Source organism: Martes martes (genome assembly GCF_963455335.1).
Source record: "Martes martes genome assembly, chromosome: 12".
Taxonomy (NCBI): domain Eukaryota; kingdom Metazoa; phylum Chordata; class Mammalia; order Carnivora; family Mustelidae; genus Martes; species Martes martes.
Window position 1 is genome coordinate 61,061,425 of NC_137900.1, and position 72,089 is coordinate 61,133,513.

Genomic DNA, 72,089 nt, shown 5'->3' on the forward strand with positions numbered 1-72,089 from the left:
AAAGTTTATAAAATTATACATATAGAGAACTCAACAAATCATAACGCACAACAAATTTCTCAAAGTGAAGTACTTACGTCATCAAGCACAGATCAACAAACAGAATTACTGATAGCCTGGATGTACCCCTGTATCATGCCCTCTGGATCTTCTGGTCTAACTGTAACCTCTCACGCCAAGGATAACCACTATCATGCTTTTTCATATAGCATAGGTCCACTTCGCTTGCTTTTGAACTTTCTGTAATTGGAATGTATACTTATATAGTTATATATATATGTGTATAGATATAATTGGAATAATTGGTATATATCCTTTTGCATCTTATTCAATACATTTGATGAGCTACATCATGCTGCTGTGCATAGTTTTCATTCTCTTTGCTGTATTAAAATACCATTATATCAGGGCACCTGGGTGGCTCAGTGGGTTAAAGCCTCTGCCTTCAGCTCAGGTCACGATCTCAGGGTCCTGGGATCGAGCCCCATATTGGGCTCTCTGCTCAAGCAGGGAGCCTGCTTCCCCCTCTCTCTCTGCCTGCCTCTCTGCCTACTTGTGATCTCTGTCAAATAAATAAATCTTTTTAAAAAATTATAAAACTCAACCATAATTCATCAATAATTGACAAAATTATTGGCAATTGGTTGTTTCCAGTTTGGAGTGAAGAAAGTTTGCTATGAATATTCTCATACATAGATTTTCGTGCATGCGTTTGTTTCAATATATTCAGACAATGGTGCATCCATCACAATTTCATAGTTATTTTCATTACTCCAAAAAAGAAACCCCACATTCTTTAGCTGTCACTCCCAGCTTCCCAACCCCTCAGCCCTAGTCAACCACTAATCCTATTGCTATAGATTTGCCTTTGACATTTCACATAAATGAATTGCACCATATGCGGCCTTTTGTCTGGCTTCTTTTAGTTATGATAGTATTTTCAAGATTTATCAGATTTTGATTCGGCAAAGAAACCATCATGGATCAAACTGTACACATGGGACGAGACACAGGTTAGAGACCTGTTCCTATTTATTGATTTCCCCTTTAAAAAAACATTGCTAATTTCTCACTTACCCAACGATACATAAATAGTTAACTTTCACAGTTAACGTATTTTCATGGATATGCTAGGGAGCCTCACTACTCTGAGTCAATTTGTGAGAGCAACTGAGGTTTACTTCTGACTGTTGAAGATAAAATAATAGATCCCTCTAACATTTTCCGGGTCCAAAATATTTTAGTCATTGTTTTATGATAAATTCTGGAGTTTTGTGTTCATTTGTTGGAACAGATTCAAATAATTTCCCGAGATGGGACAAATCTGGTTTTTTCTAAGGTACCCATACAGCTGACCTCTATGCAAAGATATGGGCCCTTCCATTCAGATGAAAACACAGAGACACCCAGGGGAGGAGATGTGAAGACCCATGTGCAGATAGAAGCAGAGACTGTGGAGTTACATACCTACAAGCCGAAGAACTCCAAGGAGAGACACAGATTGCCCCTCAGAACCTCCAGAGAAAACCAACCCTGCACTTGATGTTTGACTTCTGGCCTCCAGAACAGTGAGAGAATTTGTTCTAAGCCACCAAATTTGTTAACCTGTTTCAGCAGCCCTCGGAAACGGACACACTAGCTACCTAACTCCTGATTCTGAAGCTGCCTGGCAGAAACTGCTGCTCCATAGAGGCTTGTGGAGCACAGCCTTGGGGGCTGTGAACGTGCACCTTAGGAAAGACCTCAATCTCTCATTTCGTGGGGAAGAGAAATTGAACTTTTTTTTTTTTTTTTTAAAGTAAGCTCTACACCCAATGCAGGGCTTGAACCCACTACCCTGAGATCAAGACTCACATGCTCTACCCACTGAGCCAAGCAGGTATCCCATCACTTTTTCCTTTCTGACCTGTCTCCCAAATTAAAATCTAGTAGTTTGGATTAGAAAGATCGTTAATAAATTTCTTTTTAGAAATTCTGGTATTAAGAGTAAATGCAATCTATTTTCCTCCTTACTAATATCAAAACAAGGGCAGTCTATGCCTGAATCGCCAGATAGCGTTACATTTTTTTCTTGGGAACAGTGGCCTTATTTTGGTACAATGGTCAAGGTTATTTTCCTCTGATTTAGCTTAAGCCCAGTATTAACATGTCCAAAAGCAGAAGGGGAGAAAAAGAACCAAGTAGAACACATGGATACCATATGCCTGCTCCATCAACACAAACATCAGTCTTTACTAGGGTAAATTTATATAGTCAGAAGCTTTATCTCACCTTGTTTGTGGAACCCTTATTAGAAGTGGTAACTACCAATAAGGTTGGATAATATAAAAATTTTTCTTATCCAAACATGAAAGGACTGAGAGAGAGGCCATCATACTGCAAATCTCTTAAGCTTACTAAAAGGATGGACTGTGGGGAAGGGACTCCAACACTTAATAGGTTAAAAAAAAGCAGCTTGTGAACATGTTTACTGGACACATTGATGGGTACTGGCAGATGCTGGGTATTGGCTACAGGTCTTATTAAAACTCGCCACTACTGTTTCCATGTGTAGAGCAAGAATCAGATGTTTAAAGGGTAAGTGGTTTCCTTTTTACTTAACAATTCACTTCCCTTCATCTATAATGGGAAAACATCCATACTGATTCTACAGCACATTTTTGGACTTCAGACCATAAGGTGACCTTCAATTTTCCTGGATGTCACTATGTTTATTTTTCTTTCTTCAGTTTTTCTTATTCCTGTATTTCCCACTTGTCATTTTGGGAGGCAGAGAGGGCCACAGGAAAAACGTTCAGAGCACATGCACTGTACGGCAACGTCAGTAGGAATATACCCCATCATCTCAATGTGGGTTGGAAGTTTCCTACTCCCAATCATTCAGAATGCCCAATTCTCTGATCGGCAAATAATCTTTCAAAATGCCATGAATCCTGAAAGTGCTAAGCAAATGTCCGATTAGGGAATGTACTGAGAAGAAACTATTCGTGAATGTTACCAAGGCCCGCTATACATGATGTTCACAACAACTAAGTCTGCTTCTTAAAAACTTACTATTTAAGTACTGAATATAGCAAAAGTTACATTCAACTATACAGACTAAAACACTGCTAACCACACTATAGTTTATAAAGGTATGCAGTGGTAGAATGTTAAGTCTTGAAGGTATCAGGAGTAATGTTTCATTCTTTGGAAACCAGATAACCTGGCATTATCCCAGTCTAGATTTGTCCTGTTCAACGTAAAGGCCACCATCCACGGGTAACTACTTGAGCATTTGAGATGTGGATAGTCCAAACAGAGATGTGCTATAAATCTGCACACTGGATTTCAAAGACTTGGTATGAGAAAACGTAAAACATCTCATTAATTTTTATACTAATCACATACTGAAATACTTCGGGTAGGTTTGGTAGAATATATTAAAAATATTTCAACTGTTTCCTTTTACATTTTAATGTGGTTACTAAAAAAATCTTTAATTACAACTATGGCTCATTATATTTCTGACAGCAGTCTGTAGTAGTTCAGTAATCTGTAACATACAACAGACCTGAAACACTTAGAGCAATGATCACAAACATTCACAAGAATTTCTTTCCTTCGGTACAAATCAGGTTTTGTGATCTATTAAGAAATAATGGTAGCCAGTGAGCTTTAACTGACACAACTGATAAATCCAAGGTTCAGTAGGTGACTTAAGAATTTAAGAAGAAAAAGATTTGTCAAAGGGGGGAATAAATGGGCAAACATGAAGTCCTGGTAGGAGTCCACACTGCGTATCTTATTTAAGGGTCTCTGCTGCTCACAGGAAATGATTCCAGAGGCTTTCTAGGACACCTCTTTTCCACCTAGTGACTCAGAACCGAGGGCTGCCATTACCACGGCAGAGGGAAAGAGAACTGGCTTTTAAGTGCTGCCACAGGGCCTATGCTTCCTTAGAGGCCTTTCAAAGGTCTTTGGATTAGTGTAAAAATTACTGAGATATTTTGTTTCTTCAAACCAGGTCTTTGAAACCCAATGTATAAATGTACAGTACATCTCAATTTGGACTGTCCACATTTCAAATGCTCACATAGCTGTGCAGGCCTCCACCTTACTGCAGGTAGGGAGGCATGAGCGCCTGCATGGGTGTTGTACACTGAGGGTAGCAAAGGCCTCTGCCATAAGACAGCACAAGCTTTGGGTTTCTGGAAGCATTCGAAGCCCAAAACAAGCATTCTTTCCAGTATGCTGGGAAAATGAGAGAAACAACCAGGACTTGGTCACGTCACTGGATGCTCCTAATAGTTACGGTCTGGAGCATCAGAGGGCAGCCTCTTCACTCAGGCCCTCCACTTTTGTTGTTTTGTTTCTAACTTTCCTTCTCAAGTAACATAGTTGGCATAGATATATTAAGTACATGAGTTTTATTCCTTTTTGGTCAAAGGAAAGGGATTACACACACATGTATGGAAATTAACAGAGGCTCTTCTTCCTCATTATGTTGACAGTAAGTTGGATCTAAGCTGTAGCTAATGGTGACCAATTTGCCCAGTTATCTATTGTTATCTTATTTCCTGCATCTTATGGGTAACACATATAGAAAGAAATCCTGTTACCTACTATGTGGCCCTACTGTTCAATAAGCCTATGCCACATGTGTGGCTATATTCAGCTATGTTGGCTTTTCTTTTTTTTTTAAGATTTTATTTATTTGACAGACAGAGATCACAAGTAGGCAGAGAGGCAGGTAGAGAGAGAGGAGGAAGCAGGCTCCCTGCTGAGCAGAGAGCCCGATGTGGGGCTCAATCCCAGTACCCTGGAAGGCAGAGGCTTTAACCCACTGAGCCACCCAGGCGCCCCTATCTTGGCTTTTTAAAGAACAGAATTCTGTTCTGTATATTATAATGCTAATTGTTTTTGTGTTTCTTGAATATAGGTGCAAATAGCTCAACAGGTCCATCTTCCTGCAGGAATTCCCCTACAACCCTCCCTTTAAGCACATACAACCCTACCCCTTCCCTGATACAGTAACACGAAACACAACAAAATGTTTTAAGTGTACATCATACATTTATTACCAACAACCCTCTCAACTCCAAAATTGGGCACAGGGATTAAAAATAAAAATTCATTGCACTACTTAGTAAAGCATTACTAGTAACTTTCATAAAAAATGTACAAACTTTGTTAAAAATTTATCAAGCCTTCAAATGATTTGGTTACAGATATTTATAATACGTACATTTAAAACTATATGTTAACTGATACAATGGAATATGACTTGAGGAAATGACTCAGCAAATGATTCCAAAAAACACCCCTGTAAGCTTTCATAATCTGAAACAAACAGCAAAATGAGGTAACCAAATGTACCACAGGGGGGAAACTAGCTTTCTAATGAAGGCCTAAAGATATCTGTGAAAAATATTCTCTTTGAGTTGGTAGATCTCATTCAAAATACTATAAGAGGCCCAATTTAAGAATCTTAATAAATCCCATTTCAGAGAGTGTATAAAATCTAAATATGCTTTCACATTTTCCAGATTTTGCTCAAAAAAATTCAGGACAGAAAAACCTAATGAGATCTTGATACCTGGAGGCCTTGACTTGTTTTTTGTTTTGTTCTATGGGGGTGGGGGTGGGGGGGCTAAAAGAATTCAAAGATGATAATTCATGCAAAACAACACAAAATGAAAACCCCACAGCAGAGTTAAGATGGTAAAGCCAATACTGTTTTAGGAGAAAAGAGGAAGAAGGCAACCAACCAACATCTGCCTGCTATCTGGTGCATCGCTCAAGGTGACAACAACTAGGCGCGGAGCAACTATTCTTTCTTTTGTTAGCCATGAAGCTGCTCACTGTGGCTAGTCTGAGCTGGTTCAGAACACACGCATATATGCTCCTAATACGCTCTAACCACTTAATAAGCAAATCTGTACACATCTCCAAGGGCCCCATGCAAAGAAAGACATTCCCAAAGAGAGATCGGTCACAAAAGTGCAACATTACTTCAGGATTTTACCAAAATAGACCCTGCTGCCTCCTAAATTGCCAACTGCCTCTCAAAAATTTGCTGGAAAAGGGATATTATGACAAGAATTCATCGTCAAAGGGAGGGACAAAAGAGCTACTTTTCCTAGTCATTAGTACAATGTGCCTTGTTAATTAGGTATCTATATAAATTAGAAAAAGTGCTTTACTTGCATGCTTCAATAAAATGAATACTGAGTGTAGTAGTGTTATGTTAGATCTGTACAGATATAAATTTTTTGCAGCTATATAAAAGAGTCTATGTATAAGATGGGCTTTTGCCATTTTAAACATGATTTTTCATACTTAAAAAAAATAAAGATCAAACTATACGTGATTTGTAATGTAGCTGATTATTACGCCAATAGTTTTGGTCTTCAACACACTTTTTATTCATCAGGAACAGGTGGGGAATATCCTGATGATTGAAATGTAACATGTGCACTTTAGCACTGTTGAGATGTATTTCTGATGCACTGACAAATACCGGGGCAAACAGAAGTGTGCAAAATCCTATTTGTCTGACTAGATAGAGGCAACAGTATCTTGAAAAGGGCAAAATTGTGCTTCTGTGAGAACTGACTTTACTGAACTCTAAGCTGGGATGAGCTTATAGAGACTTCAAGGAAGGCAAGTAGCATGGCAGTAACAAGTAGTTAACACTGTCTGAGTAGAAAACGGACACAGAGCCAACTGAAAGCTGAGTGAGGCTGGCAGCAAGTCATCACAGTTCTGAATGGGATTAGGCAGCTCGCACTACTGCAAACAAAGCAATGACCTCAACTGCAGGAAGAGGCAGACAAGGCTGAAGACAATGAAAGAACGAGGGAGGAACCAAAACACTGCTGGAAAAATGACTTTAAACAATCTAGATGATGCTCAATGGACTTATAAAAAAAAACCCCACACAGCTATGTATTATTTCAGATCAACTAAATGAAGGTCAATTCCTGTTTTACAGCATTATTTTTTATACAAAAATCAAATCTTCATTTATACTGCAAGTATTCTGGACCTGTTATATTAAATTTTTCTCATTCAAACAAAATTTTTAAAAAGCAATAAAACATCAAAGCACATCAGGTCTAAGAATTCAAGCTGTCACAGCACTTGATCCATCCTGGAAATGAGGGTTTCCATGAGAAGCACATTTACTGAGGGAAGAACTAGACAACTTTCAGAATTGGAGGTTGGCAGGTGAATCAGTACAAACAGAAACAGAATTTCTTAAAAGAATTTAGTTGCCTATGAGTGCTTAACAAAGAACGAATCAAAAGTCAAGCTGAATTAGCTAATAGATTTTGTTCTGGTGGAAGTAAAGGAGGTGAGACTTCATGGGACCAGCAATATTCTCAGAAATATATTACTCAAAAATCTTCAGAATAGAATACAAACCTAAACATTAAAAAAAAAAATCACAGGTAATTCCTGTAAGAAACTTACTGGAAATGTAAAGGGAAAAAAACAAGAAAGTATCAACATTCAAATCACTGATTGAAATGCTAATATTGCTAACTGATGATGTATGATATTGCACCTTCTTTTTGGAAACAGTAAGTTGGAGATTAAAAAAAAAATTTTTTTTTTTTTCACAACAGAATCAAAAAATCAGGTTCATGGAGTGAGAAATCTGTTACACTTTTTTTCTCAAGTGACCCACTTGGGACCACCAACAAAGAGAAGGTGACAGCTGCCTGAAGCAAAGGAAGAAGGCTTTTCTCAATCCATTCACTGGGAGGGAAGGGATGGAGTATTCAATGCTTATCATTGATGCACCCTTAGCAATCAGTGTGCAACAGCAAACACAAGGGAAAAAACCAGTGTACAGTACTAGTGCTGTTTAAATAACACACCAGATTATACATTGCAGCATAATTAAAACTACACACACATTCTTGGTACATGCTGGTATATAGGATCTCATACACACGTTAGCTACCATGCCCTCACACAAGTAGTTGCGCACACTCTCTCACACACAGATACATTTATCACCAACAGTCATACGCTGCATTCATTTCCACTCACAGTTTCTGAAGGCTCTATATAAGGTAGATTGCTATATCATCTGGAGCTACCACTTTTTATAAAAGCACATGCTAAAAGATCACGTCCACTGTAATCTTGCAGCAACACTCGGAATGATCACACAAAAACCAGGGAATGTTAGTGCACACACAAAATTAAGCTAAAGAAAAAGTCTTTGGAGTTCCAATCACACGGTTAGTATAACAATCCCATAATTGTGAAGACTAATTGTAAGCTTTTATAGTTGATTAAGTCACACAGTGCAAAGAAAGGTCCATTGACCCTTTTGGTAAAGGGAGGGCTGGAAGCCACACAGATTAAGTTCAATGGATAGTCCGTATATACATGTGATGAGGAACACCCAAACTAAATTTGTGCTCTTAGGTTGGTCATTCTGAATCCCGATGCACTTCTGAAGCATCAGCTCGGCAGATTGGGCAAGTACGATTTGCCTAAAACAAAAAAGAGAAAATATGTCTGAACTGTGATTTTATTTTACAATGTAACATGTTAAACACAATGAGCTATTTTTATTTCCCACATAGTTTTTACATTCTTTATTCCTTTAAAAAGATACAAAGCAATCATTTCATCTCTTTTAAAAAAAAATACACTACAGGGGCACCTGGGTGGCTCAGTGGGTTAAACCTCTGCCTTTAGCTCAGGTCATGATCTCAGGGTCCTGGGATCGAGCCCCACATCAGGCTCTCTGCTCAGCAGGGAGCCTGCCTACCCCTCTCTCTCTGCCTGCCTCTCTGCCTACTTGCGATCTCTGTCAAATAAATAAATAAAATCTTAAAAAAAAATACACTACAAACTCAAAAGACTTAGCAGCCGATGAATAACTGTTTTTAATTATGTCTGTTTCAACATATAAACAAGATTACCTATCACCAGTTCAGACAGACCTAGTAACTAGCTTAAAATGCCCTCTCAACAAATGGCACCACTGTTCTTTGAGTTGCCAAAGCCACTAAACTAAGTATCACCTGCTCTCTTTCGAAAACACATTATTCGTCCATTAATCCCATCTGTACATTCTAATAGCTCTCGAATCAGTTCTCTTCTTTTCATCCAATTGCCAGTATTCCTTCTCTGTCTAGCTCAGAACATCACCATTCCTTCTCAAAGTCTCTCAGAAATATCTCTCCTTTTCCATTCTCCAAATGGTGGTCATTTTCCTCTAATACAATCTCAGTCATAGCCTTCCACATCATTTCCAGGATCAAGTTATTAAGCCAGTCACTGGCCCTATCTTTGAACATCTCTTCTCTTGCCATTCTTGAAATCAGCCATATACAATCTGCTGTTTTCCTATCAGTCTCTGTTCTACACCGCAGGGCCATGCACATATAATACTTTTTTTTAAAAGTTAAGACTCTTTGCCTTCTGGATTCCCCTTGAGCTAAACAGGGCACCCTTACTCTGTGCTCATACAGAGGACTAATTCTGTTTTAACTCATCTGTCTTCCTCACCAAACTGTGACCTTATCTAACCCGCTGGTCTTATCTCCTAATCAGAATACTCTTAAAAAAATAATAAAGACCCATATAAAATTATTTTACTGCATCGTATTTTTATTCTACCAGTATAAAACACGGAATTTGTGTCCTTTGGGTTTCTCATACCTACCGAACAGAAAAATGATCAGGATTAAATATAAGCACTAGTGGGGGCACCTGGGTGATTTAGTGGGTTGAGCCTCTGCCTTTGGCTCAGGTCATGATCTCAGAGTCCTGGGATCGAGCCCCGCATCGGGCGCTCTGCCTAGCAGGGAGCCTGTTTTCCCCCACCCCCACCTGCCTCTCTGCCTACTTGTGATCTCTGTCAAATAAATTAATAAAATCTTAAAAATAAATAAAGAAATATATAAATAAAATGAAATAAAAGCACTAGTGGTTCATTTCCCATGTAAATTTCTAACAAAGGAAGTCCCTTCTAAACTCTTAGAGGAAACTGGCCCAACAAGTTCAGAACTCATCCCTATGTATACCACTAGAAAGGATATACTGATGATTAAAGACAACCTATTTTTAAGGTTTGCACAATTACTCCCACATTGATGACTCTAGTTAATTTTTACTGGCCTTTTCTATTTGCAGACATCACTGAAAATTTTGTCTCCTTATCCATCCTCCACCAGAACAAGGGACTTACTTTACATAAAATTGTGGTCAACAATTCAATGTTATTCTCTTCACAGATGCCATCACTTTACCTTAAGCCATTTGTCGACACACTTGGCATGGAACTCGTGGTTACAGGGTAAAACTCTAAGTAGCTGCCTTGACTCAAAATCACACATGCATACTACACACCTAAAAAAAAAGCAAAAAAGATCATTTAACCATAAATCCAAGTGGTTTTCTATTTTGTTATGACTAATGAAACCTAGAAAAACCATTTATCATCTCACTTTTCAAACGGTCATTTAAATTTCAAGACAAAATAATTTATCAATATCCTGAAAAAATCATGATATTAAGACATTTAGAATGTTTCACTTTATGGAGAGATCATCAAGAAAACTGGTTAAACATCCAAGCTAGTCTTAATACTGAAGACACTAATAATATTCAACAAATGGTTTTGAAACAATCAGACATCCATATACAAAAGAATGAAGTTGGACCCCTACCTCACATGATACACAAAAATGAACTGAAAAGTAGAACAAAGGCCTAAATTAAGAGCTGAAAACTATTAAACTGCTAGAAGAAAACATAGGGGTAAATCTTCATGACCTTGGAATAAGCAATGGTTTAGCAGAAACAACACCAAAGCACAAGAAACAAAAAAAAGCAGATAAATCGAACATTAAAAAAAATTGTGCTTCAAAAGACACCATCAAGAAAGTGCAAAGACAACTTACAAAACGGGAGGTATTTTTGAAAATCATATCTTATAAGGGAACAACTCGTATGTATAACATATAAATAACCTCTACAACTCAATAATAAAAATACAATTTAAAAATGGACAAAGGATGTTAATAGATATTTCTCCAAAGAAAATACACAGATGAGGGACGCCTGGGTGGCTCAGTGGGTTAAGCCGCTGCCTTCGGCTCGGGTCATATGTTCCCAGAGTTCTGGGATCGAGTCCCGCGTCGGGCTCCTTGCTCAGCGGGGAGTCTGCTTCTCTCTCCGCCTCTGCCTGCCTCTCTGCCTGCTTGTGTGCTCTCTCTTTCTGACAAATAAATAAATAAAATCTTTAAAAAAAAAAAAAAAGAAAATACACAGGTGGCCAATAAGCATAGTAAAATAGTCCAACATCGTTAGCCATCTGGGAAATGGAGATAAACTTAGTAAGATACCACCTCACTCCCACTAGGACAGCTAGAATCAAAACAGAATAATAACAAGCACTGGAGATATGGAGAAACATTACATATTGCCAGTGGAAATGTAAAATGGCGTATCCACTTTGGAAAAAATTGGAAGTTCTCAAAAGGTTAAACAAAGACATCTGTCTCGCTCAGTCAGAAGAGCATGTGACTCTTGATCTCAGGGTCGTAAGTTTGAGTCCCATGTTGGGTGTAGACACTATTTAAATAAATGAATAAATAAAAACTTAAAAAAAAAAAAGGTTAAACAAAGCTACCATATGATCTATTAGATACCCAAGAGGAATGAAAACATATCCACAGAAAAATTCTGTACACAAATGTTCACAGCAGTATTATTAATACTAGTCAAAACATGAAAACAACCCAAATGTCCCACCAACAGAGGAAGAGGATAAGCAGTATTTGGTGTTATCCTTACGACAGAATATTTGGTCATACAAAAGGAATGAAGTACTGATACAAGCAACATGATGGACCTTGAACACATTATGCTAAGTTAAAGAAGCCATACATAAAAGAGCATATACTGTATGATCTCATTAATGTGAAATGTCCAGGACAGGCAGAGCTGCAGAGATAAAAAAGTAAATTAGTGGGAAGCTATGCTGGAATAGACAGGGTTGGGGAAAAATGGAAAGTGGCTGCTAGTAGAAGGGGTTTCTTTTTGGGGTGAAGAAATGGTGTACATTTGAATTTGAAGACTGCAAATTTGAAGGTCACAAAACTCTATGAATATATTAAAAACCACTGATTGCATACTTTGCATGTGAATTGTATCTCTGTAAAGTTGTCCTTAAAGATACTATAATAAGGAGAATATTTATGTAAAAACCTCAACCTTTACATGTACAAGCTCTTCAGCCTCATATAAAATATTTTGAAGTCAGAAATAAAAACCATAAAATTTCTAGGCAACCTAAAAATCCAGAACAGGGCAGTCAAACAGAACTATTAATACTATTAGATACTATTAATACTATTATATTTTTATATATATAATTATACATAATGCTTTTTTATATATATAATTATATATAATTAATACTATTAATACTAATACTCTGTACTATTAGAGACAGAAATGTTCTACATCTTCTAACAACAGACTCATTAGTGAGTACAATAAAGAAACTTAGCTTTTTGGGGCGCCTGGGTGGCTCAGTGGGTTAAGCCTCTGCCTTCGGCCCAGGTCATGATCTCGGGGTCCTGGGATCGAGCCCCGCATCGGCTCTCTGCTCAGCGGGGAGCCTGCTTCCCCCTCTCTCTCTGCCTCCCTCTCTGCCTACTTGTCATCTCTCTCTCTCAAATAAATTAAAAAAAAAAAAGAAAGAAAGAAACTTAACTTTTTATTTAATTTAAACAGCCTCACATGACTAGTGGCTACCTTACCGAGCAGGACAGGCCTGGAGTATGCAATAGAGACTATTTATCTTTATCAAGTTATCTTTGACTCTCAAGCTTTTATTTTATAAAGGTAGAAAAGGGAATTTCCGAGCGATGTCGGAAAAATGTACTTACAAAGTCTGTTCTGACTGGTGATTGTTAGGATTGAACCGGTAAGAAGGAAGCTGTTCAATATCTGCTTTAGTCAGTCCTCGAGGCTTAGCCTCTCCCAGTCGCTCTGCCAGGTTTAACAGGGCCTAGAAAGGGAAAAAGGAGCCAATTTTCATCTCTCTTTGAGCCACCCAGGCATCCCAAAATATTATTCTTATGTTAGGATGGTATCACTGTTTTTTCCACTGATGGGTACATGATCTATTCAGCAAGAAGCTGTCCTCTTCAGCAACATGACTTATGACTTAATTTTGTATACAATACCTAAAGGATAACCAACTCCTTTGCACGAAACCAACATCATCAGTGTAGAAACAAAACCAGGAAATTATTACACAGCCCCTTTCTCTCTCTATAAATCTGGAACTGGAGTCCAAAGGACAGTGCCATGTGATTATATAAGGTAGAAGGAAATGACATAATAGCATTTTGAAAACTACAGAAGAATATAGTATTTGGCCTGATCTCTTCCACATGTTTTTTAAAAAAACAAACAAAAAAAAACACCAAAGGTGCTTTAAGATTGTGTGTGTTGTCTCTTCCCTGTCCTTAGGTTCTATTCACATTGTATAGAGACCGAGTAAGGTTGGGGTGAGAAAGGTTAACTAGTATTTAAAAAAAAAAAAGTCACAGTGTCACTTACAATCAACAGTACAAAGTTGCCTTCCAACCCCTAAACTGCACCTCCCATTCGTAACCTCAAGTAATATATTATTTTATATATTATATATAAAATTATATAAGTATATAAAATATAAGCTACTTGACCTGCTATCTTCTTTTATTCTGCTTCTTCATGAACTACTGCGATTTTTTTTGCAGAGCATCTTCTTTTGCAAGCCCCCCGTGCACACCCAACACTACCACAAACCATTTGGCGATCAATTCCTGCTGATTCTGGCGTTAAGTCTCTCAAATTAAACCACATTTAAAAATTTTAAGAATAAAGAAAAAAGTCTCTCAAGATCTACTCTTTTATATTTGCAGTTCCCATAGTTGAGAATTGCATGGTTCTATAATTTGCCCAACCTATTTAGTAAGTTTTCCTCCCACTAATGTCTAACCATTCCCATCTATTACTTTATGCTACTAGCAGTTTTGACTCTTAAAGGTAGAATCTGATACCATCAGAACCAAACATTTAGCAGCTCCTTCCTCCCAATTGTGAAAATTATGTCTTTAGCAGGGCACACATACTCAACAGCCAGCTGAGATTCTCAATCAAATTTCTATTTTCTCCTTTTCACTTAAGCCACCAACTGTATGTCATGCCTCAAGAATATCCAGCACTTCCCTACCTCAATCTCATGCATGAAGCTGCTTTTTTTCCATCCTTTAGGAACCAGCTCAAACACTTGTGCTTCCAAAAAATCTTTTCACACCAAATCACAATTCACTGTTTTCCCACTTACATTCTCTCAAAGGCATTTTATGTAACTCTAATATAGCACCAAGCCTATCTTATTATCATAGCTGTGTGGTACATGTAGAAATATCCCAAGGATGCTGACCACTTTTTTGATATATTCATGTTGTGAAACATACAAAGGATTTACCAAATGCATGTTTAATTAGGTGAATGAGTAGAATACTTCTTATGCATGTAACTCTACCCAAACAAACTCACAGTTTACCTACTAACCTCGTAATTTTCTACTTCTCCATCTTCCACGTCCAATTCAAAGCTGAAAGTTGGGCCCACTGCAGGTGGCACTGGAAGCATTGATCTGCAGCGAAAACAACCAACACTAGCATTGACACATTGGTACATTACTTCAATGAACAGGATGGGAAGAACAAGGTTAATGCCAAAAGAATAAAGAATGGTCAGTGTTAATCAGTGGCAACCCTTTAAAGAAAAGGACTTTACCTAGCAATAAAACTGACATTAAAAAAACACAACTCACAATAGCATAAAAAAACATGAAATATTAGGGATTATAATTTAACAAAACATGTGCAAGACCTATATAATCAAAAACTAAAAATACTACCACCAGGAAGATTTTTTTAAATTAACAAATAGAGAAATATACTGTTAAGCAGACTAGAAGATATCAATTCTCTTCCAAAACTGATCTATGAATTTAATGCAACCCCTACCAAAATCCCAGCCAACTATATTTTAGTAGAAACCGATTTGCTGATTTTAAACTTTACATGGATCACATAAGACTTTAAATAATTTTAAGAGCCAAGTTCTGATACTATCTGATTTTTAAGACTTCTAATACAGCCACAATTATCAAAATAGTGTGGTATAGGAGCATTGCCCTCTGTATAAAAACATTTCCTAGTCTTCTTAGAAGGTACAGACTTGAGACTGAATTCTGGCCAGTGGAAACTAGGCAGGAAGGCAGAGAGATCCATTTTCATTTTTGCTAGTTGGAGTGTAGATATAATGGCTAGAACCATTCCTTAATTATTGGGCTAACAATCCCTGAACAGCCCACTTCTGAACTTCACTACGTAAGAGACAAATTAAAAACTATCATGTGTAACACTTGGGCATCTGTTACAAACTTAATCCTAACAGTATTTCTAAGGCACAGAAATAACTTCTCTGACCTCTTTCCTTGGGAAAGCAGCAACATCAAAAGATATGCGGGGCCCCTGGGTGGCTCAGTCAGTGAAGCATCTGCCTTTGGCTCAGGTCATGATCCCAGGGTCCTGGGATCAAGCCCCACAATGAGCTCCCTGCTCGGTGTAGAGTCTGCTGCTCCCTCTTCTTCTGCCCCTCCCTGCTATATGCACATGCACGCGTGGGCGCGCTCTCTCTCTCTCAAATAAATAATAAAATCTTAATTTAAAAAGCTGGATATTCAAAGGTGGCTAGTGATGACAGCTGTGAGAGAGGCAAAATTGTAAACTTTTCTACTTTTTGATTTATTTTTTAAATCTTCTGACATATTTTCTGGCTCACAAATTTCTTCCTCTCCCACTTCTCCCTTGTTCTTGGCTCTTCTTTTTATTTCACCCTTACACAGTCTCCCAGTCCAATCCCTTAACAGTAAATAAAAACAAATCTCTAACACACACTAAATCATATATCACACAGAAGATATTCATAAAAGGAGGAGAATGTCAAGGCTATCAAAATTCAGAATTCACTAAAATGAGAAAAACAGAACTTACAACACATATGGTAGTAAGCTGGGATGATAAGGGGGAGGTGGTATTGGCTGCTGCGATCGATATCTACTACGTCCTGTGAGCCTCCGAGGCATAAATGGAGGATAAGGCTGTAGGGGAAAAACGTTAAAACAATTTAAGATCACTCTACCTTTTTAACTATTTATTTTGTCTAATAGTCTCTCTTCTTAAAAAACCTACAAAATTTCTTACTATTTAAGTAAGTAACATTTGGTATTTATTAAATGTTAGCATAAATACAACTAGTTTAAAACATACACTTAAGTATATTCCTTAGTGACTGGGGCACCTGGGTAGCTCAGTCAGTTGGGCATCTGACTTGATTTTGGCACAGGTCATGATTTCAGGGTGATGGGATCGAAACCCGCACCAGGCTCTGAGCTTAGCATGGAGTCTGCTTGCCCCTCTCCCTATGCTCCCTCTCCCTCACCACCTGCTTTCTCTTCCTCTCTAGATATAAATAAAATCTTAAAAAAAAAACACACACTTAGGTATAGTTTTAAATACAATTTTCCAACCAAACGCTTTCAAGAATACATTTAAAATTCTAAACAGGCAAATTTATATAGAAACAGAACTCAAAAAAGTTATCAGAGCAAGTAATAGATTAATAACATAATTGAAAACTTACTACTCCGAAGGACACCTCCTGATGCAAAGGATCATGGGTTAGGAACTGCAAAGGAGCTGATGGAGGTAATGTTGGGGGATGGGCCGATGGAGGATAAGTAAAACCTCCTACTGGAAGATGTTCACCTAAGAGTTCCACTTCATTTTCTATCCTTTGCAGAGGCTGAGGGAGGAAAAGAGCAAACTAATATATTAATATACTACCAGTGTTTAGACATATTGTGTTTTATAATAATAAAAATTAACCTCCCCCAAACACCTTTAAGGTCATTTATTTCTTGATGTTTATACCAATCTAAATTTATACATGTGGACATACAGACTACAGTAAAATCTCTGCAACATGTCATTAAAACATTTCCAATACACATTTTACTATTTGAAACTTCTCATAAAAAGGAGATGGAAAGTAATTATATGTAAGTTAAAATTCCTTTTTAGTCATAATACACTGACCTCACAAAATCTTCAGACACTTAATCTTTAACATATGAAACTGAGCATGTGTATATTTATAAATCAGAACTAGGGCTAAATGGGTGGGATCAGACAGAGCAGGCATGATGCTATATTAGAAGACTTACGGGCTATTAGACTCTTGCTGCTGTCACTAATGAGCCACGTGACTTTTACATAAATAACTTCAATATGAATCTCATATTATCTAGAGGACTAAAAGGTTCACTGCCTACTTCAAAAGCATGCCTATGAACACTGAGACAATGTAGGAAAGCAAAGCACACGGTATGTTTCTTCTTGACAATAGCTTTACTGAGATATAATTCACATACTATAAAAAAATCACCCTGCTAAGGGGTACAATTCAACAGATTTAAGTAGATTCACCGGAGTTGTATGACTTTCATCACTATCTAATTCCATAGCACTTTCATCCCTCCACCCCCAACCTGTGCTCATTAGGAGTCCACTACCCCATTTTTCCAGTCCTCCCCAAGCCTTGGACAATTGCCAAACTACCTTCCATTTCTACAGATTTGCTATCCTGGAACATTTCATATGTTTGTGTCATTTGTATTTGGCTTCTGTCACTTAGCATAATGTTTTCAAGGCTCATCCATTTTGTAGTTTGTGTATCAGTACTTCACTCCATTTTATAGTTGAAAAAAATTCACTGCATCAGTTGATGGACATTTGAACTCTTTCCACCTTTTGATGTTAGAAGTAATGCTACTATGAACACTTATGTACATATTTTTGTGTATATGATTCCTTTAGGAACATTTATTCTTCAATGCTAGTCTAACTTCCTCCTGCAGTTAGACAATTATCAACACATTATTCACTATTCAAACAAAATTCCACTTTAGTTTGGGATCTTATATATGCTTGAGAGAAATCCTAACCGCTGACACTATGACAACACAAGTGAACCTAAGCTGTGATCTGGCTACGTGATTGGACCTTTTAAAGGATACCAAACTCAAATATAAGTGATGGCAAAATTTTGTTTTAACCTTGAATTCTCAGGTACTGGAAGCTAAGAACATCCTGCCATCAATCCTGCCATGATTCTAATAAAGACTTTCTTGTAGAAGTAGTTATAACTTTTTGGATAAGCCAAACTTTTGTCCTAGTTGGCTTCTATAGCTGTCAGAGGAGCATCCAGGTTAAGTTCTCTACCTGAGACCCAGCATGGTGCATAAATCCTGGGTAAAGGATGGTTGAGGTTCTTCTAGGATACATGGTCAAGTTCCTTTCACAGGATTTAAATCTTTTCCCCTAATCATTCCATATGTTCTTTTTCCCATTCACCCTGAATGCCTGATAGTTCAGATGGTTAACTTGGCCTGTCCAGAAAACATCTGGGCCTCCTTCATGTGCCCTCCCTTCCACTGCTACAGTGCTTATACCTCCTCCAACCCCCCAAAAGAACATGCCTCTCAGCTAAATTCCAGTCCCAAGACAAAATTAACTGTATTATAACAGACGACCTCATCTTTTCATCAGAATATGGAAGGAAAATGGGACTTCAAAAAAACCCAGAAAACAAAGAAATTTACTTTACTTGCCTAAATAAAAGTAATTATTATAGCAAGTATAAACAAACTATTTTATAATACTTTCATTTTCCACCATTTCAGAAATACATAAAAGGAAAAAACAGAACTGAATTTTTCTTCAGATTTACTTCCAGAAGGATTGCAGACATGAAGGAACAATTTTAAATTATACAAGAGACATATAAAAGAACTAGAAAAACTTAAGCAACCAAGATAATTTTAGGTAAACATGTTTATATTAATTTGTGTACCTGTGAATTCCCTAATTCTTTTAAGAACCAGAAGAATGCCTAAATTATAGTTTTTAAATGGTAACAAATAACATCTATTAAATTAATCTGCCTCTTAGGTCTACACATTCTCTGAAAATTAAAGACATAAGAGTAAATACCTACCGATCGTGACTGCTGTGTTTGGAAAGGGACAAACTGGCCAGGTGGTGGCAAATGAGGAGGATGATGGGGAGAAAGGTGAGGAGGATGTAAAAGAAATGGGTCACTAGAAATAAGGGGTGGGAACGCAGCATATGGTACTGGTAAGTGCTGAACTGAACATGCTTGAAGCATCTGTAAAAGAAATCATTATTTGTTGTTTATTAATATATAACTAGTAATAATATATTCTTAAAAATCTATACATTGAGATTGAAATGTCATTGCCATATCCCACTCAAAATCATACCAAAATGTCTTAATGACCTACACTGACAATGAAAGTATAGCGTATTTTTGCATTTATCAGTAAAATACTAGTAATTATTCTGTATTTTATACAGTTCTGGCACATCAGTCAAAACACCTAACTTCCTCTTTAGCTTTTTAATACCTATGAAATGGAGTGAAAAGTGTTGCACAGAAGAGGAAGCTCCTTTCTACTTGACTGAATAATCGGATATTACTGCTTTCCTGTCCAAGAACCTATCCTTTTCAATGTTATAGAAATTTTCTTATTTATGGAATTTTGATATTTACTAAGAGCCCAACCCACAGCTAAGTCCCTTATGTTATGTCTCTCAATATTTTAGTCTGCTAATTTAGCACACTGATCCCATAATCCATTGTTGAGAAACTAAGGTTGGGATAAATTAATAAATTAAAATCAGAGTTGGTATTTCTGTGTTCCTTTTAATCTCACATTCAAATAAAGATATTAGGATTATATTTAGTTTCAGGAAAGTGCTTTACTTTGAAAACCTTAGTCAGACAAGTCATTTAATTTCTCTGGATTTCAGTAACCTCATTTGTGAAATAAGAAGGTTGGACGGGGGGGTCGGTGAACTAAAGGATAAAACATGAGCTTAAGAGGGAGAAGGAAGTGGGTGTGAATTACTGCTCTCTCATACTAATTGTCTCTGTGACATTAAGTCATTTTCAATTTCATCATCTAGAAAATGGGGATACCATTGTTACCACAGGCTTCCTACAGTGAGAAATAAGTAAGACCAAGCACTCAAAGTGCTTGTAAAATCTAGTAAGTGCTGAGGCTATTACTGTTGATCACTAAAGTCTCTGAGACTAACTTACTAACTAGTTCAAAATCCTATGTTAGTACCCTAAATCCAACCTTTATCAAGGTTTAATTATAAACAGTGCTGATACATGCTTTCTCTTCAGGATATTCAAATATGTATAATTTAATTTGAAAATACACCAAGTTTTAAAGCTAACTTTATTAAATTATTATTTTAAGTATGCTTTGAGACTCCTGTTGCAATAAAATTGCATTTTTTACTTGAAAATGAAAAGCTTTTTCCAAAGAGCAGTCTCTTTAATTCTGTTTGCTTACAGAACACACTTAGCCATTCTAAGGGGATTGCAGACTTACTGGAGGAGGCACACTACAGACAGGGAGGTGCTGTCCACTGAAAACCACAGAGCATCCTGGGACCTGTTGTGTACTGCAAGCAGGGATGTGCTGGCCTGTGCAGAGTGGGATCCCATGTGGTGCCACTGTTGTTACTGTGTAAGAAACAGGGACAGTGCCCTGATGGAGCTAGTAGGAAAGAAAAATGCAACCTTAGAACTTCAGGTGTTTGAATAAGAAATCAGAAATCAACTATTAAAAATTAAAATCTAGGCCTTTATGGATTCCTCTCTTAGCTACACAGAGTTTCACAATGTACTTCTCCAATAGCTTCAACCAGAATATTCTTTATCATTGTATAGGACAGCTAACCATTTCAAGTATAGTATATAAAACCCACAGAACTGAGACACAACTTGACCCTCAAAAAGACTTGAAAAGTCCAGGAGAATAATGAACTGCTGTATTAACTCTTCTCGTCTGCTTTATAGAGAATATTTTTCTGAGGAAACTTGGGAACATGAAAGCTGTATATTCTAATACCTAGCCACATCCAACAGGAAACTTTTTAAAAAATTTAAATCCAGGGCGCCTGGGTGGCTCAGTGGCTTGAGGCCTCTGCCTTCGGCTCGGGTCGTGATCCCAGGGTCCTCGAGTCGAGTCCTACATCGGGCTCTCTGCTCGGCGGCAGGCCTGTTTCCCTTCCTCTCTCTCTGCCTGCCTCTCTGCTTACCTGTGATCTCTGTCAAATTAAATAAAATCTTAAAAAAAAAAAAAATTTAAATCCAACTAGTACAACAACGTGCAGGAGAATTTAAAAAGTTAGATAATTTCCTTCTCTCATGGCCAGTCTGATTCCTATCTGACCTGAGGCAAACAATGTTAATAACATATAACCCTTCAACATCTTTTTTCCATGGGCATATGAATATATACAGATTACCCACAAATTGTTGTCATGTTAATTTTTTTCCCTTAACATAAATGAGATATACCTTGCAAATTACTTTCTTCAGTTAGTATTGTAGGTATGTCTTGAAGGGAGTTAAAGTCAATTCATTCTTTTTGATACTAGCCAGACATTTCAAGTACACCCACTTAACACAGTCCTACCACTAATACACTAATGGGATATTCAAGTTGTTTTCATTCTTTCACCACTGCAAACACAACTGTAAAAAAAGATCACTGAATACATATCCTTACATATTAGTAGTTTCATTTATTTCACAGGGATTCTGGGTAAAAGGGTGAATTTTACAGTATCGTAAATGGCTGGGTAAGCCACAATCCTAACAGTAACAATAGGAACCATTTCCCAGCATCTCCACTCAAAGTAGATGTACGTGTCACAATTGTGCTTACCCACCTGAAGAATGGAAAAAAAAACAACAACAACAACAAAAAAACAGTATTAACATGCTTGCTTTAAATTTGCATTTCTCTGATTAGAGCAGTTGAGTATCTTATAACAGGTTTTTTTTTATTTTTAAAGATTTTATTTATTTATTTGACAGAGAGATCACAAGTAGGCAGAAACTGCAGGCAGAAACAGGTGGGGAAAGCAGGCCCCCTGCTGAGCAGAGAGCCGCATTGGGGGCTCAATCCCAGGACCCTGAGATCATGACCTGAGCTGAAGGCAGAGGCTTAACCCACTGAGCCACCCAAGTGCCCCTTATGACAGGTTTATTAACCATTCAGAGTTCCTTTCCTGTAATTTTTGTAAACTATCCTTTGTTCGCTGACCATTTTCTTTCTTTTTTTTTTTTTAAAGATTTTACTTACTTACTTACTTATTTATTTATTTTATTTTTTAAAAGATTTATTTATTTATTTGACAGAGAGAGAACACAAGTAGGCAGAGAGGCAGGCAGAGAGAAAGAGAGAAGGAAGCAGGCTCCCTGCCGAGCAGAGAGCCTGATGCGGGATTGGATCCCAGGACCCTGAGATCATGACCTGAGCTGAAGGCAGAGGCTTAACCCACTGAGCCAGCCAGGCACCCTCCCTAACCATTTTCTATCAGGTTTTCTGTCACATTCATTTAGAGTTTAATTAGAGATACAAATCTATTGCTTGTCATTCTAACAAAACTATTTTCCTAGTCTTTTATCTTTTCATTAACCCTTTAATGGTACTGAATATACGTTTATAGTTCTTTATTGATGAGGTTAGACATATATATTCCTAAACTTTCTAATACTTTTATTTTTTACATTTATCTCTAACTAAAATCTATTTTTATTTATAGTGTGAAGTAGGGTTCTAATTTTTTCTTGCAACACTTGTTCCATTTATTAAGACATCCTCTTCTCCTCTAAACAGCATATTTCTCCACTCGGTAAGTTCCCACTTATATTTTGAGCCAAATCCATGCTGCTTTAGTTATCTTTTTTTTTAAGACTTTATTCATTTATTCGACAGAGAGAGAAATCACAAGTAAACAGAGAGGCAGGCAGGGAGAGGGAGAAGCAGGCCCCCCGCTGAGCAGAGAGCCCAATGAGGGGCTCAATCCCAGGACCCTGAGATCATGACCTGAGCTGAAGGCAGAGGCTTAACCAACTGAGCCACCCAGGCACCCCTGCTTTACTTATCTTACTAGAAATTAGTATCTAGGAAGACGCATTGGATACCCAATTGTCCCGGCATTATTAATTAAAAATTCTGTCTTCTTCCAACTCATCTGAAGCCATATATTATTAAAGTATCCATAAATGTATGGGTTTAGTTCTGGGCTTTATGTTCTATTTCATTAGCCCATTTAATTATTCTGGCATTAGAATCACTTGCGTTACAACAGCTTGCTGGGTCCCACACCCAGAGTTTCTGATTTATTAAGTCTAGTGTATAGTCTGAGAACTGCATTCCTAACAAATGTGTAGGTGATGCTGCTGTTGCTGGTCAGATGATCTAGCACATACTCTGAGAACTACTTGGTCCTAGCAACTAGACCAGAGCACTCGTCAGCCAACTATTTCTCAAAGAGCCAGAAAGTATTTTAGGCTTGTGGGCATCTTGATCTCTGCAAAAGGCATCCATAGATGATAAATAAGAAAGCAAAGTTGCATTCCAATAAAACTCTACAGGAACAGTCAGCAGTAGCCTGCTTTCCCCTACTCTAAGATAATTCCAGGCCCTTAATAAAATGCCACAGAAATGACAGAATCAGCTTTTCAAGTTACACCTAAAACTTCCTGGAAATTTACTTGAGATTATGCTATTTCTACATATTCCGAATGTCAGTTTTGACAACGGGCAGTTTTTACAAAAAGGTTTATAAGACAAACCTTCAGTATTTAGATAGGTTTACTGCCTTAACAAAGTTTTATAAACTTATACATAAATCTTGGGCATCTTTTATTAAGATTGCTTCATAATTCCTCCATATTATTTTGATTTTGCAGTGATACTTTTTCATTTGAACATTATAGAAAATTTCAAACACACTCAATAGTAGTATAATGAGCCCCCATATTCATTATGGAGCCTCCAAAACCATTAAACCACAGCCAATCCATTTCCATCAACCTCTCCTTTTCCTGTATTTTGTTGAAGCAAATCCCAGGAACCCATCCTTTAATAAATATTTATTACATATTTCTGGAAGACACAAACACTTAACCACAAGAGCATTATCAAACTCCCTTAAGAGAAAGATCCCTGGGGCACCGCGGTGGCTGGCTAAGCCTCTGCCTTCGGCTCAGATCATGATCTCAGGGTCCTGGGATCTAGTCCCGCATCAGGGGTCTCTGCTTAGCAGGGAGCCTGCTTCCCCCTCTCTGCCTGCCTTTCTGCCTACTTGTGATCGATCTGTCAAATAAATAAAAAATCTTTTAAAAAGAAAAAAAAAAGAGAAAAAGATCCTTAGAAATAACATTCTGTTCAAAATTCCAATGCATCATCAGCTATCAAATTTTTAATCAGAATCCAAAAATAGTTTACCTATTACAATTAATTAGAATATCTCTAAGTTTGTTAAGTGCCACTTGCATCTCCCCTCCCCACCCTCATCACCACGGGCTTATCTGTTGAAAAAAATCTTGGTTGTTTAGTGTAAATGTATCTTTGAAAAGCTTTTTTTATTATGTTTGATTCTGGTATAGAAAAATACAACTGATTGTTTATAGGTGTTTTGGTAACCAATCAATCTGTTCAATTCCTAATTCTAATAGCTTATCTAAGATGCTTTGGGCTTTTCTATGCATATGACCATTTCATCTGCAAATACTGATGGGTGTTATTTGCTCTTTTCTTATTCCCAAACTCTTTTTCTTTCCTTCTGTCCTGGTTTATCCTCCATAACAATACTGGAAAGAATTCATTTCCATTTCTATGGATTTAACCTATTCTAGACATTTCATATAAATGTGGCCTTCTGTGACTGACTTTCTTTACTTAGCATGTTTTCAAGGTTAATCCATGTAGTGTAGCACAAATTAGTACTTCAATCTACCTTTTAGTGAATTATTATTTCACTGTATGGATATACCATATCTATTCATCAAGTGATCGATGTAATTTAGAGACATCTATACATTTAATCTGCATATGGGCCCCATATTAAATTCTTTAAAACTAGAGTTTCTTGTGTTTTCTTCTACAATTACATAGTGAGGAGAAAAATACAATTATTTCTTTCACTGTTTTATACCTATAACTACATTATCTTATTCCATTTGGTAGAACTTTTAATGTAACATTAAATAAAAATGGACAGCAAACATCATCTCTAGTTGCTGATTCATCTCTGGCCAGTTAGGATACCTGCTGTTATTTTTACTTATTATATTTAAGTAATTTTCTTTTGGTTCTTTCTTAGTAGTTATTAAATTTTAACTGACTTCAACATCTTCTGATAAAAATCATTATTTTCTCCTATTATTTGCTGATGTACTATGAATATTTTCATACTATGCTATCCTCTTATTGGAATAAACCTTTATTATTATTATTATTCTTGATATGCTGCTAGGTATTTCTAAACATCTATTTAGAAAATCTTCCTTTGTATTTGAGAGTTTTCTATTGTTCTTTGGGGATTACTATCTTTACTTTTGATATTAAAATTACATGGGTTTCATAAAATAATTAGAAAAAATTGTTTTTTTGTTTTTTTTAATTAATTAATTAATTAATTTAACAGAGAGATCACAAGTAGGCAGAGAGGCAGGCAGACAGAGGATGAAGCAGGCTCCCCACTGAGCAGAGTGCGCGATGCGGGGCTCGATCCCAGGACCCTGGGATCATGACCTAAGCTGAAGGCAGAGGCTTTAACCACTGAGCCACCCAGTTTTTTGGTTTTAAGAAAAGCCTGAAATCATTTGTATCTTATTACATGAGAGTTCCTTACAAACTAGAAAAATCATCTGTGAAGCCACTGTATCACTGTGCCTCTTCAATGGTAGAATTCTAAGTAGCTTTTACACTTATGTGGTAATTCAATTTTTCTATTATTGTTGGGTCAATTTTTGGACCTTCATATATTTTTTTGCATTTTTAAAAAAATTTTAATTTTTTATTAACATACAATGTATTATTAGCTCCAGGGGTACAGGTCTGTGAATCGCCAGGTTTACACACTTCACAGCACTCACCATAGCACATACCTTCCCCAATGTCCATAACCCCACCACCCTCTCCCTATCCCACCCCCCCAACCCTCAGTTTGTCTTGTGAGATTAAGAGTCTCTTATGGTTTGTCTCCCTCCCGATCCCATCTTGTTTCATTTATTCTTTTCCTACCCCAACCCCACCATGTTGCATCTCAACTTCCTCATATCAGGGAGATCATATGATAATTGTCTTTCTCTGATTGACTTATTTCGCTAAGCATAATACCCTCTAGGAACTTCGTATTTTCTTTCTGTCCCCTCCCCAGTTATACACAGAATTTCATTATAATAGCTAACAGCAAAATAATAATTGAGTGCTTACCATTTGTACTAGTTTAAGAGCTCAGAATAGATTAACTCTTAATTCTCCCAACAACCCTTATGAAATGGGTGTTTTCATTTTACAATTGAAGAAAATTCTTTGAATATTTCTTATGTGTATGGATATAGGTCTTTTTTTTTTTTTAATCATTCCTACTTCCTTTATATATTTGGTTCTTTTCACCTTAACCAAGCTCACAAGGCGCTAGTTATTCTTACCAATTTTTCAAAGCACCGGGATTGGGTTTTGTGCTACTTCTTTTTTAATAAATTTCTATATTGTTAATTTTAATTATATTTCCTGGTAATTTATTTTCATTCCTTTTGGTTTACTCTGTAATTTTTTCCCTAATTACTCAAGCAATTAGTTCATTTATTTTCTATTTTTAAAATAAATAATGAAGGTTTATAAAATTTTCTCAGACAACAGCTTTAGGCATATCTGACTTTGATGGTATTTCCTTTAATTTTCCTCAATTATAATCTTTCCTCAAACATTTCAGTGTCATTTTAAAAATTATTTTTAAAGTTATGATTTATAATTTTATCAGATTATGACCACAAAGAATGTGGTCTAGAAAATTTTTTCTTTTTAGAACTTCTTTCTGCATGATCAATTTTTTGAAGTATTTCTTTAACATAGGACAGAACATGTCTGACAGAAGATGGTGCCTGGTAGAGATCATATTTTCTTTCAATTGTCAATATACAGTGTTTCATTGTTTCCTATCATCTACTGCAGATGAAAAAAAATGAATACCAGTTCAAGTTTCCTTCCTTTTCTAATTTCTATCTACAAACTTGAAAGACGAATTTTTCCTTATCCTTAAAATTAAGCAACTTTATTGCTGACTTCAGAAACTCCACAGAAATCCAAACAATTCTGGTCTTTACTCTCAGGCTCTGTCTGACAAGCCCTCTTCTCAAATAGTCCCTCAGCTCCTGGCAGAACAAAGGGAATAAGTCATCTACCTGTCATCCCTTTGGAGAGCCATGGAAACCTACCAACAAAGATGTACTCAACTGTCATGCCTACTGAATTATCCAGAAGAAACAAGAAGGGAGAGGGAAACAGAAATGTGTATTCAAATCACCAGCTTTCTGTTATCTCCTATTAATCTTGTTATCAGTGATTTCCAACCAATACATGAAACCATTCTGAGCTTTCATAACCTTGCTCCTAATTTTCTAAAGTTCAACTTTCTTTCAAGCTACGTAGAATTTAAAAAGAATGAACTTACCTAAAACAGCTTCAGTTTAGGAAAAACTGCTTCCTTTTAGGTAAAATTAAAAGAAATTTACAATGAAAAACCACCTCAATAAACTGCCACCAATCTTTAGCATCTGTATTTTCTGGACATTCTGTTACTATACCTGATCATGTATGTCAACCATTACTGCATTTTGCTGGGGTGGATGAGCAGCAGGGTGTAACAGACGGGGAGATACATTCGGAGGGTGGAAGGCTCGAGGTTCCTCTATTGCTTGCTGCTGTGCATAAGGGAGATGGTGATAGTTTTCATCTTGACTAATGGAATTATGTCGAGACAGACGATCCCTTCTTCCTCTCTGGCGCCTGACAGGAGGACTGTAATACAGCAAATGTCAAGAAAGTCATTATAATATTTACTGTTGTGATCCAAAAAGATTCTCTGTTGTCTGTTTGCAATACATCAGTTTATGCTAAGGCAAAAGCCTGAGTATTAAATAATTGCTCTGGTTCCCCATCAGTTCTGAAACCAAATTTAAACGTTTTTTAAAAAAAATTACAAAATTAGTGTTCAGCTCTGCAAATATTAGAAATCAATAGCCCACTACTGGTCTTTTTTTGTTTGTTTAATTATATGAAACTGCCTTTTGTAAAGGCAAAAGTAGTTGAGTATCAGCAATTTCACATGGCTTAACCCATTATTTTGCTCTCTATGTTATAAACATATAAATTTTAATCTTGCCAATGTACATGTACATCTTGCCAATATTCCATGTATGTCTAATGGCCACTTCATGTTTAGTCTATCTAGCTAAGATATGTAAGATATACAGAAAGACATAGTTCCTCAAACTGGTAGTTGCCAGAGGGGAGAGAGGTAAGGAGAGCAAAATGAGTGAAGGGGGAATGAGAGGTGTACGCTTCTAGTACAGAATGAATGAGTCATGGGATGAAAGGTATAGTATAGGGAATATAGTCAATGGCAGTGTAACAGTATTATATGGTGATAGATGGTAGCTACACTTATGATGAGCATAGTGTAACATACCTGTCAAATTATGCTGTACATCTGAAACACTGTGTCAATTATACTTAAGTTAAAAAAAAAAATCGAGGTAAAAAAAAGAGTCCCTACATACTCAAAATGAGAATTTTTAAGTATCAAGTAGAAAAGATGTTAACTGAAGAACATTTGTTTACAACTGCAAATACAATAGTAACTCAGTAAATGCTAGAAATGGAAAGCATTGAGATAGCGTCAGCATAAATATTCCTATAATACACAGAATTTTAAAAGACTGATTATGAAGGAAACCACTTTTACTCCCCCTACACCTTAGTCATCTATGTAGTTTAACACAAATTTTGTCAAGTTGTTACTGTGAGTAGATTTCCATTCTCTACAATTCCACAATTCATCTCCACTGCTTTTTACAATGGCTCAACACTAGTGCAATTCAAAAAAGCAGCCTCATTCAAGTGTACTCTACAGGGGGCACCTGGGTGGCTCAGTGGGTTAAGTGGCTGCCTTAGGCTTAGGTCATGACCCCTGCACATCAGGTCTCTGCTCGATGGGCAGGCTATTTCTCCCTCTCCACTGCTTGTGCCCTCTCAAGCTCTCTTTCTCTCAAATAAATAAAATCTTTAAAATAAAAAACAAAGGGGCACCTGGGACACCAGGATCACGACACTGAGCCGAAGGCAGTTGCTTAACCAACCGCCTTCAGCTCAGGTCATGATCCTGACATAAGGCTCCCTCCCTGCTCAGCAGGGAGTCTACTTCTCCCTCTGCCCCCTGCCCCTCTCATGCACGCGCTCTCTCTCATTCTCTCTCAAATAAATAAAATCTTTTAAATAAACAAAGAAATAAAATGTACTCTACGTTGGGCAAAAGAGGCCAAACAGTCCCACTCCAGACACAGCTGCACACATCAGGTCACCTCTCTACCTCTAAATCTGCTTCTTCTCACTCCCAACTCTCCCCAGTCTTAAAGAGAACAAGAACATTCCTCTTTGACATTAACTCTTCAATAGTGCTCCTGATACACACCCCAGGTTTTTGTTTCATTAACTGCCTCCACTAACTTTATTTTAATATTTCCCTTTTTGCAAAATGTACTTATCTTTACTTCAAAATCTACATACTGTATTTCACTGAATTTAAGATGCCATCCACCCTAGAACTCACTTTTTAAATGTTCTGAGATAATTTTAGTATAGTTTTTTGCATACCCTTTGCCCAGCTTTCCTTTATCCTAGTATCTTCCATAACCACAGAAAAATTACTAAAATTAATAAACCTTGGTATTGTACTATTAAACAGAGCATATTTCAGATTTCAGTAGTTTTTCCAACTATACCCCCTCACTGCTGAGAATACAGGATCTCATTATTGCATATAGTTGTCATATCTCTTTATTTAATTTTTTTAGGGGAGGAGGGGAGGAGCAGAGGGAGAGGAAGATAATCTTAAGCAGGCTCCATGCCTGACACAGAGTTTGATGCAGGCCTCCATCTCACAACCCTGAGGTTCATGACCTGAGCCTGAAACCAGGAGTCAGATGCTTAACTGACCCAGCCCCCCAGGCACCCCTGTACCTGTACAAATATTTTAAAGGACTGTTGTATGGGGGTGCCTGGCTAGCTCAGTCAGTAGAGCGTGCAACTCTTGATCTCAGGGTTATGAGTCTGAGCTGGCTATAGAGGTTACTTAAAATTAAATATTAAAAATAAATATATAAGATAAAAGACTTGGGGCCCCTGGGTGGTTCAGTGGGTTAGGCCTCTGCCTTCGGCTCAGGTCATGATCTCAGGGTCCTGGGATTGAGTCCCGTATCAGGCTCTCTGCTCAGTGGGGAACCTGTTTCCCCCTCTCTGCCTATTTGTCTGTCAAATAAATAAATAAAATCTTTAAAAAAAAAAAAAAAAGAAAGATAAAAGACTTTTACATTTTTTAAAAAGTTGCCAATTAAACAATGATATACCATCAATTCTAAGTCCTTAATAGATGTTAAGATGTGGGAAAATACATACCTTAAAATCAAAATAGAGTACATGTGCTTAGATCATTCATTTCCTAAAAATCTACTCAACCTACAAACTTTAAGGGCCCCTTTATTACTGTATTATTCCATTGTTGACACTTGTTCTCATTTTCCTACTCAAAAATCATTTCAGCAGCACTCCAACGAAACACAAATTAAGATCCAAGTCTTCCGCCTGGGTGGCTCAGTTGGTTAAGCGGCTGCCTTCGGCTCAGGTCATGATCCCAGCGTCCTGGGATCGAGTCCCACATCGGGCTCCTTGCTCAGCAGGGAGCCTGCTTCTCCCTCTGCCTCTGCCTGCCTCTCTGTCTGCCTGTGCTCACTCTCTCTGACAAATAAATAAATAAAATCTTTAAAAAAAAAAAAAAAAAAAAAAAAGATCCAAGTCCTCATGCTGACATTCAAGTCTATTATTTGATCCCCTTTATCTTTACTATACGGCTTCTCACTAAATGTTTTGTGCACCTTTGTGACATTTAGAAAGCGGAATAATTTTTAAAATCTAGAAATAAGAAATAATAATAAAATATGGACAAATATTTCAGTTGACTTTATATTTTGTCCATTTTATTTCTGGTGTATCATTTGCCACAAAACTGTTCTGTCCTTTTACCTGCCTTTTGTTAGACTGAGTTTCCTATATGTGTTGTTAATCTGTTTTTTTAATAGAAGCTATACATTCCTTATTTCTATTCTCCTAGTGATCACCCTTAATTTTTAAATATGTACTTTCACTTTTCAAAAAAGACACCTAGATTTACTCAGCATTCCTGACAGGCAGAAATTAAACTCCTCTCCACTCTATTCCCAACTCATGTGCAGCTCTTTTCTGAATTTCTTTCTCTTTTTTAAACAACAGGCCTTTACTCAGACTTAATAGTATGTCTTTTTCATTTTCTTTGCTAACCAATGGTCTTGAATCCCAGTTCTTGCACACACTTTTCTACTTCCGGGAGAGAGTACAATTTTTAACAATTCTTTCAGGGAGGATTTCTTGCGGGTCAATTCGGTTTCTTAATATTTGAAATGCGATTATATTTTGGCTTTATACTTAAGTGATAAATCAGCTGGCAGAACTCAAAAAGTTTCTGTCTTGGAATATTTGTGAATTTTTATTATTCTTGGTATATGTTCCGCAAGTTCACCAAAATCTTGTTCAACACTCAGTGTTTCTTAAATTCTGAGAAATGGTTTTGCATTCTTTAAAAAGGTCGCTTCAGACCTAGATGTCCATCAACAGATGAATGGCTAAGAAGATGTGTCTGTCTCTCTCTCTCTCTCTCTCTCTCTCACACACACACACAAAGGAATACTATGCGCAGCCATCAAAAGGAATGAAATATTGCCATTTGCAATGACATGGATGGAACTAGAGGGTATTACACTGAGCAAAATAAGTCAATCGGAGAAAGACAATTATCATATGGTCTCTCTGATATGAGGAATTTAAGAGGCAGGGTGAGGCGTTGGGGGGTAGGGAAGGAAAAAGTGAAACAAGATAGGATTGGGAGGGAGACAAACCATATGAGACTCTTAATCTCACAAAACAGAGGGTTGCTGAGGAGTGGGGGCGCTGAGATAGGGTGGCTGGGTTACGGACATTGGGGAGGGTATGTGCTGTATCAGTGCTATGAAATGTGTAAGCCTGGTTATTCACAGGCCTATACTCCTGGGGCAAATAATACATTATATGTTAATAAAAATAATAAATGAATGAATGAATGAATGAACGAACAAATGAAGGAATGTTTTCTGGGATGTAAAGAAAAAAAAAGGCCCCTTCAAGGTACTTGCCTAAGCAACTGTCTTTAGCTCAGGTCATTATCCCAGGGTCCTGGGATCGAGTCCCACATCGGACTTCCCCTGCTCTATGGGGAACCTGTTTCTCCCTTTCCCTCTGCTTGCCACTCCCCCTGCTTGTGCTCTCTGTCAAATAAATAAAATCTTAAAAGGAGAAAAAAAAAAAAGTCCCTTCAATTGTCTCCGTGTGAAAATATTAGACATACTTAAAACCGATGGCTCTGTCTCTATATTTAAACTTTTTTATCCACACTTTTCATTTTGCCTTTTACACTATATCTGGGAAAATTTCTCCACTTGATCTTCCAGAAACTAGGACACCTTTTCTGCACATTTCCTGAGTTCTAAATTTTTCTTTAGTAAGGTTTCTAGTTGACTTTTATGAATATCCTCTTGCATCTCTCTCATGTTATACTTACTCAGAAATTGTCTGCTCTATTAACTGTTTTATCGAGTTTAGTGTCCTTCTTTCACTTTGTGCGCTCATCTTTGTATCTTAAATTCTATTAGACTGCTGCTGAATATTGTATCTGCTTGCACAGCCTTCTTCTGGGAGGCAATCTGGCAGCTAAGCCTATAGCCAGCCTATAATAAAGTACCTAATGGAGAATGAGGTTAAGGAATATAACACACACTGCTGAGCAGAATAAGCCTCTAAGTCAGTTTTCTAGGTAAGTGCTTCCTCCTATCCTCCCCACTCTGCGTTTCCATGAGCTTAGAGCATGATGCTTCTCTTCAATTTAATAACCCATAACTAGTTACTACTACCATCTGGAAATAGACACTTCTGACATTCCCTTTCTGATCCAAAGCTTATCTATGACCCAGCAATTGTGTTCCTAAGCTTACACGCTAGTGAAATGTTTCCACGTGTATACCAGGAACTGTGTACCCTTAAAAGGTTCTTAATAATACTCTATATTATAAATACTAAGAAACTGAGCATACGCATTATTCAACAGATGGATAAATAATGGGATATCAATATAATGTAAGATTATACCAAGTAAAAATAAATGAACTACTGCTATCCACATTAAAAACAGAATGTTTGGGGGCGCCTGGGTGGCTCAGTGGGTTAAGCCTCTGCCTTCGGCTCAGGTCATGATCTCAGGGTCCTGGGATCGAGCCCCGCATCGGGCTCTCTGCTCAGCAGGGAGCCTGCTTCCTCCTCTCTCTCTGCCTGCCTCTCTGCCTACTTGTGATCTCTCTCTCTCTCCCCCTCTCTCTCTCTCTCTCTCTCTGTCAAATAAATAAATAAATAAATAAAAATCTTAAAAAAAAAAAAAAAAGAATGTTTGAGGGGCGCCTGGGTGGCTCAGTTGGTTAAGCTTCTGCCTTCAACTCAGGTCATGATCTCAGGGTCCTGGGATCAAGCCCCACATGGGGTTCTCTGCTCAGTGGAGAACCTGCTTCTCTCTTCTCTCTCTCTGCCTGCTGCTCTGCCTAATTTGATGATCTCCATCAAATTAATAAATGAAATCTTAAAAAAAAAAAAAAGAATGTTTGATAAAGTCAAAGAAGAATACATTTAAATGAAAGTAAAGCCAGCAAAACCTAAAATCATGTTGTTTTAAAATATATTCCTAAGTATTAAAAAATATTAACAATGGAATGATGTCAATCACAGAACAGGGTTTATCCTCTAGGAAGGATGAACAGGGGCTTTTGAATTATTAACAATGTTCTATTTTAATCTGGGTGTTGGTACACTTGTGTGTTATCCTTTTAAGTGTATGCTTGGTTTACATGTTCTTCTGACTGTATGACACATTTCATCATACAACAATAGAAAAGAGTACAGTAGGTGCTCAGACTATAAGCTTGAAAAAAACAACCATATTGTCTCATGCTATTATATTTAACAGCTATAAAATTTTTTACCTGGGTTGACATACATTATTTTAACTTAAATAAAATTGGGGGGAAATGCACCAAGTAATGTAAAAGCTTCAGTGTGTCAACAGAATATAACTCAGAAACAGGTTTATTTTGTCTCATCTGGAACAAAGAATGGTGTTTTCCTTGTTTTATTTTGTTTTTAACGTTTTGTCAGAGAGAGAAAATGCACACAGAGGCAGAGGGAAGAGCAGGCTCCCTGATGAGCAAGAAGCCAAATTCCAGACTTGATCCCAGGAAGCTGGATGGTGACCTGAGCTGAAGGCAGATGCTTACCCAACTGAGCCACCCAGTCATCCCAAGAATGGTGGTTTTAAGATCCTTCAATATTAGTTTCACAGGGCTGCCATAAGAAAACACCATACACTAGGTGACTTAAACAACAAAAATTAATTTTCTTACAGCTCTAGAGAGTAAAAATCCAAGATCAAGGTGTCAGCATGATGGGTTTCTGGTGAGAGCTCTCTTTCTGGTTTGCAGATGAACACCTTTTCACTGTGTCCTTGCATGCCAGAGTGAGCGAGCTCTCAGGTGTCTCTTCTTATAAGGACACCAATCCTATTGGATTGGGGACCCTACCCTTATGATTTCATTCAACCTTAACTACTTCCTTAGAGACTCCATCTGCAAATATAGCCACACTGGGAATTAGGGCTTCAACATATGAAGAGACACAAACTTTCAGCCCTTAACACTTTCCTAACTCAAAGAGTTTCAATGTTTCTTAGATTATCGATATCCTGGACATGCAAACACCTGTCTCACTCCAAGGATACACAATTCTCTGAAGAAGGAATGTTATGAGCTCAGGCCACAACTGAAGAGGAAGAAGTTCAGAAGAAATACATTGCTCTGAGAAGGAAGTACCATGACAGAGAGGACTGAGAACTGTAGTAAACCTCAGTCAGTCTTTCATACCACAGGGTCTACAGTTTTATAAGAAACCTAATTAAGCTCCCAATTGCCTTAAAGATAAAGAAATAGGTATGAAGTGAAAAAGAGGTAGCTCATTTCTAGAGTCTCCATATTTCCTTATAGTTTGGAACCATAAAATGCATTTTTCTGTAATCAGAATTGCAGGCTAGCCCACACAAAGCCTTAAACCATAAAGTAGATGAATTCATATATAATAGTATGGATTCATTTTAGATAAATCACCTTAGTCTCTTTCAATTTCTTCACCTGTCAACCACAAGCTAAATGAACTCTCATCCTCTAGTGTGGGAGTCTAAACAATATGTCATGTTTTTCATGTGTGAGTGTAGGAGTACATATGTGTTGATGTGTTTATAAAATGCCCGTAGAAAAAAAATGCTTTCTGACATTAAAAAAAAAAAATCTCATAAATCTACCAATGGAAGAAAATTTAAGAAATACATTGTCATCAACTAACCTTCTTCTGTTGCGTGCAGGTGTGTTGCATCGTTCCCCTGAGAAGTGATGTTGGCTTGATCGAACTGAAGGGGGCTGCCTATTTGATGTCATCTCCCATGGTCGCATTGGTGGTGAGGGAGCTGGTGATGCTGATGTATAATCAAAGACTGAATGAGAGAGGCGCTGTCTCTTGGGACTCGGACTATCTTCACTCTGCCAATGCAACAAAATCAACTTAATGAAACCTTTGAAGTATTTTGCATTACTATACATGCATAGGTGTTTAAATATATTTACCTTAGAGAGGAAAGGAGAGGGAAAATATGTTGTCAACCCAAATTAAGTATCTTTAAAGAACAAAGATTATAGATAAGGGAAGGGAGATACAAAGTAACTAGCAAATGAAAAGTAAAATCTGTTTCTTAAAAATCGTAATAAAACTCATCGACATATAAGATACACAATAAGTGATAAGCAATTGTATGGAACTTGACCATTTATTTTTTAAAAACATTTATTTTTTCATTCTAGAGAGAGCATTGGTGCTGGGGTGCGGGGGGCAGTGAAGAGGGAGAGAGAGAGAACCTCAGGCAGACTCCCCGCCAGTGTGAGCCCAACACCGGCTTGATTCCACAACCTGAGCCAAAATCAAGAGCTTAACCAACTGAGTCAACCAGGCACTCCTTGACCATTTCTTTAAAACCCCAACCCAAGTGAGCAATTCCACTATGCTCCCCATCAGCTAAGCTACTCTTTTAGGGGTCAATTCTCATCTAAGAGATCAACTAAGGAGGGGGTATAGTTCAAGTAGGCCCTTGATTTGATTCTAAATAACACTCTTCTGCTTCTTTATTCCTATTGTTAAGGCCATTAATTTTCTTTAACAAGGATTATAGGGATAAAACATTTACATAAAACAAAGAAACCAGGGGTGCCTGGGTGGCTCAGCTGGTTAAGCCTCTGCCTTTGGCTCAGGTCATGATCTCAGGGTCCTGGGATTGAGCCCCACACTGGGCTCCCTGCTCAGTGGGGAGCCTGCTTCTCCCTCTCTCTCTGTGCTTGCCTCTCTGCCTACTTGTGATCTCTGTCAAATAAATGAATAAAATCTTAAAAAAAGAAAGAAAGAAAGAAACCGTCAACTAATCTAGATCATCAGTTGGTTTTTTTTTTAAATCTTATTTATCTGAGAGAGAAAGTGAGGAGGAGGGAAAGGGAAAGAGAATCTGAAGTAGCCTCTGAACTGAGCCAGAGCGCGACATGGGGCTCGATCTTGTGACTACAAGGCATGACCTAAACTGAAACTGAGTTGGAAGCTTAACCCACTGAGCCAACCAGTCGTCCCTTTAAATCATCAGTTCTTAACTAGAACATTACAACATTTGGGGAAGACATGGAGTTCCAGGTAAACATGGGAGTGGTGGATAATTCAAGACCTGTACTTGTTTCATGTTGAGTTTTCGAGGGTCACAACATTGTTTATTAGCTATAAAATTGGTATGGATCTTAGTTGAATTACAACTCTCTAGGATTCCCCACACAAGTCAATTTTCCAATCCAGTCTCATAAAAACTGCCAAAACTACAAATTAACCAAATGTCTGGTGAGGGCTATATGTTTCCTAAGAGAACCTCTCTTATCTCAAATCTACTCCTTCAAGTTCTAATTACTTGGGCATTAGAGCACTTTTAGTTGCAAAATAATGGGCACCTGTTGCCAGCACAAAAAAATCAAAACATTAGCAAAAGAGTATATAGGGCTATAATACTACATTATTAAATTTTTAAGAGATAAGCATATAAAACAGAACTGATTAAACTGATAGGAATAAAGCAAACTGCTAAATGGTTACTTCTGATCTTTCCAAGTTATTTAGCAGAGGTGTTCCAAAAATGTTATCTGCCCTTTGTATTTAAGATATTTCAAATTTGTCATTTTAATTAAAACAAAAAAAAATCGTTTTCAGAACCACAAAGATATACCTTATTTTCTCCATAGATTTAATGGTGCTATTAAAAATATGCTTGTTTTGGGGCGCCTGGGTGGCTCAGTGGGTTAAGCCTCTGCCTTCAGCTCAGGTCATGATCTCAGGGTCCTGGGATCGAGCCCCACATCGGGCTCTCTGCTCGGCAGGGAGCCTGCTTCCCTTCCTCTCTCTCTGCCTGCCTCTCTGCCTACTTGTGATCTCTGTCAAATAAATAAGTAAAATCTTAAAAAAAAAAAATGCTTGTTTTTAGGGGTGTCTGGGTGGCTCAGTCAGTTAAGTGGCTGCCTGTGGCTCAGGTCATGATCCTAGGATCCTGCAATCGAGCCCCACATCAGGATCCCTGCTCAGCGGAAAGCCTGCTTCTCTCTCCCTCTGCTGCTGTGCCTACTTATGCTCTGTATCTCTCTATCAAATAAGTTAATTAAAAAAAATTTTTTTTTTAAATATGCTTGCTTGGGGGCACCTGGGTGGCTCAGTGGGTTAAGCCTCTGCCTTTGGCTCAGGTCATGATCCCAGGGTCCTGGGATGGAGTTCCTCATTGGGCTCTCTGCTCAGCAGGGAGCCTGCTTCCCCCTCTCTCTCTGCCTGCCTCTCTGCCTACTTGTGATTGCTCTCTGTGTGTCAAATAGATAAGTAAAATCTTTAAAAAAAATAAAAATTAAAAAAAATTTTTTAAATGCTTTTTGTCCTTTGATTTTAGGGAAAAAAAATCAGTTATGCTCTAATAATCCTAAAACTTAAAAAATAAGCAATGAAACATAGGTATTTTGATTTAAAAAAGCCGACTGGTCAAGACCTGGCAAACTCATACATACACACAAGCACTAGAAATAAGTGATTTCCAGTTGGTAAAACAAATCTGTCTTTTTAAACTACTAAATGCTAGCTACTTCATATATATATATCCTCTACCTTTAAACTACTAAATGCTAGCAACCAATCTGATCATTAGCCTTCATATATATATATCCTCTACTGCAAGCTTAAAGCAAGCTAAGATAAGGAACTCTGAATTTTAAAAATTAACTGCCCCAAAAGGAGGGGAATGGTACAGACCCACAAAAATAACCTGAAGAAGCACTTAGGCTATCAATCTTTACATATTTTCAGTGATGTTAATTAACCCTCTTCTTATTTTACAACAAATGCATTGTTTTTAAAGAGATAAGCAAAGGTGACTAGGAAAGTTTCCCATCTCGTCTTTTTGTGCTGTAATAGGTTCACATTAGGGAGCAAGGAGAGACAAAGAATGGGAAATGAGCTATTCATTAGTACTAGGGTAGTAAGTCTTCCTTTTTTACTCAAAGTAACAGAAAACCAAAATAGGTATTTAAAGACAGGGTGAAAAAAAAAGACAGGGAAATAGTAGTAAGTTTACTATATACAACATGATTTCATCACATTCCTCCTCAATTTTAGTACTCTAAGGAATTCCAAAAATATCCTGTTTCCAGAAAAGAGGGAATAACCTACACAGAAACAAGAATTACATTAGTATAGGACTTCACTCAGAAAAAAAAAAAGATGCTAAAAATGCTTAAGGGAAGGGATGCCTGGGGTGGCTCAGTTGGTTAAGCATCTGCCTTTGGCTCAGGTCGTGATCCCAGGGTCTTGGGATCAAGTTCCACAAGGAGCCTGCTTCTCCCTCTGCCTGCCATTCCCCCTGCCTGTGTTTGCTCTCTCTGATAAATAAATAAAATCTTAAGCATATATATTTTTTAAATAAAAAATAAAAATTAAATTAAAATGCTGAGGGAAAATAATGATGAACCTAGAATTTTATACTGCAACCTATTAATCTAGTGAGCCGGCAAAAACAAAGACTATGCCAATATTTAAAGATTCAAAGATATTTCTCATATGCTTTAAAAAATTTTTTACTTGACTTTTACTATGTGCACACATGTGTATTCTTTTACTTGAGAGGACACACACATACAAGGTCCAATAAATGGTAGAAGTAACCCAGAAGTGCAATGAAAAGAAATCTCAGGATAATGGCAGTAGAGGTCTGAAAAGTAATCATTCCAATTAGAACAAGCCAGAGAAATTCAAGAAAAATGCTCTTGGAAGTTCTTGTCTTCTTCATTATTTTTTGATGGACACATGGGTGGCTCAGTCATTAAGCGTCTGCCTTTGACTCAGGTCATGATCCCAGGGTCCTGGGATGGAGCCCTGCATTGGGCTGCCTGCTTGGCAGAAAACCTGCTTCTCCCTCATCCACCTCCACTGCTTGTGTTCCCACTCTTGCCGTCTGTCTGTCTCTCTTTGTCAATTAAATAAATAAATAAAGTCTTTAAGAAATGAAAAAATATGTTGTATTTATTTATTTGAGAGAGAGCACGAGAACAGGGTGAGGGGCAGAGGGAGCAGCACACACCTCACCAAGCAGGGAGACTTATTGGGGGGGCGGGGGGGCCTTCCTCCTGGGACTCCAGGAACATGACCTGAACAGGAAGCAGCAGCTTAATTCAGGTACCCCACCCCAAAACTTAAGCACATGGCTTTTCTGTTGCAGGAAGTATAAAAGGTAATCAGAGTCTAGAAAAAACAAAGATAAGAACAAATCTGTATCATTCTGTCACCTAATGCATTCTTTGAGTAGAACATGTAGAAGATGTAATTACGTCTCCTCCACAGGCCAACACGCTACTAGGTTCTACAATGACTATAGAGATACTCCTAACACTATGAAGAATGTTTACTGATTTTCAATTTTATAATCAACCTAGACAAGGCATGCAAGATCACCATTGTAGTTATGGCGGGGGGGGGGGGGGAGTAAGTATTCTAAACTTTAATAAAGACTTCTGTTTTAACAAAATCATGGACCAAAAATGAAAATCATAACAGAATAACATCCAGAAATAACGGCTTAAATACAACAAAAATAGGTTTTAAAGATTTTATTTATGTATTTGAGAGAGAGAGACACAGCGAGAGAACACAAGCAGGGAGACTAGCAGAGGGAAAGCAGACTTCCCGCCAAGCAGGAAGCCCAATGCAGGGCTCGATCCCAGGACGCTGGGATCATGACCTGAGCCAAAGGCAGGTACTTAACGACTGAGCAACCCAGGCACCCCCCAAAATAGGTTTTATTTTTTTTTTAAAGGTTTTATTTATTTATTTGACAGAGATCACAGGCAGGCAGAGAGGCAGGCAGAGAGAGAGGGGGAAGCAGGCTCCCTGCAGAGGAGAGAGCCGGATGCGGGGCTTGATCCCAGGACCCTGGGATCATGACCTGAGCCGAAGGCAGCGGCTTTAACCTACTGAGCCACCCAGGCGCCTCTCAAAATAGGTTTTAAATGCAATGATGAACTCAGAAAAAAGGAAAAATCACCAAGGACCAAAAACAAAGAGGAAAACTGAAAGCCAGGATTGTTTTTGTTTTGTTTTCTTAATCTTGGGGCAGGACACAGAAGATAAGGCTTTATCACTCACTCAGAGCCTTGCACAGAGCCAAAATTTCCAAAGTACTGTATTTGCAATAAAAGGGAAGACTAGATAGGCCCATGGCTGACTCAGTTGGTAGAGCATGGGACTCTTGATCTCAAGGTTGTGAGTTTGAGCTCCATGATAAGCATGGAGTCTACTTAAAATTAAAAATAAATAAATAAAAAGGGAAGACTAGAAAAAGCTCACTGGTATGGAGAATAAGAAAACGTATCTACTCTGTCTGGACTAGGAGCTGGAGAAGAGATTTCTCCCCTAGAATTCAAACCACAGGTTACCTCTTCACACCAAGTTTAGTGTTTAATTTTTTCATTACCCATATTGCCTATGAACTTCTAAGCAGCGGCTCAGTGAGTTGGGCCTCTGCCTTCGGCTCGGGTCGTGATCTCGGGGAATTGGGAAGGAGTCCCACATTGGGCTCCCTGCTCAGCGGAGAGCCTGCTTCCCCCCACCTCTCTGCCTGCCTCTCTGCCTACTTGTGATCTCTCTTCTCTGTCAAATAAGTATTTTTTCAAAAAAAGAATATAGAAACTGGTTCAGAATTATGCAACCATAAGGACTCCTGACAGAGGTAAATGCACAGGAGAATCTGGAGCAATACTCCCTTTAACCTGGCCAGTGGTTTTTACCCTTCTGCATGCATCAGAACCACCAGGTTCTTGGGCCCACAAATCTTCATTTCTAAATGGATCTTGGGTGATGCTTGCTACACCTGGCTTGGGACTATGCTTTGAGAACCACCAAGACAAAATATGGGACTCTCTTAGGAAAAGTCCCTAAGGATAAACTCTCCATAAGAGAAATTTGCTTTTTCAGGATGCCTGGTGGCTCAGTCAGTTAAGTGTCCAGTTCTTTTTTTTTTTTTTTCCCCTCCCTTAAGAGAGGGAGAGAAAGAAGGAAGTGGGCAGAGGGAAAAGAAAGAATCTTAAGCTAAGCTGGATGCTTTAACCAACTGAGTTGCCCAGGAACCCCCAATGTCTGACTCTTGATTTCAGCTTAGGTCATGATCTCAGAGTCTTGAGATCAAGTCCCACATTGGGCTCTACACTGGGCAAGGAGCCTGCTTAAGATTCTCTCCCTCTATCCCCTCCCACCAACTCATTTTTTCTCTCAAAAGAAAAAAAAATTTTTAAATAATAAACACCCAGACCTTCTCCACTTGCCTTAACTATCTCAGGCAAACAATGAAATTTCTCATTTCACAATTAAGAAACAAATGTTAAATTTAAATGACCCAGAGAGAGAAAACACTGAATTCCACTCATTTTACACAATAGATGTTAAAGTACCTAGAAAACTAAAACACTCCATATAAAGCAAGTTGGTAATAAAGAACAACCATCAGGACAAACTTGGTTTTCTTGTTTGTTTTGCAAAGGAAGGATATAAGCAGGAGGAAAGCAGGAAATTAACAGTTTCATATTTGAATCACACAATATGACTTATAAAATGATCTCTACACATTCTCTCATTTAGTTCTCCACAATCTGAAGTCTTTGTTTAAACTACATCTACACTGATGTGTTTCTATTAGTTAAGACTAACCGAAGGCAGCTGAATGATTATACTGCCCTTGAATGACACAATGCATAGTCCTGTTTCACATTTCACACTGGACTTCAATTTTCTAACGCACAGCTCTGATATTCCTTAGCTCAAAAGATTACAAAATAAAATCTAAACTCATGACCAGACTAAAAGCACATTTTCTTGGGATGTTATCTTAAACACAGATGGGGGGAAAGGGCGCGCCTGGGTGGCTCAGTGGGTTAAAGCTTCTGCCTTCCGCTCAGGTCATGATCCCAGAGTCCTGAGCTCCCTGCTCAGCAGGGAGGCTGCTTCCCTTCCCCTCTCTCTGCCTGCCTGTCTACTTGTAATCTCTGTCAAACAAATAAATAAAATCTTTAAAAAGGGGGGGGGGCCTTCGAATATTGTGTTTTCAAAAGCACGCATTTAAAAAAAACCACAAGTTTGCTTTTTTATATGATCCCAGTTTGTGTATTTTTTCTTTTCTTTTTTTTTTTTTTAAAGATTTTATTTATTTATTTGACACAAAGAGAGAAATCACAAGTAGGCAGAGAGGCAGGCAGAGAGAGAAGGGGTAAGCAGGGTCTCCGCTAAGCAGAGAGAGCCTGATGCGGGGCTCAATCCCAGGACCCTGAGACCATGACCCAAGCTGAAGGCAAAGGCTTAACCTTCTAAGCCACCCAGGCGCCCCCCAGTTTTTGTATTTTCATGAAGGCCAAAAAATAGTTTTTTATGTGCACTGAGTGCTTTGAAAGGTACTCTAGTGGTATAGCACTGCAGTCTCATCATGAACAGAATCTAACATTGTGTGAAAATATGATATTACTATCATTGGCCATAACTGGCAGTCCATCTTCTAGGCGTCTCTAAGGGAGTTTAGGGAGGCCTACATGGCTAAAGTTTGAATGACATATGAATATCCTATTAATTAAGGAGACTCCATGCCCAGCGTGGAGCCCAGCGCGGGGCCTGAACTCACAACCCTGAGATCAAGACCTGAGCTGAGATCAAGAGTTGGGACACTTAACTGACTGAACCACCCAGGCATCCCTTTCTTAATTTTTAATTACACAAAATACTACTGGTTCACACAAACTTATTTACCTTGCTGTTGTAATTTGTTTCTAAATGGTATATTAATTCCACCAAAGCACTAGATTTTATGCATCATGAATCTGTAACTATAATAATTTTAAGCTGTAAACACATATCAATGGTTAAAATAAAAAACCTGAAGCATAAACATGAAAACGGAGAAGATATTAAGAACAACCTGAAATCAAGAAATCCCTCTGAGATACCCTGAGATACCTCTGAGATGGAGCTGTTCTGCAGACAGCTGAAGCTCAGAGACCAGAAATTTTAGTTTTTGGTGTACAGGTAGATGGTAGGTTAATGAAGTTACAGGCATGGACAGAATTTCCCCAAATAATTTATACAGAGAAAGGGAAGCCCAATATTCAACTCTTAATACTTTATGCTGAGCAGCTAAGGAGAGGAAAGTGGAGTGTCATGAGAAAAGCCAGCAGAATGGAGTTTCAAGGACTCAACTGAGAGGTCCCATAAGACGGGGACTGAAAAACATCCACCATGTTTAAAACCAAACAGCCCACTGACATGGAGCTATTTCTTTATAATACGATTTAGTATCTATTATGGCATATTGTCTCTTACAACAATTTTCAAAAAAGTTTTTCCACCGTCTTTTCTTTGAAAATCTTTCTTATGAATTTAGGATAACTCTGTATGGTTTCTAAAATCATAAAATTCTGCTATTTTGGCTGAAATTTTTATTAAGTCTCTAACTTTGCTGGAAAAGAGGAAATTTTTTTTACAACAGTCTTCTCTTTCAGAAACCTGTCTATTTCTGTGCATAAATTATGAAAATTTCAATCACTTACTTAACTTTCATAAATTTACAAAATGAAGTATCACACAGCTATCATTAGGACACACACACATATACCCCGAAATCAAAAGTTGTGCTTGACATGAAATCGAAATTCTCCACAATATAACTGTTTTATGAAAGCACCCTATCTTCGATCACAATCAATGAACTGGTTGATAGCACAGAAACTGCTAATTTCAAAACTATAAGGGGTAGATAGCAGAGACAAGAGGGAATTTTTCTGGGAGACGAATCTGTTCTAATATCTTGATTGTGGCAGTAATTCCACATCTGCATGCATTTGTCAAAAGTCACAAACTTGTACTCTACAAGGGTGAATTTTACTAAATGTTAATTATACTTTAAATTTCTAGAACAATTATAGGGGGTATTTTGATTCTAATGTTAAACAGAGACTTATTTTAATAGAGATGCAAATGTGCTTATATCTATACCTCTTCTGTGAGAAAATCCAGAATAATAAATACACAAAGCCATCACTTTTACAGAAATTAAAATATCAACTGAGGGGCACCTGGGTGGCTCAGTCAGTTGAGCATCTGCCTTGGCTCCGGCATGATCCCAGGGTCTGGGATCAAGCCCCTCACTGGGCTCCTTGTTCAGTGGAGAGTCTGCTTCTCCCTCCCCGTCTTCTGCCCCTGCCCCCCTCTCATTGATGTTCCTTCGCTCTCAAATAAATGAAATCTTAAAAAAAAAAAAAAATCAACTGATACCAAGAAACACATACAAGAATATTCATGGCAACAATGCTTGTAATAATAGTAAAAAACTGTGAACTACTAGAAATGTCCATCAAAAAGAGCATGCAAATTTTGAGTAACATTAACGTCAGCATATCCATATTCAAATACTGAAAGGAAAATGAGACAACTACAGGGCAGCATGCATCAACAATGCTGAATCTCAAAATGACAAAAATACAATGTATGATACTATTTATATTAAGTTCAGAAACTAAATGGTATAGTATTGAGGGATACTGTATGTAGTGAAACCACTTAGAGAAGCGAGGGGTATTAAACACAAAATTCAGAGTCTGTTTGTGTGTGTGTGTGTTTTTTTTTAAGATTTCATTTATTTATTTGAGAGAGAGAGAGATCACAAGTAGGCAGAGAGGCAGGCAGAGAGAGAGGGGCAAGCAGGCTCTCTGCCAAGCAGAGAGCCTGATGCAGGACTTGATCTCAGGACCCTGAGATCATGACCTGAGCCAAAGGCAGAGGCTTAACCCACTGAGCCACGCAGGAGCCCCCAAAATTCAGTTTTACCCAAGGCACAGGTATGGGACAGCAGGAAGATGTAATACGGAAGGTCATTAGAATACTTCTAAAGTATTGGTAATGGTTGACTTAGGATAGATGGTGTTTTTTAAATTATACATGTGTCTGTTGGGTGCCTGGGTGGCTCAGTAGGTTAAGCCTCTGCCTTCGGCTCAGGTTACGATCTCAGGGTCCTGGGATAGAGTCCTGCATCGGGCTCTCTGCTTGGTAGGGAGCCTGCTTCCTCCTCTCTCTCTCTGCCTACTTGAAATCAATCAATCTCTCTCTCTCTCTCTCTCTCTCTCTCTGTCAAATAAATAAATAAATAAATCTATAAATTATACATGTGTCTGCTTTATACTTTGTAACTTTCATATATGAAATATTTTATAATTTTAAAAATTAAAAAAGCATGCGGGGCTCCTGGGTGGCTCAGTGGGTTAAAGCCTCTGCCTTCGGCTCAGGTCATGATCTCAGGGTCCTGGGATCGAGCCCCGTGTTGGGCTCTCTGCTCCGCGGGGAGCATGCTTCCTCCTCTCTCTCTGCCTGCCTCTCTGCCTACTTGTGATCTCTGCCTGTCAAATAAATAAATAAAATCTTTAAAAAGCATGCAAATTTTGAAAGATTTTGACCAAGAGTAATATAAAACAAGCAAAGTACAAAGATCTTTAATAAACAAGAATAAATATAACTATATTTGAGCTATAACAAATATAGCTCAAAAACAGATGAGATTTTTGTTCAAAGATGACTGGTGGTTGGAAACAGGGATCCAGGAGAGTATCGACCACCTTCCTTCTCCTCTATGACCATCCCACTTACTGGATACATACTTAATTCCCATGCTTGGGGGGAGGGGATCAGTTTTTTTTTTCACTCCTACACAAGACTGCAGGGAAAGTAATACCTCTGAGGAGAGACTGGTTTCAGCTAAAGTAAGGGAATAAAGAGTATGCTTTAAGGAAAAAAAAAATGCAAGAGGTAGATGAATCTGTTTAAAATGAAGTATTCCAAGGGGAAGGAAAAGCAGAAAAGGCTGGGAGGGAAGGAACTTGGGGGAGAGCCAAGAAATGAAAACCTAATACATAAAAAGAATAACTCCCAGGATAAGAAATGTATACATTTCTCCCTTTCATGTGGCAACTAAGTTTTCTAAGAATGAGACAAGTATAACAAGAAATCATACCCGATTGTACTATCAGAATTAGTTGAAGGTACGTGACAGTATCTCAAAGGGGATGTGAGGATTTACTTTGCTTCATGTGCAACAGTGTGGTAGGTGAGGAAGTGGGCAGAGAAAAATCTCCAGTCTTCCCTGGGAGCCAAGTACACTGAGGGCCTTGTTTTAAAGTTAGATAAAAGTAAGATTTAAGTTTAACTAGGGCTATAAATAAAAATTTGACAATAATACCTTTCACCCTTCTGCAACACTCAAATGGAACTGGCTCTTTTTGTTTTCAAAACATATGTTTAAATCTATTTCATATGCCAACAACTCCTTGAGTTTAAAGTTAATATTGAGTTAATGTCTCAGACTCAAAGAAGTACGGAAAACAAAGAAAACATCAAATAACTATTTACTGGTGGCAGCAGTGAAAGCAGTAAGTCAATTATCTTCCTTAGCTCCACTGGATTACTACTAAATATCAAGCTATTACAGACCAATCCTGTATCAAAAATGGTAGTCAATATTCCATTTAATTCAATACAGATAACTACGTCTCTTAACATATACTGTACTATTTACAGAAATATCTGTTATCTAAAGGTGGTATGTTATAGTAGACAAGAAATAGCAAAAGGTGAATTTGAGTCTCTGCCACTAACTAGCTCTGTAACTGGGCATCTCAGAGAGCTTTTCTGAGCCTATTTCTTCATCTAGAAAACCATCCATGACTGGGTTATTATTAGGAGGATTAAAAACAAAGGAGACAATACATGCAAAGGGGAGAACCTGGCACAAATTCCAAAAAGGAATATCACGTTGAAGAGTCATGGATTACCTACAAAGCTATTCTCAGAAATTTCACATCTCCAATTTAACGTATCACAAACAAGCATTTCTTTCAGAACTAGTCCTAAGCCCCAACCTACCACTCCCACACAAACAGAAAATGAGCCGGTTCTATCAAAAAGTCCAAGTTTTGGTTAGGGATTCTCACTACTTCAGATTTGTATACACATATACAAATCTATGCCTTGGTCCACAAGCCTAATATCCAGAAGTAACTGTTTAACTACTTTCCTTTTGGTAATACTAATACTGACTTCTATTACTAAAACATGCTTCTCTAGGAACAATGGACTGGAAATTGAGTTGCCAGTAATTTATGTGAGCACATCCTAGCAATCTTGTGAATAAACTAATGATAGTCCCTGCCTTAATTTATTTTCATTTTACATATAATAACAAAAATTTTAATCACATTTTACCTACAGGTATCAAAAGTGATAGAAGACAAGTTACCATGTTCTCTTTTTGAAATATACATCACTATCAAGCTCTGGGCACTAAGTAAGCAGTGATGGCTTTAAAAAATACCTTGCATGCTTCCATTTTTCCATTCCCACACAACTTCATGTATCTGTAATATCTTCTACTTTCCTATGGAACTTGGGCTATTAAGACAAGTGATTAAGACCAAAAGATCAAAAAACAAGAATATTAAGTGGTCAAATAATAAACAGCAGCTCAAGAGAAGACAAACATTCTTCAGAAAAGCTGGCTGAAAAGTTATGTTGAAGAAGTCCTCTAAGAAGAATACTTATTCCCATATACAACAGAAAAGAAGATATTGAGAAATCTGTTTTAAGCCTTCCTAGAGACAACCTAAAATGTATCTGTGACTTTCAGCCCTACGTATGGAAAGGGTAAATATATAAGAACCTGGAAGAAAGCTTTGAAGTGAGCATCCTCTTGAACGGTAGTATTCTGATCACTTGGGAGGAGAGGGAACAGGCTCTGAAGTCTCACCCTTTCACAAATCACCTTGTTAGGATGGCCAGGTAGAGGTGCTGAATTGGCCCCGGGAGATATCTGGGAAAAAGAGGGAGAAGAAAAGGATAGTTCATGGCTAGCTGCACCAATGTGGAGAATCATGTCTATGAAGGACAGTCTGGATTTTCTAGGTATTTGTGTTAGCAGAGACTGGAAAGAAAAATTAATCTTAAACATGAAAACAAATATAAGGATGGCAAAGGTTGCCTCTGGCAACAGATCTCTCTTACAGAAACTTTTTTAAAAGACAAAACAGCACTGCTCAAAAATGCAAGGTCCTTCCTATGTTTCCCATAATAATATCTATTAATATCTTTTCTGTTGGTATTAATTCTAAAGTTCTGAAGGATAGATGAGATTTCATGTTAAGAAAACCTGAGGTAAAATCATGTATTAAGTTACTGTCCATCTTCACTAAGATTAATAATTTTTCATTGTTTTTTAATTAACCTTCTGTATGATCTTGCAAAGAAGACAAGAGATTTCAGAACATTTGTAGCAAATCTTCCAAAAGGACCATAGGTATAAAAAAGAAGAGTTTGTGGACATCTCAGCTCTATTCAACACAAACCTAGTGACCTTAAGAATAAAGGATAAGATCATAAGACCCAAAGCAAGTGACTGCATGTTTTATATGCTTGACTATAGGTCAATCCCCTTAAACTTATATGTAATATAAACTTAAATCTGCAGCATTTTTAATCATGGACATCAGGAGCATCACTTGTACCACTGTGCTGTGGACTGAACTACCCTTGGGAGTTAAGGTTTGTGAACTTGCTTACCCCTACATTGAAGACCATGTGCTTTAAACCATGTGTCTGGTTTTCAGTTTCATTGTCTCATTCATTCCCTTACATATAAATGTCTATTCCACAACAAGCACTGAATGAAGAAGATAGGCATGGTTTCCCACCTTCAAGAAGTGTATGCTATGAAAAACAAACAAAAGCAAATCACTGTATAATATACAGAGTATCACCTTTCTATGATAATGCTAGGCACTGGATGCTACAGAGAGGTAACTGGCAAAAGACAGTAGTGTAGTCAAGAAACTGCAAAGTGTTCAGTTTGGCTATCCAGCACAAAAGTAACCAGAGAGGAAGGCAGAGACAGATCATGAAGTGGCATGCTAATTATATTAATAATACTTCTATAATAACCTTCCTTAGCCCCTTTATAAATTGTTTCTGGTTTGCCATGGGCCTGGTAAATAGATAACCAGGCCTGCTGGTTAATATATTAAGCTATATTCATTAATAGGTAAGACTATTATTTTCAAACACCTTCCTAGGAGTAAAAACAAATCATTTGAGAGCCATTAACTTTAGAATTCATTACTACTGCTACATAAAGTATCTTCAACATGAGCTAAAGCTTATCTCTGCACCACAAGTATGAAAGTGCTAATATTCTTTACCACGATGAAGTATGAAGTGCAGAATCAAGGAATATTTACCGATTGCCTCCTCCAAGTCAAGAGTTGTTAGGAAAGAAGACAAAATATGGATCCTGCCCTCAAGGAGTTTATTCTACTTAAGGGGCGGGGAGGGGGGGGCGCAAAGCAGCCAAATAGGATGATGTTTTAAATGCCCGGATACAGGCAAAAATTAGAACAAAAAAATTTGAGTTTATCTGAAGACACGCAGAAAGATTTCACAGGAAGAAGTGTATTTCACATTCCTGACTCCTCACTCAATCTAAGGAGTTCTTTTACCACTTTAAAGCAATTCTCTTCTCTTAAAACATTCTGTTCCTTTATGTAAGTTTCATATTCTTTTTGTAATCTTAAGCTTATAATTTGCAAGGTACCTTTGAAAGTGTTTTAGAAAGCTCACCCGTCTTCAACGATCATACCTGAAGCAGTCTGCCTGAGCAGCACACTCTGTAACTGCTAGTGTAGTGGCTAGCTTGGCAAGCAGAGATCAGGGAGTCAGGTTTCCTCTCCTTAATTCTTTGTTCCTTTGAAAACTTAAGATTTCAATCATACATATGAAAGAAAACAAAAACAAAACTCTGGCAAACCCTAGCCCTTGTGCTCATAAATTAGTATTTTCAAGCATATTCCTCTCCTACCTACAACAATTTCTTTCGGTCAAAAGCTCCATTTGACTATAAAAAGGGAGGACAAAAAATACAATGGAAAAAGCTATATTCGAATGCTGTAGTTAATAAAGAACCAGGACAAAATGACAGATGGGCTTGAAACCAGGTGCACCCACTGGGTAAAATAAAAAATAGTAATTTTGTGTGTCCATGTAAGGCAGAATTCTAAGAAGGTTTCCAAGATTCCCACCTCTGGTACACATCTCCTGTATAATCCCTCCCTCCATGGTGTGTAGGCAGGACTATAAAGGGAGTGGACTTCATTTTCATGGTTAGGTCAAATTATATAACCGATTATATGAACCCATTCACAGAAGTAAAGGGATTTAAGTGTAATTAAAATCCCAAGTCAGTTGATTTTTAAGTTAATCAGGGTAAGCCTGACTTAGAGAAAACTCTTAAAAGACTTACTGACCCTTTCTGAAGAGATTCTTCTGTCGGCCCTGCAGGTCACCACTATGGTGTCAGAAGGCATACGAATAGGGCCATGTGGCAGAGACATGAGGACACTCTCTAGGAGCTCAAAGAGTCACCAGCTGACAGCTAGCTAGAAAATGGGGGACTACAGTCTTAAAATTACACCACATTGAACCAACAACCAGTGAGCTTGGAAGAGGACATCAAACCTCTCACGACATCGCAGCACCAGACAGGTAAAATCCCTAACATAGGGCCCTGCAGCTTAACCCCATGTAAACTGTGACATAACAGATTCATGTTTTAAGGTACTAAATGTGTGGTAATTTGTTATACACAAGAGAAAGCTAGCATGACCTGTATTTATCAAACAGAATGGAAACTGCTGTACCACACCTGAAGAAAGTTTCTTCTCCAGAATTTTAGCTGTATTAATTTGATTAAGAGCTTATATCATCAAGATAGAAATTAAGACATTTTTATCTAAGCAATATAGCTGTTTTTAAAATCTGGTAATAGTTAACTTCATGCTAGGAACTGAACTGGCTCTTTCATCGTTACACACTGCAAGTCAGGGTTAACAGACTTGCTTAAAGCCACGTATCTCGGGTGCCTGGCTCAGTGGGTTAAGTCTCTGCCTTTGGCTCAGGTCATGATCTCAGGGTCCTGGGATCGAGCCCCACATCGAGCTCTCTGTTCAGCAGGGAGCCTGCTTCCCCCTCTCTCTCTGCCTGCCTATCTGCCTACTTGTGATCTCTGTCAAATAAATAAAATCTTTAAAAAGGAAAAAAAAAAAAGCCACATATCTCATGCATACCAGAGCCATAATTTGAAGCTAAGCCTATCTGGCTCTAAAATTCGTGCTCAAGCCACTAAAACACCTTTAAGAATTTTAAAAGTTAACATTCCTAGGGCACTTGGCTGGCTCAGTTAGAAGAATGTGTGACTCTTGATCTCGGGGTTTTGAGTTCAAGTCCCATGTTGGGTGCAGAGATTATATTTTTAAAAAAATTACAAAAAAGGAACATTCTTTTTTGTAATCTAACTGGATTATAAAAAACTATTCCACAAAGTCTATTTAAAGCTATTTTATGTACTCAAAAAGTATTTCCTTATAAATTATTTCTGATCTAACTCTCTACCTTCCTCAATCTTCTCATTTAAAATTACTTAAAATATACCATATCTGGAAACTGATACAACTGTATTCTTCTCTAACCTGACAACTGCTGAACATTACGAAAATAACAGTTAACTTCAGTCTCTGTTCAGAATGCAACCTATGTTTAAAAAGTCCTGCCAAGAAAACATCCCTGAAAGCTGATTAATCTGCAACTCCCCATACTTCATTTTTAATATCTATTTACATATAACTGTATGATTAATTCACCCAGCGTAACTGAGAAAAGCACCTGTTTTATAAAACTAAAGTTACAGAAAAGTTAAGCCTTTTAAGCACTAATATGATACAATTTTAGGCCATCTTTTGTGTAATGTGGCCTTTCCCTGTGTGGTAAGTCATAATATAACCAACAATTTAACCTCTGTCTTGAAGAGTCTAATTATTATCAGTCATGGTGCTAAAAATAACATAGGACTTAGGTCCAGATATTGTCCCAGAACTCGCTTCCTCCAAAATCACTTCTGATGGCAGCTTCCTTCTTCATTCGTTTACGTTTTTCTCATAAAGGTGAGGTAGAGAATATGTAGGTTCATGACCTCTAGGACAGCATTTCTTCAAAATAAACTGCTGTAAGGCCAAAGAGTCTTCTCCGAAACAAACACATTACTTGGGGGGAGGGAAAAAAAAGTTGTTCAGTGTTACTAGCAGCATACCAACTGGTCAAAAGCACTCAAGTCACAGCCTATTAGAAGAGGGGAAAAAAACAAAACAAACAAAATAAAAGATGAAGGGTCAGATGCTTAGTGTTGACTCCTCCAAGTCTTCACGTTTTCCTAAAAAATGAAAAGGTCAAATCCAAATTATCTAAAAATCCACATATTCTCATTGCTTCCACGATGGCAATGTTAATCTCCTGGAAAGTAATCAAGTAGATTTTATTAATTATTTGAACAGTCTGAATCAGTAATCTTTCATCTGATAAATCCTCAGGTTATATGCCAATATGTGAATACCCCCAAAATAAGGGAAAAGCTCCATGCACAAACATGTTCATCACAGTACCAACAATTTAAAAAGGGAACTATTTAAAAAGCTGCCATTAAGCAGCTGCCTTCGGCTCAGGTCATGATCTCGGGAGTCATGGGATCGAGCCCCACATCAGGATCCTTGCTCAGCAGGAAGCCGGCTTCTCCCTCTCCCCCTGCTTGTGTTCCCTTTCTTGCTGTCCCTCTCTGTGTCACATAAATAAAATCTTTAAAAATAAAATAAAATGGGAACTAGAAATAACCTAAATGTTTAACAAATAAATATTTGCTAAGTAAAATAATGGTAACATGCTTGATGGATCACCATGCAGCCTTAAACCATATAAGAGCTGGTACTATCTACTGAAGGAGGATCACTGCTGTTCAGCATTGGGACAATCACTTTTTAAAACAAACTCTTATTTCCATTTCTGAGTTAAGGCAAACAAGGTTTGCCTTTCATGTCTTTCTGGGAGCACTAGTGAACGAAGTTTGGTGAAAAATAGTTGAAAGGTTCCACCATCCTTTCCCTAATCCCACAGTCCCATAAATTAATCAGAAGGGGGCAGGGGTGTGTATGCAACTAAGGAGGTCTCCAACCACAACATCAACTGAGAAGGTGGACATAAAGGCTTGAAAAAATAAGAGGTACAAATTATTTTAATATAAGTTTTTTTTCTTTCCCTTCCATATCTAGATTTGCCTGCACACGGATTATTCTTCCAGAAAGGTAGTACATCTAAAATAATTTTATTTAGGCTGGTTAACTTCTTAGCACAATTAGGATTACCATTATCTATTACCGTAATTAAAATTACCTCTTCAAGATTTAGCTCTAAAAATTACACAGATTTGGAAAGTATCTAGACTATAACCAGGGCAAATCAGTATGAAAGATGTATATACATAAATATACATGTGTTTGAAAAGATAAAATGTGACCAAGCTCTTTACAATTCTTATTAAATAAAATTCATAATTAATTCAAATATTTTGCATGTCTACTATGTACTAGATGCTATGAATACATGGGGAAAAAAGAAATTATTCTTGCCCTCAAAGAGGATCAGTCTTCTAAGGGACAATTCAACAAGAACCAAATGAGGAATAGTGCCCTCTAATAGAGAGCAGAGAAGGAAAGGTGCTGAAGTCCTTTAAAAAGGAACATGAAATGAAATAATAAGAGCTGGGGGTAAAAATTAGACTACAAATGGTCCCTCCTCCTTTATTTGCTCAAATTTCTCACTTTATAATTTACTATACAGAATTAAAGCATTTGCTTCATCTCCTCCACAAAGGCAGTCACTTCAAGAATTTAACATTTGCTGAATGAATGAACTAGACCAAAACTACACTTAAATGTGTTTACAATCTGTATACTCTCTCCAGAGAAAAATAAAGCTATGAGTTAACCAAAGCAGAAAAGTGAAAACACATGCCTGATGTAGGTGGTTAATAGGAAAATAACCTAAAACTAGTAAATAAACCCAGACACTACACCAACACTAGCAAAGTGAATTACAAAACGAAGGTGGCCTAAACAAAACCAGGACAGCAGAGAGAGAAATAGATGGAACAGACTAGAAGACAAAGATAATCTTGACCAAAAATCTTTCCATACAAACCATCTGAGATTTTTATTCAAGGATTTCTCACCCATACTTCCCACCCACAACCTTGAAAAAAAGTAAAAGTGAGCACAGATTAAGTATGGCAATCTAATTAAAAGTTCATCCAAAGCTGTTGGCAGAGAGACAAGAGATCTACACTCCACATTATGATGCTAACAGATTCAGTTACGTCTAACTATACGTCTAACTATGCCATCTTATGTCTACCCTTCCTCAAAAGTCAGGTTCTCAACATTTACTCAGATTAATACTTGCAAACTTAGTTCAGCTATAAAAACAGGATGGGTACATAAACCTCAACAAATACAAAGACAAACTACCTTCCGGTATCAGAGAAGATATCACAGGTGGAAGGACCACAGATATCATTTACATCCAACTTTCATATTTTGCAGATGAAGCCCTGTGGCCCACAAGGCCAGTTTGTGGCAAAATTTATTTAACTATTGATTTAAAGTCTATCAAATCTCTTAGAGTTAAGTCTCACAGAAAATTATAGAACTGAACTTAAAAATGAACTCCTGTAGTGAGTAGATTTAAGATTTAGTAAAAGAAACATTACTCCAGTAAGTTTACAAGCTAGCAAGAAATGGAGAAAGGAGTATGTGAAGAGATACAATTCTCATTTAAAAATCCAGTTAGTGGGACGCCTGGGTGGCTCAGTTGGTTACGCGGCTGCCTTCAGCTCAGGTCATGATCCCAGCATCCTGGGATCGAGTCCCGCACCCGGCTCCTTGCTCAGCAGGGAGCCTGCTTCTCCCTCTGCCTCTGCCTGCCACTCTGCCTGTGCTCTCTCTCTCCCTCTCTGACAAATAAATAAAATCTTTAAAAAAAAAAAAAAAGCTTAATTCATATACAAAAAAGAAATTGCTTTAAAAAAAATAAAAGTCCAGTTAGTAATTTCATCTTTTGACTGCAACTATGTCCCAACTGCACTGTAACTAATCTAACACCTATATTTGGTCTTGTATTATTGTTATTTCTATAGAAGTCCTAGTTCTTCCTTTCCAGTATGTTGTCTGAAGACAGGAAAAATTTTACTTTGATCCCAACTGTCCTTAGACTTTTATAGTTTTGATTTCACAAAAACTGTGCTAATGTATTTTTATTTTGAGCCTAGTTACCAGGGCTGCTTGCTATTGAAAGGAATTGAAATAAATGTATTAACAATAGCACCTGTTATCAAGGTCAAACACGATCCCCAAAAGGTCTGCAATTCTAAAGTAATAACCCCACTGAGTATGAGTTGCATACACTTAAATTTTCAAAGTTAAGTGCGCCACGTAAAAGAAGGCAATCACATGATGCCAGCAATGACATATGTTAAGTATTCATTGCTATTTATGGTGGAATAATTAGCATACCCAACTTCTGTAGCACAAAGAAGAAACTATGTCTCTTACAGGTCCTAGACACGGAAACAAAAACTTTATTTTCTTTAGCTCTCAATAATTTGAAAAATTCCTGGCTCAAAACCAACCTCTCTCATTCTTCAGCCCTGAAAAGACGAACTTCCATCCCCTGATAACAAAACGCAGCCTGTCCAGAAACCCGCAGAACAGAAGGACGCGAAAGGACCCTTCCGAACGGGTTCCGCGTTCTCCTGGGTGACATCATTTCACCTGCGCCTCGGCAGAACAGGAGAGAGCGCGCGCGAGAGACCATCTGCCAGGCAACGGCGGGCCGGCGATCCCGCTGGCTTCACCCACACCTCCACGCCGCCGCCACGGGAACAAAGAGCGCCGGGCTGCCGGGCCGCGCCCCGCCAAGCACAGGGCAACCACACCTCCTCCTTGTTGCCGGGAGCGGCCCCCGCAGGCTCCCAACGGCCTGCGGCTCGGTCCGTCCCGCCCTCACGCGGGAACCAACGACCGCAGCGGCCAGTACCTGCGAGGAGAGGCTCCGCCCTGCGGGGCTGCTCCCGCGGCTCCTTGCCGGGCCGCCGCCTCCTATTGTGACCGCTCGCCCAGCCAGCGGCCAGCTCGCCAGCTCCGCCGTCCCCGGGCCTCCTCACCCCCGGAACCCGGGCTCCGACCGAGGCGCTGTCACGGCGCTTCCTTCCTCCCGGCACCATCACACGGGCCGCGCCAGGAAACAGCTGCACACTCAGAGCTGACAGAGTTCGCTAACGCCTCGGGGGCTGCATCCTCTCCGCCCCCGGGCCCTAACTGCCGGGGCCGCGGCACCGTCCCGCCCCGCCGCACCCCACCTCGGTGCTCGCGAACACGGCGTGCCGCGCCGGCGCACTACCCTCCGCTGCGCGCGCAGGCGACGCCCCTCGCCGCCAGGCCGCAAGATGCGCGAGCACGCGGCACTCCCACTTCTCGGTTCGAGGTCGCTGCCAGCCTCCCCACCTCGTCTCCCAAAAGGAACAAACCTAGCGAGCACAAAGCGCGAGACCACCAGAAGCTCCGCCCCTTTCCCTCAGGCTCGGCTCCGCGCGCCTTAGCCCCCTTTGTTTCCACCCCACGGGGGAGGGGGCGGGGCGGCGCCGCGCGCGTCCGGGCGCGCGACTGGGACTAGTTCCGGCAACAGAGCAGGTCGCACAGCGTCCCAGCGCAGCCCCGCCCCGGCCCGCCTCTCAACCCAGGCGCCCAGCAAGGCCACGAGCTGCTCAACCGGATCCTGGGACCGGCAGTGTATCCCAGTTCGTACACATCTTCTCTCCCTTAAGTATGGCTTCCGGGCCGTGCCTCCCTCCTCCAAAACTAGGCAGTCTAACAGTAACTGACCTCACTCAGTTCAAAATGTAATATGTATTCATGTGGACCCAGAAGTGGAATTTTTATTGATGTAGAAGAAAGTGATTAGTCGAAGGTGTCTCACAAAGAAGCAAGGAGGTCAGAATCCAACGTGTCCAACTCTAAGGCTTAATTAAACCTGACAGTTACTCAGACCGTGCTAAGGATTGGAAATGAGATGGGTACAAAGACCACAGCGGCATGCTGCCTGTCCCAATCACATTTGGGATCTAAAAGGGAAGACAGACATACCATAAAAGCACAATAAATCCAAGGAAAAGACAACTAAGTGGTATCTGAGGAAAGGTGGACCATCAAGGGGGCATTACATAAGAAGTAGGCTTTATGCAGATTAGGAAACTGGTTGATGCCATCAAGGATGGTGATATTTTAGGGTAGTCCAATTGGCAAAACACCCAGGTTCTAGTTCTGGCACTACTTAAACAAGTCTCCTTCCTGCTCTGGGCCTCAGCTGCCTGCAGTAGAAAATTAAGGAATCAGACTAAACTGATGTTCAAAGATCTAAATACGCATGAATAACTATATGTTAATTATTTGTGTACATTTGTCTCCCGTATCAATTAAGACTGAGCACTGGCGCTCTTGTTTTGGCTCTGGAAGCCCAAGGTCCAAACCCACAGCCTGAAACACAACAGCAGGTGTTTAGCAACTCTGAATCAAGGTTCCAGCAATAAATCACAAGCTGGATTGTTGTAACAGGTACCGATAAACATATCCCCTCCCCCAACCCTACACTCCCATTACGCAGTCCTTTTATCTAGTAGACCCTTCCTCCCAAAGCACCCCGTCTTCCAAAGCAGCCAATTTGTAGATGATTACAACCAAATTGTAAAGGTTTTTCTTTTACCATGACACAGTCATAAATCCCAACCATACTTCTAGATGCATCCAACACAACTGGTTCCTAACTTGAGTCCCTTGTAATTCCCCATCTACTGCTGCAGATTCACCTAGCTTCCAGAAGAACCTCAGCTGCACAAGTTTTCTTATATAATGCAGACCACTATGAAACCACTTTTCTTGTACACTTGGATATAAGCTATGTGATGAAAGGAGGAAAGGAAGAAAAAAAATGAGAAAGGGAAGGGAAATTACCATCTGAGAGCCCTTCAATCAAAAGAGCCAGATTCATCAAGTGCTGAGTCTCAGCATCAAGAATCTATTAGTCCTTCAGGGTTTCCATCCTTAAGCCTAATGTGAATCCCCTTGGGCCTCAGCCAATCCTTTGTGAGGCAAACTCCATGAGAAAACTTCTCAAATGATTAAGATCTTAGCTACCTGGGCTTTTAGGGCTTAATCCAAGATAACTCCCTAGATGCAAACAATAATCCCACAAGTCAAGGTAGGACAGTTTGAAATCTGTACTGCCATTTCTTCTCAATTGATGTTCTTCTATCTGATGACCTGATGAGCTAGCATCTTGCTAATAAACATCCAAGCAGTGAAACAGGGTTTAAGCTGGGCCACTTTGACCACCCAATGTGGCAGGTGGTAAATTATAACAGAATACTTTCTCAACTCCAGTCCACCTAAATTTTATTTGGTCGCTCTTCAAAGAAGTGCAAAGCCTTGTTGGAGTGGTGTCCGATAAAACTTTCTGTGATAGAAATGGTCAGTATCTGTACCATCTAAAAGGAGGCCACATGTGGCTACTGAGCACTCAAAATGAGGCTAGGGCATCTAATGAATTGACCAGGATTAATTTAAATAGCTACATATGGGGGCGCCTGGGTGCCTCTGTGGGTTAAATAGCTACATATGGTTAGGGACAGCACAATACTTACAAGCAAAGTAACTGATTGTAGCAAGAGCTTTTTGAGACTTCTGACTCCAAAACTGCTCTTTAAAATCAATTTTCACAACAGAAAAACTGAATGACTACTAAAAACTTCCTCCTGAGGTACCCAAGTAATTTAAGTCCCCTTACTTCTAAAATAAAAATACACCAAACACTGCTTTCAAAGCAGGAAAATATCAAAATTCCTTCAAATGTCTGGTCGGGCGCCTGGGTGGCTCAGTGAGTTAAAGCCTCTGCCTTCGGCTCAGGTCATGATCCCAGGGTCCTGGGATCGAGCCCCACATCGGGCTCTCTGCTCCATGGAGAGCCTGCTTTCTCCTCTCTCTCTCTGCCTGCCTCTCTGCCTACTTGTGATCTCTGTCAAATAAATAAATAAAATCTTAAAAAAAAAAATTTAAAAAAAAAAAAATAAAGCCTCTGCCTTCGGCTCAGGTCATGATCTCGGGGTCCTGGGATCGAGTCCCAAATCGGTCTCTCTGCTCAGCAGGAAGCCTGCTTCCCTTCCTCTCTCTCTGCCTGCTTCTCTGCCTACTTGTGATTTCTGTCTGTCAAATAAATTAATTAAAAACAAAAAACAAATATGTCTGGTCATTGGGATACCTACTTGGTGACCTACCATTCTAATACACGGGAATAACAGCTGAGGTTTTGACTGGGTTGGGCTGGATCTTAGAGATGAATCTTTACATATTGATCGTCAATCTATGAGCAAGATGCACCCTTCTATTTATCTGCATCAACTTTTTTTTTCAGTACTGCTCTACATTTTCTATACAAGTCTTACCTTTTTTTTTGTTCTTTGGGTATTCAAGGTTTTATATATAATTACCAATTCTAGAAATTATTTAATTATATACATGTATATTGTGTAATTATATAGCCATAATATAATTATATGTTATTAGTAATTCTAATAGTTTATCTTAATCCTTTTTAAATTTTCTGTACATAAAATCTTGCTGGCAGATAATAATGACCACTCAATTTCTTTCTTTCCAACACATTTTTCCTTTTCTTTGTCTTGTTTTACTGCATTGGCTAGGACCTCTAGCACAATTCTAAATAGAAACAATGAGACATGAGCTTTTGTCTTATTCCCAAACCAGAAAAGTTCCAACATTTCACCATTAAGTATAATGTTTGCAATAGTTTTTTTTTTTTTGCAGATTCCTTTAGCAATTAAGAGAGTTCTCTTTTATTTCTAAATTATCAAAAGTTTATCATAAACGTATATTTAATTTTATCAAATTTTCCTGCATCTATGAGATAACCATATAATTTTTCTGTTAATATGTGAATTACATTGACTGGTTTTGGATGTTAAGCCAATTTTGCATTCCTAATAAAAGTCCTGTTTTATTTTATTATTCTTATTATATATTGCTGGATTTAGTTTGCTAACATGTTGGTTAGGATTTTTACATCTGTGTTCTTGAATGAGAATAGCTGTTATTTTCCATTTTTATAATGTCTTTGTCAAGTTTTGTTACAAAGATTATGCCAGCCTTAGAAATGAATCAGAGAGTGTTCTTTTTCTCTCTAGAATAGTTTCTGCAAGAATGGTGTTATGCCTTCTTTAAAAATTTGGCAAAATTTGCTGGTTAGCCAACTGAACTTATTAAGTGTCTTTCCCTTACTTTTTAAATATTTTATTTTATTTAAGATTTTTATTTATTTATTTGGCGGGGGAAGCAGGCTCCCTGCTGAGCAGAGAGCCCGATGTGGGGCTCGATCCCAGGACCCCAAGATCATGACCTGAGCTGAAGGCAGAGGCTTAACGCACTGAGCCACCCAGGTGCCCCTAAAGATTTTAAGTAATCGCTATACCTGCTGTGGGGCTCAAACTCACAACTCTTGAGATCAAGAGTCTCATGCTCCACCAACTGAGCCAGCCAGGTGCCTGACTTTTCCTTATTTTTAACAAAGGAAAAACAACTATAACATTAGGATAGACTTAAGAAAGATCTCATACTGAAAGTCACAATCTGCTTCTAGAAAACTAACTTCCAATCTTGTGAATTTGAAGAGTTCTACTGCTGGAAATCCATTTTTGAGCACATTGCATAAACAATAAGCACAAATAAATTTTACTTAAGTGGTAGTTAAATAGTCTATCAAATAGGAAACACAGGGGCGCCTGGGTGGCTCAGTGGGTTAAAGCCTCTGCTTTCGGCTCGGGTCATGATCTCAGGGTCCTGGGATCGAGCCCAGCGTCGGGCTCTCTGCTCGGCAGGGAGCCTGCTTCCTCCTCTCTCTCTGCCTGCCTCGCTGCCTACTTGTGATCTCTGTCTGTCAAATAAATAAATAAAATCTTTAAAAATAAGTAAATAAATAAAATAAATAAAATAAAATAGGAAACACAAAATTTGGTTTGGTGCTCAATTTTGCACTTCTAAGACATCACAAACTATCTAAACATAATGATTATCTGAAGGACCTTTATATAAGAGAAGTGACTCAGGCTATAGGTTTTCTTGTTCCTTTACATACTTCTATCACAACTCCTTACAGTATTTACTTAATGTCTGTTTTCCCCATTAAACTGTAAGCCCCTCAAGAGCAGGTCCCATCTTTCTTCTGTTTGTTATCACTGATGTCCGCAGTGGAAGAATACTCGCTGGTAGAGGATACACAAAAAAGAAAGGAGAGGCATCTCTTACTTTAAAATGCTGTAACACATGACTGAAGAGCTGCAGATAAAGAATCACTTGTCCAGATACTGAAGAACCACACACACAGAGGGGAAAAAAAAAAATGCTATACACTTTTGGGACCTGCCAAAAAAGGTGCTGGGTAGAGAATGGCCTTCCTGCTGAGAGTCCATGACCTTTATAATGAAGAGGCAGTTTCCCACTGTTAACACTGTCAGAAATAGGGCTGTGCTGTCATCATATCCAATGCCAAGTCTCCTGACTGTAATGTCACTCCAACCCCAACCACCACTGCTGAGTTAGTGGCCTGTATTCTGTGTTCTAACATAGCATTAATCATCCTGCCATGTAAATATGTATTTACTTGAGTCTTTTGCCCATTAGACAGTGAACTCCACGGACTAAGTCTCACTGATTCTGGCAAGGGTTCTAGTACATGGCAAGCACTCAATAGTTCAATTAATGATATGTGACATTTCATAGCAGTGGTATATCCAATGTTTTTCTCAACGGACAAATTCCCAGGAAGAAATGAGACACACAAGTAGAACTGGTAGTAAAGAGAGGAATGAGGAGACAAAGAAATTTCAAAATTTCCTAAAGCTAGCTCTGCTCACCCTCCTCCCTCACAGTTTCCCTCTTTCCACTAAAACCAGATAAAAGGATCTAATAAGATGAAGCTACATAGTGGAAAGGTGTACTGGCCTAGCACTCTTCAGGCTACACATTATCTATATCCACAAACAGATGTGATCTAATGCAAAACATCAGCATAAGCACTTCTTACCCGTAAGTGTTACCACCTGTCAGACTGAAAATGTTAATAATCAGCAGCTGTCAAAGACCAGAAAGAGGGCACCTGGGTGGCTCAGTGGGTTAAGCCTCTGCCTTCGGCTCAGGTCATGGTATCAGGGTCCCGGGATCGAGTTCGGCATCGGGCTCTCTGCTTGGCAGGGAGCCTGCTTCCTCCTCTCTCTCTCTCTGCCTGCCTCTCTGCCTACTTGTGATCTCTCTCTGTCAAATAAATAAATAAAATCTTAAAAAAAAAAAAAAAAAGGGACCAGAAAGAGGTAGCAAAGGCGCACCCAAACCCACATCTACTGAAAGCCTCCCCCAGTATAGCCAGCTTTGGGATGGAGAAGTGGGCAGACTGCTGTTCCCACAGTATACGTGAGATACACCAGGGACTGAAGAGTTCTTAGTGCAGTGAAGGTGCAGCTCTTAGTGACAGTTCTTATGGCAGTGAAGGTGAGAAGGGGCTAAAAAGCAGAATGAGGTGAAAGGCCATCAGCAAGGAAAGAGTTCAAGACAGATGAGTAAATAAACTTGAGTGCCCAAGATAAGCCGAGTCAGAAACAAGAAAAACAGAGACTTAGATCAAGCCAGAAATGGAGAGGCAAGGGTCAGACAAAGCAGGCACCGCACATCACAGTATATTCAATCTCTGGGGCAGGATAAACGAGAAAGAGCGGACTCTGCATGAGCATGACCTGCCTTAATGTACAACCTCTGAAACAGAGAGCTTAAAGGCACCTTGCTCATTCTGTTCTGGCAAGTAGGACGCATCTTGGGAGCAATTGGAATTGCTATGACTCTCATTCGAAATTAATCCAGCAGCTCAAACTCAGGGCATATCATAGCCTAATTACTATAGTTTTTAAAAATCCACTGGACAGATCCAGGCAATGAAAAGAGTTAACCACACACAGATCTAACAAAAGCCTGTTATTTCATTGTTAGGGATCAACCATTTATTATTTTTGACATAAAGTATTATATTTAATGGCTTTTTTCCAGTGTTTTGGTATTATAAAGATCCAATGAATATTCTCATACATATATACAGTTTGGCCTGCATTTGAAAAAACAACCACAAGGGCGCCTGGAAGGCTCAGCATCTGCCTTTGGCTCAGGTCATGATCCCAGGGCCCTGGGATCCAGTCCCGCCATCAGGCTCCCTGCTCAGTGGGGAGTCTGCTTCTCCCTCACTCTCTCCCTCTGTGCTCTCTCTCTCAAATAAAGAAATAAATCTTTAAAAAAGATAATGTGTTCATAAAGGTAAATTTTTTTTTAAGGATTTTCTTACTTACATATTTGACAGAGAGAGACAGCAAGAGAGGAACACATGCAGGGGGAGTAAGAGAGAGAGAAGCCGGCTTCCTGCTGAGGCGGGGCTCGATTCCAGGGTCTTGGGATCATGACCTGAGCTCAAGGCAGACGCTTAACAACTGAGCCACCCAGGCGCCCCAATAAAGGTAAATTTCTAACAGTGCAATTGTTGTTTCAAAGGACCTTTGTTTTTTAATTTCAAGAAATGTTACTAAACTGCCTCCTAAAAAGCTGCGCCAAGTTTTATTCCACCCAACAGTAAATGACAGGAGTCAACTCTGAAGAGGAAACAGCAGTGTTTACGGGCATCCCCTGAGGAAAGACAGGCTAACTCATTCTCTGCAGTAGGCCAAGGACTAGGGAAAGAAGCCCTGAAAACAAAACTTGGGCCAGGATACTCAGAGTACAGTCATATTTCATAACCAGCTTTAAATTCTCTTTGTTTTAATTCCCTATTAAAACCCTGACCCTTTACTATGGTCTTATTAAATGCAACAGCCTAGGAAGTGAGCCCAAACTGGAGACAAAGTGACACTAGTAAGAGTAGCAGCACTTAGAAAAGCTGGTGACCACCAGGTCCTGAGTCAAAAGGCTAGCTAGGAGGGCAAGCAGCCACCAGAAAAGATACCTACGGCGTCCCAGGAACACCTGGAGAGGAAGGTCCGCTAAAGATGGTCACCTGCAGCTAAAAGTAACAAGGACTCAAATCAGTAAGAATTAGACACTGAAGTAAAATATGACCCCCAAAGTCAGTAAACATGGACTATACCTATGTAAGTGCTTCAAGAACATAAATAAATCATAATATAAGCACTGGCTGAGAAACAGAAAAGCACAGACAGACAACTAGCACCTTCACTTTGGTCAAGATGAAAGGAACATGAGAATGTTCTCTAAGCAGATCAAAACGCAAGAGTATCTTGTACCTTTCACCATGTTTAATGGAAAACAGAATTTCCCGCAGGGAATGCTGGTAGAGCTCATGCGACTGCATAGTTGATACCCTGCACGGATGATGCCCCCGGCTACTGAATTCTACCCTGCATTCATAAGATGTGACCAGCTCACTGAAAATGCTAGTGTCCTCCTGGTAGCATCCATTGATGACATACATTGAAGACACCGACTAACCAGGGTGGTTTTGCACAGACATTGCGATACATGGCACATCTCTGCAAACTCTGTACCCTCCGGCCCAAGCCGCATTCAAGAGGCCTTTTCCTCACTTTACGTTAAAGAAGAAAGTGCATTACCTGAGCAGATTCACACAAAACAGAAATGATCACCTTAAATAAAAACCCTTAAAGCAGGACAACCTTTATAGAGCAAATATAAAATTTAAGCTCCCCCAGAAGTTTATTTATCTCTCCTCTGCTTACTTGTTCCTGTTATGACAATGTCTTATAAAAACAAATTAAATTTAGCAGGCAATGACATATCCAAAGTCAAGATAAGAATGCCACATAACAATAATCTCAAAATACCTATCATTACAATGTACTTTTAATCACCTCAGATATTCCACAGTATGGCAAAGTACTTTTGCACAGTAAGGCAGAGAAAATCTATTTAAAAACACACTGCATCACATAATACCATATAGCTCAGAAAGCATAATACAAAATTCTAAAACTTTAGGAAAATGTAGTGAAATATCTGAAGATATTCTGGAGACAGATTTCCCAAAAGTCTAAGCAATAAAATAAATTTCAAAGGACTATACCAATAGACTTGTTCCCAAAATAATTTTAAATTTCTGAATGGGGAAAAAACTTCATTAAAAATTAAAAGCTTGGGGGGCGCCTGGGTGACTCAGTGGGTTAAAGCCTCTGCCTTCCGCTCAGGTCATGATCCCAGGGTCCTGGGATCGAGCCCCGCATCGGGCTCTCTGCTCAGCTCAGCAGAGAGCCTGCTTCCTTCTCTCTCTGTCTCTGCCTGACTCTCTGCCTACTTGTCTGTCAAATAAATAAATAAAATCTTTTAAAAAAAAAATTAAAAGCTTGGAAATTTTTTGCAAATGAGAGATTAATGTTCCTATGCAAAGTGATAGGAAAACAGGAATATCCCAAAAGAGAAAATTACGTGGAAGACAAATTTTTTAAAAAGCAGTAAGTGACTAAGGAACAAATGAACATATAGAGTTATACAATCTCAGTAGAAATCACAGAAATACTCATTAAAACAATCAGAAACCATTTTTCAACAATCATTCACAAAGTAACTTGACATCATGGATGCTTTCAATGTGAAAAGGAAGTGAGACAAGCATTCTCATATGGAAGCATAAGCTGATGCATATGTGTGAAAAAATATACCAAAAAAGGACAAAGGCTGAAAAAATTGTTCGAATCCTTTGATTCAATTCTACTCTAGTGATCCAGGCTCAAGAAATACATCATTCAAAATTTATTACATAGCTACAATAATCAAAACACTGCGGTACCAGCATAAGGACAGATACATAGATCAGTTGAACAGAATAGAGAGCCCAGAAATAAATCCCTGCATACATGGTCAAACGAGCCCCAAAGGGTCAAAAGCGTCCCAAGACAATTCAATGGGAAAAGAACACTCTTTTCAGCAACAGTATTGGGAAAACTAGATATCCAAATGCAAAATAAACTCTTACCTTACCCTATTACACAAAAATTAACTCAAATGAGTGAAAGATCCGAACTTAAGAACTAAAACTATAGAACTTCAAAGGTAAAAACATAGGGGAAAACCTTCATGAGACTGGGTTTGGCAATAATTTCTTGGCTATGATATCAAAGCACAGGCAGTAAGAGAAAAAGATTAACTGGAATTCCCTCAAAATGAGAGAATTTTTTTTTTTTTTAAGATTTATTTAAGAGAGAAGGAGTGAGCACCCAAGGAGGGAAAAGGGTAGAGGGAGAGAACCCCCAAGTCAACTCTCTGCTGAGCAGGGAGCCTGAAGCTGGGCTCAATCCATGACCCATGAGATCATTACCTGAGCCGAAACCAAGAGTCAGATGCTTAACTGACTGAACCACCCAGGCAACCCCCAAAATAAGAACTTTTGTGCAAAGGACACAACCAACAGAGTAAAAAGACAACCTCTAAAATGGAAGAAAGTATCTGCAAATCATCTGTCTGATAAGGGGTTATATAGAGAATATATAAAGAACTCCTACAATCAAACAAAAACCAATCTCTCTGATATGAGGAATTTTCAGAGGCAAGATGGGGGGTTTGGGGTGTAGGGAAGGAAAAAAATGAAACAAGATGGGATCGGGAGGAAGACAAACCATAAGACTCTTAATCTCACAAAACAAACTGAGGGTTGCTGGGGGGTAAGGGGAGGGAGAGGATGGTTGGGTTATGGACACTGGGGAGGGTATGTGCTGTGGTGAGTCCTGTGAAATGTGTAAGCCTGACCATTCACAGACCTGTACCCCAGGGGAAAAAATACATTATATGTTAATAAAAATAATTAATTTTTAAAAACTCATTTTAAAATGGGCAAAGGTTGGGGCCCCTCGGTGTCTCAGTCGGTTGAGCATCTGACTGTCTCAGGTCATGCAAGCCTGGCACTGGGCTCCACGCTGATCATGGAGCCTGCTTAAGATTCTCTCTCCCTCTGCCTCCCCCACCCCCGCAATGTGCTTGTATACTCTCTCTGAAGGGGGGGGGGATGGGACAGGCAAAGATCTTGTACAGACATTTCTCCAAAGAAGATAAATGACCAATAAGCACATGAAAAGATGCTCAACATCAATAATCAGTAGGACAAGGTAAATCAAAACCACAATGAAATATGACCTCACACCCAATAGGATGGCTACTATTAAAAACAATAACAACAGAAAATAACAAGTGTTGGCAAGGATGTGAAATGTAAACTGGTGCAGCCACTTTGGAAAACAGTATAGCAGTTCCTCAAAACTCTAAAAATATAAATGACCCAGCAATTCCACTTCTGGGTACATACCCAAAGAATTGAATAAGAGAGATTTGTGCACCTATGTTCCTAGTAGCATTATTCACAAAAGCCAATACGTGGAAGCAACCCAAGTGTCCATTCATGGATGAAAGAATAGACAAAATGTGCTACATACATACAATGGAATGTTACTCAGCCTTTAAAAGTAAGGAAATTCCAACATTCATGCAACAACATGAACAAACCTTGACAACACTAAGTGAAATAAGCCAGTCACAAAAAGACAAATATGGGGCACCTGGGTGGCTCAGTCGGAAGAGCATCGTACTCTTGGTTGCAACTCAGGCAGTGATCTCCCGGTTGTGAGGGGAGTCTGCTTGAGATTCTCTCCCTTTGCCCCTCCCCCTGCGCATGCTCCTGCGCTCTCTCAAATGAATAAATATTAAAAAAGAAATACAAATACTTTATGACTCCATTTATATGAGGTACGTAGAGCACCCAAATTCATAGACAGAAAGTAGAATGGTAGTTGCCAGGGGCTGTGCAGGAGAAAACAAGGGGTTACTACTTAATGGATATACAGTGTCCATTTACAAGATGAGAGAGCTCTGGAGATTGGTTGCACAACAATGTGAATGTACTTAACACTACTGAACTTTACCAGACCTAATATGATTAAGATGGTAAATTCTAGGTGTATTTTTACCACAAGTTAGAAAAAAATCTCATCACAGCAGCAAAAGGAATGTTTAAAAATAAAAACCAGACCATGTCATTCCTTCACTTAAAACCTTCCAAAAGCTTCCTGTAACAGGCAGAACAAAAACCAAACCTTCCCTGGCTTACCAAGTTTTCTACATGACCTGCCCTGTGCCTATCTCTTCAGCCTCATCTCATACCACTTCTACCCTCATTAACCTTGCTGGTACACATCAGCCTTCCTTCTGTTTGGACATCTTTCTAGCCCCAGGGCCTTCACACTAGCCCTTCCCTCTCCCTAGGATGTTCCCCTTATGGCCCAAATTTTTACAACTTGTTCCTTCCTTAGCTTAAGTGTCGTCATCGTCGTCTTCTTCTTCTTTTTTAAGATTTTATTTATTTGAGAGAGAGAGAGAGAGAGAGAGCCCACACACGCAAGTAAGGGGGAGGGGAAGAGGGAAAAGCAGACTCCCCGCTGAGCAGGGAGCCCAACCAGAGCTCTATCCCAGGACCCTAAGATCATGACCTGAGCTGAAGGCAGACACTTAACCAACTGAGCCACCAGGTGCCCCATGGGCCACCTTCTTAAAGGCCTTCGCTAACACCCAGAGTAGCCAACTGGTCAACTGACTGTTCAGCACTTAAGAATATCTGATTATTTACTGATCTACATATGCAGTTCATTTTCTGCCCTTTTCACAAAAAAATAAGCACCAGAAGAACAAGGACCTTCCTTGCTAGTCTTTTCATCACTCTATCTTGGTGACTGAACAGTGTCTGGCACATAATAGGCACTTAATAAATATATGCTGTATGAATAAATGCATAATAGCTTCCTAAAATGACCTAAAGCTCTACAATTAAAGGCAGGTTAAATAAATTACCATGTATCCTTATGGTAGAACATTATGCAGCCATTCTAACTGATGTTCAAGTATATACAGTATGCAGATTATATTTCCCAAGATGACCATACATAGTAAGTTCTCCCACCCTTCATTCTCTTCTTATGTTGACATTACTCCCCAGTGGTGAGACTGAGGTTCCCACCTCTTGAATTTGGGCAGGCCTGTGACTATGCTGGAAGTGATGCTTTGTGACTTCTAAGCTAGGTCATAAAAGGCCGTAACAGCATCTGTCTGGTCCTCTTGGTGCAGTCCTCTTGCAATCAAGCTGCCAAGCTGTGAGGAAGCCCACGCTACATTTAGGTGCTCAGGCCAAGGGTACCAGTTGAAGTACCAGCTGACAACCAGCATCAACCATCTAACATGCGATTGAGGACTTCAAGATGACTCCAGCCTCCGCCCCCATCTGACTGCAACCATATGAGAAAACTCAAAGCAAGAGCTACCTAGCTGAGCACAGGAAACTCCAGAATCATGAAAGATACAAGTGTTCTATACCAAATCAACTTTAGGGTCATTAATTACATAGTCATAGATAATCAGAGCAATTTAGTTTTATTTTAACCATAAAGAGAATGCAGACAGTGAGTTTTCTTACGAAATAACCTATCTCTATGTATTGTTCTTGCCCCTGTGCTTAAAAAAATAAATAAAATCTCCAAAAATAAAAGAGCTCTTTTTTAAAAAAGATTTTATTTTATTCATTTATTTGACAAAGATCACAAGTAGGCAGAGAGAGAGGAGGAAGAAGGCTCCCCGATGAGCAGAGAGCCCCACATGGGGCTCGATCCCAGGACCCTGGGATCATGACCCAAGCCGAAGGCAGAGGCCCTAACCCACTGAGCTACCCAGGCACCCCTAAAAGAGCTCTTTAACTGACATTTTTTTAACTGACCATAAGATTTGGAGTGGCCAATAAGCATACAAAAAAATCCTCAGCATACTTAGTCATTAGAGAAATGGAAACTAAAACATGTCCCTTATGAACAACTACTGAGATGCCACACGTTGTATACAACAGCTACAATTTGAAAGACTACTGGAGAGTACTGGATGTAAACATGCTGATGTGAATAAAGTGGAACCCTCATGCATGTGCTGGAATGCAAAATGGTGCAGCCACTTTGCAAAACAGTTTGGTAGATCTTCAAAATGTAAACATATATCCTGTGACCAACTGAACAAAAATGTACTTACACAAAAAATGTTCCTAGCAGTGTTAGTCATCTAAGAAAACAGATCTATCAACTTGTGACTGTATAAACAAAATGTGTTAGATGCACACAATGGAATATTATTCACCCATAAAAAAGAAGAGAAGAGTGATTCATGCTACAACATAGACAAATCTTGAGATCATCATGCTAAGTGAGAGAAGTCAGAGACACAAAGGCCACATATTACATGATTCCACATATAAATGTGCAGAACAGGCAAATCCATTAAAACATAAAGATCAGTGGTTGCCAGGAGCTGACAGAAGGAATAATGGACAGTGACTGCTAATGGGTAAGGGTTTTTGAGTGAGGAATATTAAAACTGTTCTAAAATTAGATGGTGGAGATAGTTGTACAACTCTGAATATACTAATAGCCACTACTAACAAAAATGAAAGATATTTTATACAAATATAACTTCAATTACTATTGTTATTACTAAATTCCAATTGTTACTTCTGGGTAGAGGAGTTAAAAGTAGAGCCACATATCTTTTTATAATCAACATGTAACTTTAAAAAAAAAAACAACTAAAAAATGTAAAAGATCAAGATTAAAAGAATGTATACAGTCATGAAAGAAAAACCAGTAACACATTTCCTACCTTCCCTAAAAGTAGTCTGCATGGCATTATCTGTACACAAACTGGACTGATGCCTTCTTCCATGACAAATGGACCCTAAGGCTAGTACAAGAAAGTTTTGCCTAGAAAAGACTTCTGCTCTGAGTAGCTGTTCACATACATGCCAATTTAGAAAGAATTCTCCCATTTCCCCGTCTCAAGTGACCAGCCTTCCTGGA

The 72,089-nt window shown here is 38.7% G+C and overlaps 1 protein-coding gene across 4 annotated transcripts; it reads right to left on the minus strand.

Moving 5' to 3' along the window:
* Positions 1–5,039: 5,039 nt before the first annotated feature.
* Positions 5,040–57,690, minus strand: RNF38 (ring finger protein 38). Of its 4 annotated transcripts, XM_080819789.1 has the most exons (12): positions 57,131–57,491; positions 48,831–48,980; positions 35,831–36,024; positions 27,859–28,072; positions 20,576–20,743; positions 19,147–19,317; positions 16,732–16,893; positions 16,083–16,189; positions 14,590–14,674; positions 12,912–13,033; positions 10,263–10,362; positions 5,040–8,495 (listed from the first exon to the last, which is right to left on the minus strand). In XM_080819789.1, the coding sequence occupies exons 3-12, from the start codon at positions 35,935–35,937 to the stop codon at positions 8,433–8,435; spliced, it is 1,299 nt and encodes a 432-aa protein (XP_080675915.1). In that variant the 5' UTR covers positions 35,938–36,024; positions 48,831–48,980; positions 57,131–57,491; the 3' UTR covers positions 5,040–8,432. The 4 variants fall into 4 exon arrangements, with proteins under 4 accessions (XP_080675915.1, XP_080675916.1, XP_080675914.1 ...); XM_080819790.1 differs by lacking the exons at positions 48,831–48,980; positions 57,131–57,491 and adding an exon at positions 57,621–57,690; XM_080819788.1 differs by lacking the exon at positions 48,831–48,980 and having other exon boundaries at positions 57,131–57,507.
* Between the last annotated feature and the right edge of the window lie 14,399 nt (positions 57,691–72,089).

Bases quoted from the DNA above. Each gene is read 5' to 3' on its own strand.
- RNF38 (XM_080819790.1), bottom strand. From the start codon at position 35,937: ATGCGACCATGGGAGATGACATCAAATAGGCAGCCCCCTTCAGTTCGA. The intron at 28,073-35,830 runs GTTAGTTGATGA...GCTGTATTACAG, and splicing joins CCTGCACGCAACAGAAGAAG to TCCTCCTGTCAGGCGCCAGA. The intron at 16,190-16,731 runs GTAAGTTTTCAA...TTTCCCCTACAG, and splicing joins AGGAGGTGTCCTTCGGAGTA to CCTTATCCTCCATTTATGCC.